The sequence below is a fragment of the Bufo bufo genome, chromosome 9 (genome assembly GCF_905171765.1).
Source record: "Bufo bufo chromosome 9, aBufBuf1.1, whole genome shotgun sequence".
NCBI classification, from domain to species: Eukaryota; Metazoa; Chordata; class Amphibia; order Anura; family Bufonidae; genus Bufo; species Bufo bufo.
The window spans coordinates 38549752-38621840 of NC_053397.1; the positions used below are offsets into that span (position 1 = coordinate 38549752).

Consider the following 72089-nt stretch of genomic DNA (forward strand, 5'->3'; position numbering starts at 1 on the left):
GACCAGGAAGGGCAGTAATTCCCAGGTCTGGCCGCTCGAGGCCATCCGAGCTTTTGAGACCCTAAAATCCGCCTTTGTGTCGGCTCCCATTCTGTCGCATCCCAACCCTGGGTTGCCCTTTGTCCTCGAGGTGGACGCGTCTGAGACGGGAGTAGGCGCCCTTCTGTCTCAGCGTAGAACACCAGAGGGTCCTCTGCTTCCTTGTGGGTTTTACTCCCGGAAACTGTCTCCCGCGGAGTGCAACTATCAGATTGGTGACAGGGAGTTATTGGCCATCGTGCAGGCCCTTAAAGAATGGAGGCACTTGCTCGAGGGTTCGGTGGTTCCGGTTCTCATCCTGACGGACCACAAGAATCTGACCTACCTTTCTGAGGCCAAGAGATTGACACCACGTCAGGCCAGATGGGCTCTGTTCTTGTCACGTTTTAATTACGTGGTCTCCTACCTACCCGGTTCCAGGAACATCAGGGCGGATGCCTTATCACGGCAGTACTCCGAGCTGTCCAGGGAGGAGTCGATTCTGACCTCGGTCATACCTCCGAATCAGATCTTGGCCGCCATTCGCACCAGCCTGACCTCTCCTCTGGGTGAGCAGATTTTGGCGGCTCAATCTGGTGCTCCCTCTGGGAGACCCAACGGCAGATGTTTTGTGCCTGAGGAGTTGCGCACTCGGTTGTTGCGAACCTACCATAACTCCAAGACCGCGGGGCATCCTGGAAAGAATCAGCTGTCCTGGGCTGTTTCACGTCTGTTCTGGTGGCCTTCCCTACGTTCCGACATCGCCGCATATGTAGCGGCATGCTCCGTTTGTGCCCAGAGTAAGTCCCCTCGGCACCTTCCGTTGGGGCTTCTGCAACCCATAGCTACCGGGGAGCGCCCATGGTCACACCTGGGGATGGATTTCATTGTGGACCTCCCTGCATCCCGAGGCCATACGGTCATTCTCATGATTGTGGATCGGTTTTCCAAAATGTGCCACTGTGTTCCTCTCAAGAAGTTACCCTCTGCACAAGAGTTGGCCACGATTTTTGCCAGGGAGGTCTTCCGGTTGCACGGTTTTCCCAAGGAGATTGTGTCGGATCGGGGGAGTCAGTTTGTGTCCAGATTCTGGCGCGCCTTTTGCTCCCAGTTGGGGATTCATCTCTCCTTCTCCTCGGCCTACCACCCTCAGTCCAATGGGGCCGCAGAACGATCCAATCAGGCCTTGGAGCAATTCCTTCGTTGCTATGTCTCCGATCACCAAGACAATTGGGTTGACCTCCTGCCTTGGGCTGAGTTTGCCAGGAACACGGCGGTGAACTCTTCCTCTGGGACGTCTCCCTTCTTGGCCAATTATGGGTTCCAACCTGCCGTCTTACCGGAGGTATTCTCTCCCCAGGATATTCCTGCTGTGGAGGATCACCTTTCCGTCCTACGTGCTTCTTGGGTACAGATCCAGAAGTCCCTTGAGGTCTCTGCGCAGCGCCAGAAACTCCAGGCTGATCACAGACGAGCGCCTGCTCCTTCCTACCAGGTCGGAGACCGTGTATGGTTGTCCACCCGCAACCTCAACCTTCGAGTGCCCACTCCCAAGCTGGCTCCTCGCTTTGTTGGTCCCTTCCGAGTGCTTCGCAGGGTAAACCCGGTAGCCTATGCCCTTGCGCTTCCTCCTGGCATGCGGATCTCCAACGTGTTTCATGTCTCCCTGTTGAAGCCACTGGTGTGTAATCGTTTCACTTCCTCGGTTCCTCGGCCTCGTCCGGTCCAAGTGGGCAATCGTGAGGAGTATGAGGTGAGCAATATCCTGGACTCACGCCTGGTCCGCGGTCGGGTGCAGTTTTTGGTCCATTGGCGTGGTTATGGTCCAGAGGAGCGTTCCTGGGTTCCCTCCGCAGATGTCCATGCTCCTGCCTTGCTCCGAGCCTTCCACGCACACTTCCCTCAGAAACCGTTTTTTGCTCCGCGGAGGAGGGGCCCTTGAGGGGGAGGTACTGTCATGGTCTTACCTTCTTGCTGTTCTCCCTCGTTTGACATGTGCTGGCGGCCATCTTGGTTTCTGGGTTTCTTGTAGCCTTCCACCCCGCGGCTCCTCCTTCCCACTGGGAGGAGCTGGATGCCTAGCTCATATATATAGGAGGTCTGTGGCGTCAGTTCCTTGCTTGGTCCTCCTGTGTTCACATGCTTCTAAGACTGCTGCTGCTTCTGGTTCCTAATCCTGGCTTCGTCTGACTTCCCTGCTGGTTCCTGATCCTGGCTTCGTCTGACTACCCTGCTGGTCCCTGATCCTGGCTTCGTCTGACCACCCTTGCGGTTTCCTGACCTCTGGCTACGCAAAGACTCTGCTTCGGTTTCACCATCCGTTTGGACTTTTGCTTTATAGCTTGATTTGCAATAAAGCCTTCTTATTTTCACTTATCTCTTGTTGTACGTCTGGTTCATGGTTCCGTGACAACGGCACATTGCTGTTTTGTAACGACTTTTGAAATCTTAACGAGGTTTCCAAATTCGATGCGTATCCCATGCCCCAGATGGATGAGCTTATCGAGAGGTTAGGACAAGCTTGGCATTTTTCTGTTTTGGACCTCACAAAAGGGTACTGGCAGGTGCCCTTAACGGAGGCTGCCAAAGAGAAAACTGCCTTCATCACGCTTGAGGGACTGTATCAATATAAGGTCTTACCCTTTGGTCTGCATGGCGCCCCCGCCACTTTTCAGTGACTAATGGACATTGTGCTTCGTCCACATCGTCGGGACGCTTCGGCTTACCTGGACGATATTGTCATTCACAGTACCGACTCGGAAAGTCACCTACCCAAAGTGCAGGCTGTAGTGGTCTACATTCGAAAAGCTGGCCTAACAGCTAACCCAAAAAAATGTGCGATAGGGTTAGAAGAGACTAAGTACCTGGGGTATGTCATTGGGCACGGAGTCATCAAACCCCAAGTGAACAAAATAGAGGTGATACGGAATTGGCCCCGACCTGTCACCACTAGGCAAATAAAGTAATTCCTGTGAATGGTGGGCTATTACATGAGGTTTGTTCCCCACTTTGCTACTCTAGCCACACCCTTGACAGGACTCTTGAAGGGACACAAGTCAATGATGGTTCGCTGGAATTATCGGGCAGAGGAGGCTTTCTCCGCTTTGAAGTCGGCCCTGTGCGGGTCCCCGGTTTTGGTGACACCCGACTTCAAAAGGGAGTTTATAGTACAGACAGATGCCTCCGAAGTAGGCATCGGTGCAATACTGTCTCAGAAAGTCAACGAGGGGGGGAAATCCCATTGTCTTCCTCAGCCGTACGCTCACCCCAGCCGAGACTCGGTATAGTATAGTGGAAAGAGAGTGCCTGGCTATTAGGTGGGCACTAGAATCTCTCCGCTATTATTTATTGGGGAGAAAACATTGCTTACCGGTAATCGTTTTTCTCGATACCTATGACGGCACCCTATGCGACTCAGGACCTCCCATCTGGACAGGAAACCTCAGAAGATAAAAAGGACACACCCCCACCAAGCACCAGTGGAAGAAATACATTTTTCTCCGGAGAGAGAAGTGGTACATATGTACAAGAACATTCAACTTATATATATCCATATTTCCTCATATAGACATATATATATATATATGTAAAATTAAGTAAGATGTCGCACTAAGAACACTCAAACGACACCAGGTGCTCCTGTAAATTGAGGCCACTCACTCAATTTAGAAAGGCATATACGTATATAGGTGAACAGGGCACTCAAGGATAGCTGCGACCGTGTATTGTAGCAAAGATGAGCTTTATTGATAATATAAATATATTTGATGCATAAAACAATCAAGAATGCAGTAGAATAAATAGGTTATTAACAAATAAATATAATGAATATTCGATAGAGCAAAGGCTATTATTCGATTAATCAACAAATATTCAATAGTCCAATATTGTAAATCTTGGATCCAATGATTGTGAACATCCAAAGACTTGTTTGCAATAAGTCTATTCGTTTTTTACTTTCATATTGAGACAACAGTCATATGCTTTGCAGTTATTCAAATAGTCGCGGCGGCGTCCCGCCAAAGCGACGTGAATGGCAGCAACTCACTGCTGAAAAGCTTGCAAGCGAATTAAGTCCATTACCTTTGTATCGACCAAGTGTTCGTCCGAAATAATCACAAGAGCCTTCAAGTGTACTTACTCCCAGGATCTGCCTTTAGATATTTGTAGCAGTATTCAATCAGGAGATTAAAGCCGGCTCTCTGTTCGGTTATGGTCGATTTAATGGTAAGGTAGGTTTTTCAGTACAAAGATGGGGTGTAGCACCAGACGCGTTTCGGGGTCCAACCCCTTCCTCAGTGGTATCACTGAGGAAGGGGTTGGACCCCGAAACGCGTCTGGTGCTACACCCCATCTTTGTACTGAAAAACCTACCTTACCATTAAATCGACCATAACCGAACAGAGAGCCGGCTTTAATCTCCTGATTGAATACTGCTACAAATATCTAAAGGCAGATCCTGGGAGTAAGTACACTTGAAGGCTCTTGTGATTATTTCGGACGAACACTTGGTCGATACAAAGGTAATGGACTTAATTCGCTTGCAAGCTTTTCAGCAGTGAGTTGCTGCCATTCACGTCGCTTTGGCGGGACGCCGCCGCGACTATTTGAATAACTGCAAAGCATATGACTGTTGTCTCAATATGAAAGTAAAAAACGAATAGACTTATTGCAAACAAGTCTTTGGATGTTCACAATCATTGGATCCAAGATTTACAATATTGGACTATTGAATATTTGTTGATTAATCGAATAATAGCCTTTGCTCTATCGAATATTCATTATATATATATATATATATTTTTTTTAGGGAGGGAATTTTGGAGGGTGCAGTCATGGGTATCGAGAAAAACGATTACCGGTAAGCAATGTTGTTTTCCCCTCACCCATGACGGCACTCTATGCGAGAGACTATAAATCGGAACCTAGGGAGGGACTACAGCCTGAAGAACCCTCTCTCCGAAGGATGCATCAGAATGAAGCTGCAGTCTATTATGCTTAAGGAAGGTATGTGGAGAACTCCAAATGGCTGCCCTACAAATTTGAGCTAGAGAAACATCTGCTCTCTCTGCCCAGGAGGTCGAGACCGCTCTAGTGGAGTGGGCCCCAAATCCTGATGGAGGAGGAAGCCCTAAGGGAACATAAGCCTTAGCTATGGCCTTTTTAACCCATCTAGCAATGACTCCGGATGACACCTTGCACCCTTTGTTTGTGCTAGAAACTGGACCAGGAGATTTTCTCCAAGGGGAAGTGGTGTTTAAATAGGCCAGCAGGCATCTTCTAACATCTAAGCAATGGAACTTCTGTTCTGAACTGTTGGAGGGGTTAGGAAAGAAAGACGGCAATACAATAACTTGGTTCCTGTGAAAGTCAGAGACTACTTTGGGTAAAAAGGTAGGAAGGGGTCTAATGACTACTTGGTTCTCCTGAATAGTAGTGTAAGGAGGACAAGCCGAAAAGGCTTGGATTTCTGAGATCCTCCTAGCGGAGGTGATGGCTAAGAGGAAAGCCATTTTTATGGAATTTCAGACAGAGGTTCAAAGGGCTTCTGGGCAAGTGCTGTCAATACCCTGTTTAGATCCCAGGGAGGGGAGAGGGGTCTTAGGGAAGGATGGAGTCTAGCTGCTGCAGATAAACGCTTAACCCAAGGGTGGACGGCTAGTTGGAAGTCGAAAAAGTAGCTCAAAGCCGCCACCTGCACCTTCAAGGTGGAGGCCCTGAGCCCCTTATCCAGACCCGCTTGCAGGAAATACAGGATCTTAGGGACTTCTGGAGGACTAAACGGATCTGGACTGGATCCCAAAAAGGAAGAGAAGGTTTTCCAGACTGTATTATACTTTCTAGCCGTAGTAACTTTCCTGCTGCCTAAAAGGATGGAAACCACTCTGTCGGAAAGGCCTCATTCTAACCAGATATCCCTGTCAACTTCCATACTGATAACTGCAGAATCTCTGGATTGGGATGTAGGACGGGGCCCTGGGAGAGAAGATCTTCCCTTGGAGGAATGATCCAAGGGTGCTCCCTGGATAGGTTTATCAGTGTTGAATACCACACTCTCTTTGGCCATCTTGGGGCTACTAATATTATGGAGGCTCTTTCCCTCTGGACTTTCTTCAAGACTTGGGGAATTAGGGAAAGGGGAGGGAAGGCGTATCCGAATTCCTGATTCCAGTCTTGAGTTAGACCGTCTATTGCTGTAGGATTTTCTGAATGATTTAGAGAGAAGAATCTTTCCACCTTCCTGTTGTTCCGGGAGGCAAAGAAGTATTGTCGGAGACCCACATTTTGACACAATCTGAGAGAATACTTCCTCGTTCAGACTCCATTCTGCTTGACTGAGCTTGACTCGACTTAGAAAGTCGGCTAGAATATTTTCTTTCCCCCTTAGATGAATGTCGGATAGAAAAAGGTTCCTCTTCTGCTACCTGAAAAATCTCCTGGCAGAGGGAGAGAAGGGATGGCACCCTTGTTCCGCCCTGGCGATTTATATAAGCCACTGTTGTTGAGTTGTCTGAGTAGAAGACCAGTCTTCTGTTTGAGACTTCTGGAATTGCAATCTTTAGGGCCATCACTACGGCTTTGAGCTCTTTGAAGTTTGAAGTGCATTTTCTTGTTTTAGAATCCCACCTTTCTTGCCAGTATCTTTTTTCGGAGTGTACCCCCCAGCCCCAGGGACTGGCATCCGTAGTTATCATAATGGAATCTGCAAAAGACCAAGGCATTCCCACAGAGGTTTCTTTGGGATGTCCACCACAGAAGGGATGATCTTGCTCTGGAGGAGAGATGGAACCTTTTCTCCATTGTTTGTGGAAGTCCATTCCAAGCCTGCAATATATCCACCTGCAGTGGTCTTGTGTGAATCTGCGTGAAGGGTACAGCCGGAATTGTAGCCCTCAAATGACCCAGTACCATCATTGCTTGTCTGAAAGAACACTGGAAGGAACGAAACAGGGCCCAAACATGCTCTATGGTGGACGAGACTTTCATTTGTGGGAGGATTGTCTTCTGGGACCTGGAGTCTAGCTGCATTCCTAAAAAGGTGCAATTCTGAGATGGGGTTAGACAAGATTTTCCCTGATTTATCTTCCACCCAAGATCCTTTAACAGGGAGCCTACCAGAACTAGACCTTCTTGTAATTGGTCCTTTGTGTGGGCAATGAACAAAAAGTCGTCCAGATAAGGTATCAACACTACCCTGGAAAGCCACCATCTCTGCCACTACCTTTGTGAAGATTCTCGGGGCCTTTGAGACACCAAAGGGGAGTGCCCTGTATTGTAGATGCAGAAGCTGACCATGCATGTAGACCACTGTTCTCCAAAATTTTTGGGAGTTAGCATGAATTGGGATATTATAATAAGCATCCTCTAGATCTATGCTCACCATCCAGCAGTCCCTGAATAACAGATCTAGGGTCGTTTTTATTGTCTCCATACGAAACCTTTTGTATTTTAAGAACTTGTTTAGCTTTTTTGAGTTCAGTATCATGCGAAAGGATCCGTTGGGCTTTTTGACCAAAAATAGAGCGGCGTAAAACCCCTTGCCTTCCTCCCTCTTGGGTACCTGGCAGACTACTCCTTTGTCTAATAATAGACGGACTTCCGATTCTAGCACCTTGGACTTTTGGAAGTCTCTCGGAAGGGGAGTGCAGGTGAAAGAGTTTTGAGGATAAGAGAGGAACTCCAACCGGAATCCCTTCCTTATCCCCCCCAGGACCCACTTGTTCTGGGTAATCCGTGTCCAAGCCGGGAAAAAGTAAGCCAACCTTCCCCCAACCTGGAGTCTGGCATCATTGTTGCTTTCCTTTCGGTGTATTATCCTGGGTCTTAAAGAGGAATCCACCTGATCTTTTCTGAAACCTGTCTCTCTCTTTTTTGTCATATGGTTTGCCCCTCTGTCTTCTAAAACCCTGCTGGGGTTTACGAAAAAAGGGATTTCTCTAAGGTGTAGGAAACCCTTTCTTCTTGTCCGAGGCCTTCTCCAGTATTTCATCCAGACAAGATCCAAAAAGTCTGTTCCCTTCACATGGAAGGGGCGCAGAGTCTGGCCTTAGAACCTTGATCTCCTTTCCATGATTTAAGCCAAATAGTTCTTCTAGCGGCATTAGTCATGGCCGAGGATTTGGCAGTAAAACGGATAACATCAGTAGATGCATCAGTTAAAAAATCCACCGCCTTAGAGAATGTAGGTAAGGATGCTAGGATTTCTTCCCTAGGTTTCTATTCTTTAAGATGAATCTCTAGCTGGTCCAACCAAAGACGGAGAGACCTAGATACCCAGGTAGCTGCGATAGCAGTTCTGAGACAAGTGGCTGATGTCTCCCAGGTACGTTTTAAATAAATATCGACTTTCTTATCTAGAGGAATCAGAAAGACAACCTAGATCAAAGGGAAGTGCTGCTTTTTTGGCTATTTTGGCGACCGGGGCGTCCACTGTAGGAGCCTTATCCCATATTGAGGATACTTCATCATACGGATATTTTCTCTTTACTGAGGTGGGAATAAAAAACTTCCTGTCAGGGTTTTTCCACACTTTTTTGATTAGGGCCTGTAAGTTTTTGTGCATAGTAATAACCCTATGTTTCTTAGGGCCTAGAGCAGTGATGGCGAGCCTTTTAGAGACCTAGTGCCCAAACTGCAACCCAAAACCCACTTATTTATCAAAAAGTGCCAACACGACAAGTTAACCTGAATACTACAGTCCAATATAGTATATATGCCATGTACTTTATCTTTTCGCTATAATACCTGACTACATTCAGTGCGCTGCCTGTGCTGTTCATAGTGCGCGCTGTGCTGGTGAATGGCAGGAAAAGTCTAAGGCATATTGGTACGCCTTACACTTTTTACAGGGCGTGGGTGCCCCCAGAGAGGGCTCTGAGTGCCGCCTCTGGCACCCGTGCCATAGGTTCGCCACCACTGGCCTAGAGCTTGGAAGGCTTGGTCCGCAGCAGATCTAGTCTGTTTAATATCTTCTAGTTGCATAGTGGATCTTACAGCTTTCAGTAATGGCTGTGTATCCTCAGGGGGAAAAAAGGATCTTCCTGAATATTCATCATCAGAGGAATCAGAGTCGCTGGAAAACAACTGTCCTGATTCTTTATCTTCATTATCAGAAGAGTCAATATCCACGCTTTCATATTCCGTAGATCTATCCGGGGACTTGTTATGGCCTTTACTGAATGCTTTATGCGAAGCCTTCACTTCTGACCTAATTAAACATCTCATGGACCTGGTCAAACTCTGGGACTCTTCCGCCACAAGCTTATCTATGCATACTGAACACAGTGGTTTAAGATATGAGGAAGATAGGGCCGTTTTACATCCTGCACATTCCTTATGTTTGGTCTTGCTAGAAGATTTTTTAGGCGGCTTTGAGGTCTACAAGAATCAAATAATATACCATTAGTAAGGAAAAGAACGTTCTCACCCATAGTGAAGAAACTTTTCCTTCCCCACTCCTTAGGGCCGGTACCGGGCTTGTGGGCATCAAGGGTTCCAGGGGTTCAGCGCGTCCATCCGAGGGTTCTGTCATACTGCCCAAGCTGGGAACCTCCTCAGCACAAACACTGTGTGCCTTCCACGCTGTCTGCCTGCTCCTGCAGCCGCTTTTATACTTTAAAAGACGTGCCTCAGCCTATACTTCCGGTTCCGCGGTCCGGGAGAAATCCCTGCCCCCCTGACGTCATCAGATGCGCCTGTGTGCGGCCGCGCGCATGCGCACAAGCGCTTAATGCACGCGGCCGCCTTCTTTTGTACTGGCGGCAGCCCCGACGCCGGCACAAGAGAGGGGAGCCGTCTGAACACGGCCACAGCGGCTCCACGCAGGACCGGAATGTAGCGCAGAAGGAGGCAGACTTGCGGGGAGAGGCTTCCGGCACGGCCACAGAACTAACGCTCTCCAGGGAAAAGGTCTCCTACGGCAACCGGCCTCAGACCCTGCACCCAGCGGCAGGTGCTGACTATGATGGTATGAGGTATGTCTTCTGCAGCGGATCCCCGCTGCCCTGCTTCTCAGGATCTCCCATCCGGAGGACAGGAAACCTGAACTGGTGTTTGGTGGGGGTGTGTCCATTTTATCTTCTCAGGTTTCCTGTCCAGATAGGAGGTCCTGAGTCGCATAGGGTGCCTGACCACTCCCCTCAAGTGGATGAGCCAGGCCAAGGACAGAAATGCCCTACAAATCTTTAAGTTATTTGGTGGAACACAGGGCAGGCTGGTTACAGGGAAACGCGGATGCCCTGTCCAGGGTACACTGTCTGGCGTGTGTTCACCCCCTCAGGGTTGAACAAAGGGGGGGGTATGTGACACAGTGAGAGGATTTGTTTGGCAAGGCAGGTATTTTCCTCCCAGCATGTGCTGCTGGGCTGATTTACAGGCAGGTGAGCTCAAATGCGGGACCGGATTTTAAGTGCAGGTCAGTTTTGGCAGCACCTGGCTATCCTTAAATAGGCAGCTGGGCTCAGAAGCAAGGTCTCTGTGTTGGGATCTAGGAGCCTGGTGTCTGGATGAAGGCTTGCTACCTGTTTGGCATGAAAACAGGTTGGTGCTGCTATCAGCAAGGACTCTTTGAGGCAAAATCGCAGCATGGTGTGAATTAACACCAACACCGCAAGGTGACTGTTTGATTATGACTGCTTGTTTTGTCACTTGCCTAAAGTGTGAATAAAACACTGAACTGTTGAATCTAAAGAACTTGTTGTTGCCTCTATACTGATTCCACTAATCCTGTCTAACAGAGCGAAACCCCACTATATATATATAGATATATATATATATAGATATATATATATATATATATATTATACACCTATAAATGCATATCACAATTCATATATTTAGACTCCACTGGGAGAAAGCAGATTTTCAGTGTGAATCATAAAAGATGTCCAGACTCCTTCATCAGGGCTTTTTCTAGCACCAGGCGAGAGTTGTGACAGTACGGTGTGCTATGTCAAGGGAGTGTGGTATTTTTTGTACTTGCACGCACAAGCGGGCACTATGGAAACCTTAGTTCTACTGTAGACACTAAAAGGGACATGTTTTGTACTGGCACATGTTATGAAGGGCCATTTTTGTACTGAAACACATGAGGCATCTTCGTACAGGAAAACACCAAAGGGCTAAAAAGCTGGTAATAATACCTCTATTGGGCCCTCATGCATAAACTTTAAACTTAACCTTTATTGTGAAAATAATAGTAAAAAATAATTGGCCCACATGTAATTATAAAACTTACAGGGCGTTGCAATAATTGTTTAAAGTGTGCAGAGCGAGTGACAGTGTGTCCGTGCAGGTGTAAGTAGATGCATCAGAATGGGCTATATGACCTATTGGCTGTTAACAGAATTCTATTATTGCCTCACAAATCCCCAGTTTCTCACTCACTGGTAACTGTTTTTGAGCTTTATAATTATTTGTCTGACACTTTTTTTATTTTATTATTATTATTTTCACAATAAAGTTAAGTTTAAAGTTTATGTATGAGAGCCCAATAGAGGGATTATTACGGGCCGCTGCTTTGGAGATATATATTCCCGATGGGTTTCCTCTTAGGGGATTCATAATCAGTTGTATCTATTTTTCTACTGGCACACATTTCCGGCATTTTCTATTCTTCACCAAAAAGAGCAATTCAGGCGGCACTACACCAAAACGTCGCTATAATGAGCATATAAATCGTCCTCTGTGTAAACCAGGGTAGTATGCAGCTTTTGGTGGTGCCCGCTATAATACACTGTAACCAGAGTCCAATCCACAAAGAGATGAAAATAGCAAAATCATTGGCACTCACCAGTTGCAGTTGTCTTTATTTCTTTATTGCTTTGCAAAAACATCCAGACATCACAGGGCTGAGGCGGACAAGCCTTCACAGAAACAAAAGCGGCTGCCCTTCGCCGCTAATGCAGCTTTTGTTTCTGTGAAGGCTTGTCTGCCTCAGCCCTGTGATGTCTGGATGTTTTTGCAAAGCAATAAAGAAATAAAGACAACTGCAATTGGTGAGTGCCGCTGATTTTGCCATTTTCATCCCTCTGTGCATTTTCTATACTGGCACACATTATAAGGGGCCTTTTTGTACTGGCACACATTATAAAGTGGTATTTTTGTGCTGGCATGCATTATAAGGGAGCATTTTTTGCACACTATAATGTGTGCCAGTACAAAAATATTCCCTTATAATGCATTGCAGTGTAAAAAAGGTAATTTTTTTTGTACTGGTACATATTATAAGTGGGCCTTGTTTGTACTGGAACACATTATATGGGGAATTTATTACATGGCATATTTTATAAGCGGGTATTTTCATACTGGAATGCATTATAGGGGTATTGTTTGTACTGGCACACATTATAAGGGGGTACTTTTTGTACTGACACACATTATAAGGGGCCATTTTTTGTACTGGTACATTATAAAGGGGCATTTTTTGCACTGGCACACATTATAAGGAGGTATTATTACTACTGGGGGCAATATGGGGGTCATTATTACTATTGGGGGTACTGTTACCACTAAGTGTACTCTGGCAGAGAATTATTACTATTGGTAGGAGTTTTGAAAGCACTATTATTGTAGGGGGGACCCTGGCACAGTATCAACTTAGCACAATTATTTTGGCAGACACTATGTATGAAGCATTGTTACTGTAAGATTTGCTGGGTGCAATTATCTTTCAGGGCACTGTGTGCCAATTATTGAAGGGGACACTATCTGTGTGCTACTAGTATTTTCAGGGAGACTGTTTCTGCGGTATAATATTGGGGAAGACAGTGGGCACTGCATTGAGGGTGGCGGGATAGGGTGTTAAGAAGGTGGAGAGGATAATGGAAAAGTAGAAAACTAAGATGTCTGCATGTCAAACTCTGCAGAGACAACATATGGCTGAAGGAAGTCAACATGGCAGTCTGATCTGAATGGAGGAGATGAGGAAAGAGAATGTCTACATGAGAGGAAACATCACTGGGTGTAATAAATATGTGGTGCTGTATTCTCCTGTATGTTTGGTAGTGTGGAATGTAATTTTAATCCATCATGCGGTCTCTGTCTTTGGGCAGGAAGATTAGGTTGTCACTCAGCTTTCCCAGTTCTTGAGGCGCATTATAGGTGTCAGAAAGCTTTCTCAACCCTTGGAGTGGAGACCTTACAGCTTGTCAATCAGCTTTCCCAGTTGTCATAGAGCTTTCCCAGTTCTTGAAGAGGGAGCTAATATTTAGTGCATGGAAAAAATTGGAAAGGAATAGAAGTCATCTATAGTGATGTCATCTGTATTGTAGCATAGTCTTAATTTTTTTTGTTTTCAAAACAATTTTTTATTATAAAATTCTGCTTGTATATAATAACAATTAGTTTCCTGCTCACCTATATCCAATATGGACTTAAATATCTTACCAATGTATCTTTAATGCCCAGTGAGTTATCCCTTACGCAGCCAACATTCTCCTATTAAACATAAAAAGGCAAAGTAAACCATAAGCATTTGTAACATCACATTTTGTCTCAGTTTCACTAGATCGAGGTCACCATGAAGCAAACACTTTCCATACTGCTAGGTCACTAGAAACAGGATACTGCAAACTTTCTTATATATTCATATCAGACTTTCCTTAAAGGGGTTTTCCAGTTTGCATCCACATCCTTTAAAATAATAATTGATAAAGGTAGCTGTCATTTTGTGATGTATCGTTCACCTCTATTGCTCCTATCTACAGTTCTGGGCTGTGGTCACATGATCATGCCCATGCAGCTCCTTATTATTTCCTGTGATGTCATGTCCATGGGCAGAGCAGTGATAGGGGTGTGTCTATGTGACCAGCTGGGTAGGAGGAGCTATAAACGAGCTGGGTGTTGTTAGGGGCAGTGCTGGAGCTGTGGCAGAGAGAGAAAAAGTGCATCATGGGTTTGGTTGGATACGGGAACAGGAAGTGCTACGTACAGGGTGAAAAATAAAAAAATAAAAGGATTGGTTTACATGGTGATCCCAGTAAATCCCTTTAAACATTATAGGTAAAGTAAAAAGTATATTTTAAATTAAATAATTCTCCTGGTTCCTGTAACCATAACGCTACATTTACAATTGCAGATCCACAAAACACGGATACCAGCCTGTGTGGATTCCGCAATTTACAGACCGCACATGGCCACTGCTATCATAGAAAATGCCTATTCCTGTCTGCAATTGCGGACAAGAATAGGACATGCTCTATATTTTTTGTGGGGCTGCGGAACGGGACTACGGATGTGGACAGCACACGGTGCTAAAAAAAAATTTTTTGCTCAAAATGAGTACAGTGCAATAATAAAAGAAAATTGCTAAAATAGGCAATTGCTCACTCTACCATACACAAGGGTTGGTGCTCTAGTCCGATTGAATCACCCTTCCAATGGTAAGTAGTATAAGTATTAGATGGACTGGTACTCACACATAGGGGACTCACATGGATACTCGTATATTTATTAGATATTAAAAATGGTTAAACACTATGTAAGAAAAAGCTATACGATACAAAAATATTAATAAAATAAAACCAAGCAAACAAGTCGATGGATATACCCAAGTGTGGTAGGGTATATAATGGGGTCTATGGTAAATAGACCACAGAGTCACTGCGCATATGTATCTCCACATAGGTGAACACCTATAATTGTAGGAGTAATATAGTAGATCCAGTTAAGGAGGTTCCTATATAAATGAGGATGGTATGCTAAATCCAGTGGCCACTGAAGAAGGGGAAAGTACTCCGCGAAACGCGTCTTTGAACTAAAGACTATATTCAATGTCCGAGTATATGCAAAAATAGAAAGAACATATGATAATCGAATAAGTCTGAAGCGCTTCAGCAAATTGCAAAAAAACAGACATTTAAAGGATAAAACTATAATAAAACAATATGAGTTTGGTATTGCTGTAATCATATTGATCTGCACAATAAGGATATCGTCATTTTAGCACATACTGTGAAAACAAACCCCCCAAAAATGTAGTGCAATAGTTTTTTCAGTTTAACCTCAAAGAATTTTTCACCGTGATATTGTAATGCATGATGCACTTTCTCTGCCACAGCTCCGGCACCACCCCTAACACCTCCCAGCTACTTTATAGCCCCTCCCACCCAGTCACTGCCCCTTTTGCTGCTCATGGATATAACATCTGTGAGGGGTAGCTTTCTTTCAGTTGATCATCCTCACAGATACGGCTTCAGGACACCAGGTTTAAGGTCCAAACAGTGCATTTATTGTGGCGCACCAGCAAAAGCAAAACAACAAAACAACACTCGCCCGTCCAGGCTCTAACTAAACACAGTATTTCCCTGCCTCACCTTGTGCAACACAGTTCACACCCCTGATGAGATGCGGCTTTCCCAGCCCAACCTCCAAAGCCTCCAGGCTGCTCCCACACCATCTCTTGGGGGAGGACCACTCCAGCCTTCTGTGTGCAAGTCCCCACCTCTCTCAGGCCTCATGCACACAACCGTTCTTCGGGTCCGCATCCGAGCCGCAGTTTTTGTAGCTCGGGTGCAGACCCATTCACTTCAATGGGACCGCAAAAAAATGCGGACAGCACTCCCTGTGCTGTCCCGCATCCTTTACTCTGTTCCGTGGCCCCGCGAAAAAAATATAGCATGTCCTATTCTTGTCCGTTTTGCGGACAAGAATAGGCATTTCTACAATGGGCCGCCCGTTCCGTAAATTGTGGAAGGCACACGGGCGGCTTCTGATTTTTGGGGACCGCAAAAAACGGCATGGTCTTGTGCATGAGGCCTCACTCTGAAGATTCCTTTATCCCCAGGTGATTACTGCACCTGGTCTTGCTTCAGACCTGGTGATTGCGGGGAAGACACAGCAAATCCTGCCATATATCTCCCCTAACAACCATGAGGTCTGTCACTGCCTCACACATCATAGGAAATAAGAAAGAGCTGCATGGACACAATCAGCCCAGAACAGGAGGTAGGAGCAATAAAGATAAAAGAAATACATTACAAAATTACAGCTACCTTTATTTATTTTTTATTATTTTAAAGAATGTCGATGCAAACTCAAAAACCCCTTTAAGGGGTTAAAGGAATTTGAGAACTTAATATTTGAATTGTTACACAGTCCAATTAGAAATGGTTATTGTACTTTCTCAGATAAGGGAGTGGTACTGTATGAACTTCTCATCACACAAGAGATCACTTATAACTTGAAACAAACCCCAACTCCACCGAGACATCATTATAGCAAGTGAGATCAGGAATTACGTTACTATTATGCTCATCGTTTCTTTCCTCCATTATTGTGGCCTCTCAGAATCCTGCATTTAACCCCTTCCTGACCTCCACCGTACTATTAAAGATGGTTCCAGCTCTGGAACGGAGCGAGCACCAAAGCCATAGGGTGCCTACTGTTTCACACAACAGACACGAGGGGCCGATGTCTCCGATCGGCGATAAAGTCGATCTCAGACATTTAACCCCTCAGATGCCACGGTCAAATGTGGCCACAGTATCTGCATAGTTAAAATGCGGGATCCTAGTGCTCCAGCAACGGTAACAGCTTCCCCTGGCTAAGATTGGGGAAGCTGTTACCCTGTAGTGATAGGTCAGAGCCTGCAGGTGGCAGCACTGCATTAGAATATACTGACTTGTGTATTTGGTAACTGATAAAAACCCATTAATAAATACAAATTACAAGGTAATGATTGCTTGTTGTGGTTACCTATGGTGACTTAAAAAAATTAAAAATCACAGGTCAGTTTTATCGCCTAGTGAACGATGTAAAAAGAAAACCCAAAAAACTAGGGCTGAATAAAAAAAAAATTCCAATTCCACTCCTTGTTTGGAATTTTTTTCCAGCTTCCCACTACACCGTCTGCAATATTAAATGATCCCATTAGAAAGTACAACTTTCTCCCACAAAAATCAAGCCCTTATACGGCTATGTGAATGAAAAAGTATAAAAGGTATGGCTCTGGGAAGAGGCAGGGAACAAAAAAGGAAAATCCCAGGGTCTTGAAAGGGCTAATATGCACAGCAGGTCCAATGCTCTTCTTATACCCTCACTACCTGCACTTTATATAGGAGGGTTGTATTACGGTGCAGTACCCTCCTCCTGCCTCTCTAGTAGGTACTGCGGAATATATTGGTAATATGGTTTTTAATAGCAAAAAAGTCTGAAAAACATTTTCTTACCAAAATCTTGATAAGTTCCTCCAAATCCAAAACCTAGAATTAAAACATTGAAAAACAGGAATCAGCTGTAGTTAAATAAAGTCACTTCACTCCGATCGACATTCTCTGTTCATTCGTTTTCAGGCATTGGCATCAGTCCCTCTCTGACCTATAATAGCATTTATTGTGATTTGTTTGCAGTGCCTTAGCTTTACAGATGGAGTTTAGGCACGCAGGGGTTATGGCAAGGCCACGGGAAGTTTTTAACATTTTTGTTTTCATTTGTTATATTGTTTTTTCGCACTTATCATATTTCTTTATAAGTAGGGTACCTGCACATGTTGCGGAATACGCACACTTTTTAACGCAGATTGATGTGCGGAAAAACCACAGGGTAAGGCCTCTTTCGCACTACCGTTTTTTTTTCCGTTTTGCGGGCCGTTTTTTGCGTTCCGTATACTGTCCGTATACGGAACCATTCATTTCAATGGTTCCGCAAAAAAAACGGAATGTACTCCGTATGCATTTCGTTTCCGTATTTCCGTTTTAACATTTTTCCGTTCCGTTGAAAGATAGAACATGTCCTATATTTGACCGCAAATCACGTTCCGTGGCTCCAGTAAAGTCAATAGGTACGCAAAAAAAACCGAACACATACGGAAATGCATCCGTATGTCTTCCGTATCCATTCCGTTTTTTGCGGAACCATCTATTGAAAATGTTATGCCCAGCCCAATTTTCTCTATGTAATTACTGTATACTGTATATGCCATACGGAAAAACGGAAAAGGAAAAACGGAACCGAAACGGAAACACAACGGAAACAAAAAAACGGAAAAACGGATCCGTGAAAAACAGAATGCAAAACACTGAAATCGACATACTGTAGTGTGAAAGAGGCCTAATACAGTGCCAGCAAAGTGTGAGAAATTAGACAATTCTCACGTACACTTTGCTTTTTCCTGTGTGGAAATTGACCTGTTGTGCAGATTTAGAAATCTACAGCGTGGCAATTGTTCGAGCGATTTATGATACAGACTTTCCCCTTTTCAATGGAAGGGTGAGATCTGCAGAAAATCTGCATCAAATGTGCACCAAAAACCACAAGTAACATGGATCTGGTGCCACGGCATTTGCAGAGAGAGCAGAGCCTCTAGGTGTAATGATAACACCCCCATTGCCCCTAGAGGCTCATTTGCATATATTAAAACCATTCTTCTCAGGTGTAACGGCAACGCCCTCGTTGCTCCTAGAGACACATTTGCATATAATAAAACGTCTCTTTTCTCAGCAATGCGGACACATATGAACATGGGACCAACACAGATGCCTTCAGCTGCCAAGCGCACATGTAACAGGTCAGCCAGTGTCATAGGTGCAGAGCTGCTAATGAACACCCTATAAGTCTATCATTTCTGTCTTGCGATGTTCTTTACCTTGTACACCACACCTTCACTGAAGCAAGATTCAGACAATTTTGGGAACTTTTTAAATTCTCTCAGCTGATAAATCTGGCTTAAATCAGCTCAATGGGCTAAACAAACCCATTTTACCATCCACTTTTCAAAACTGTAGTGAGTGGAGTAAACATGCAAAATGTCTCAATATTTGTGAGCAACTAAGTCCGAAAAGTGTCAAAGGAGTGCAGAGCTCGATAACTTCCCTCTGTGCTTTGCATTCATCAGCTTGTTAGAAATACTGAAGGGGTTTACATTATTCAATAAAAGGTCATTTCAGTCTCTGTTTAAAGGGGTTATCCCATCTTAGACAATGGGTAAATATCGCTAGGATATGCCCCCATTGTCTGATAGGTGCTGGGACCCGCACCTACAAGGAGAACGGAGCGGAGAAAGTTGAGGAGGGCGCACTGCGCATGCGCAGACGCCCTCTATTCATTTCTATGGAGCCGCTGAAAATTTCCGTCGGCCCCATAGAAATGAATAGGAGCGTTGGCCGCGGATGCGCGGTGTGCTCCTATTCACTTTAATGGGAGAGGCGGGGAGCTGCGCCTGGTGGTGGACGGACCCCGGGAAGCTCGGATTCTTCCAGCCACAACTCTCCCTGGCTCCGTTCTCCTTGTAGGTGCGGGTCCCAGAGGTGGGACCCGCACCTATCAGACAATGGGGGCATATCCTAGTAGTGATAGACGAACATCTGCCGGGACGGTTCGCGAACGCTATCAAATGTCCGCGAACAGCAAGTTCGCAGCGGGTCCCATTCATTTTAATTGCAGGCTAACCTGAAAAACCTTCAGCTCATATTTGCAGCCAAGAAATAATTACTAGAAGTGCACAAATAGTCCCACAACATGGACAGTGACACACCAGATATATTGTTCGAATTTGGGATCTCCATTCATTATTTTTTTCAATGCGAAATATCGGCAATATAATTTTCGCGTACGCTCATGAGCAAATGCACTATACAGTACCCAAATGCACTACAAAGAAAGTATATTGTATATAACACCCAGTTTCAATCAGTTTTTTGGGGGGCGACTGGTATATCACACCAGTAGAAATGATTTGTTCCAATAACGCTTGTCCCTCTATATACCTGCGGTATCGCAGCAGAACTGCACACAACTGCCGCACAATACAAATGCACTATAAAGAAAGTATATTGGTATATAGCACTCCGCTTCAATCTGTTTTTTTGGGGGGGCGACTGGTATATCACACCAGTAGAAATTATGCGAACAGATGCGGACCCATTTTGCGAACGTGTGAATGGAAAATATATCCCTCAAAATGAAAATAAATTAAATTATTAAAGTTAAGCAAAAAGCATAGATGTGGTAGGCAATAACAAGTGCTCGGCGGCACCAAATCAGGTGCTCGGCGGCACCAAATCAGAAACCATATGTCCTACCACAATCCGTGGGGTTCCAGTGCACATCGATGAATCCCATGGATGAACGCAAAAAACATCCATCCCTGGGCTAGATGATGATGTGGTATTGAAGAACAGGGTGAGCAAAGAACTGTCCCTGATATTGCCCTACAGGGGGGTGCTATTCTGGCCCTGATAGCCTAACCACAGACCACCCGCCCTGATAAGAGCGACCCCGTCCGGAACCTTACCCTATATAAAAATGGCCCTAGTAAGCCCCTAGCCCCTAGGCCCCTGACTTATAGGTGATCACTATATAGATCTATGTGTTTTTGACTCATTATAAAAGTATATTATAAGTATACCGCGCACCTCTGTGTATCACACCTATCGATAGCACACCTATACCAGTCCATTAAAGGACTTTTGTGGCCCTATTAGCTAGCGTTTGGTGTCCCTAACAGCCTGTCCCTGTTCCACAGAGCAACCTCTCCCTACACTAGCAAAACACTGAATGTAAAATGGCGGTCAGATCAGGTTTATTTATAAGGTAGGGGGTATGTCCATGTGCTGAAACGTCTCAATTGGCTGTCCTGTACTACCTGATGGATGTGTCATGGATCAAAGTTCTTCACAACGTAAAAGAATATGGCGGGCGCGAATATCTCCATATGTTCAGCGAATCGCGAACACGCAAAGTTTGCCGCAAAAAGACCGCCGCGCCAACCGCAAGGCCATCTCTATATCCTAGCAATAAGTCTCCATTGTCTAAGATGGGATAACCCCTTTAATGACTAAGCCTCAGTGATTGCTTTTATAATAAATCAATACAATAACTATTTAACCTGTTTGGGACATTGGGCGGGCGGTGATCGGAACAAGGTGCCTGCTCAAATCATTGATCAGGCACCTTTGGTCAATGCGCGGGGGGGGTCCCGTGACTTCAATTCAGACCTGCGGTTTGCGGGTTTTACTGGAGGTTGCGGCGGTGCCATCGGTTCCCCGTGCGACTGTAGGGGAGACCCGATGGTATGGAAGGCAGGTGACGAGCCTGTGAGATCCAGCCCCCTGGATCTCACAGGCCGGAAGCTGTATGAGTAATACACACTGTATTACTCATACAGCCAATGCATTCCAATACAGAAGTATTGGAATGCATTGTAAAGGGGATCAGACCCCAAAAGTTGAAGTCCCAAAGTGGGACAAAAAATAAAGTGAAAAAAGTTGAAAAAATAAGGTTTTCACCCCAAAATATTTAAAGTTTCAAGTAAAAAGACGTCATTTCCCCCAAGTAAAGTAAAAAAGAATTGGTAAAAAATAGGGGGTGAAAACAGCAAGTAGACATATTAGGTATCGCCCCATCCGTATCGACCGGCTCTATAAACATATCATATGACCTAACCCCTCAGATAAACACCGTAAAAAATAAAAACTGTGCTAAATAAATCATTTTATGTCACCTTACATCACAAAAAGTACAACAGTAAGCGATCAAAAAGGGGTATGCCCACCAAAATAGTACCAATCTAACCGTCATCTCATCCTGCAAAAAATGAGCCCCTAACTAAGACAATCGCCCAAAAAAAAAAAACTATGGCGCAGAATATGGAGACACTAAAACATCATTTTTTTTGTTTTAAAAAAGCTGTTATTGTGTAAAACTTAAGTAAATTTAAAAAAGTGTACATATTAGGTATTGCCGCGTCCGTAATAACCTGCTCTATAAACATATCACATGACCTAACCCCTCAGGTGAACACCGTAATTTTTTTTTTATAAAAACTGTGTGAAAAAGCAATTTTTTGTCACCTTAAATCACAAAAAGTGTAATAGCAAGCGATCAAAAAGTCATATGCAACCCAAAATAGTGCCAATCAAACCGTCATCTCATCCCGCAAAAATCATACCCTACCCAAGATAATCGCCCAAAAACTGAAAAAACTATGGCTCTCAGACTATTGAAAAACTAAAACATGATTTTTTTTGTTTCAAAAATGAAATCATTGTGTAAAACTTACATAAATAAAAAAATAGTATACATATTAGGTATTGCCGCATCCGTGACAACCTGCTCTATAAAAATAGACACTGGCTGTGACGCTCTCCGCTGTGATTGGACAGCGCTACAGCCAGGGAGAAGGAGACGCCCATTGAGAAACAGGGCAGTCTCCTCCTCCCTGTACCGTTGCTACTCATTAGCATACCAGGCGGGAAAGCTGCAGGAGGGCACAGTGGGCGAACGGAGCGGTGCCCAGACTAACTACTAAGCGATCTTACATTCCTGCACTATGCCCTTAATAACCTGCGACTATTTCATAATGTCTGGACCCATGAAAGGTCCTCTTTAAGTGCAAAAAAGCACAAAATATAAAAATAAATATCTGTACATTAGTCACCATTCATTTCTGTGTTTTGTAACCATTTGTTACAATTTGCAATAAACTGCCTTCTATGACTGTGCTATAGAGCGTCCATTAAAATACATTTTGAGTTGTATGTTATTGCTACCGTCTATGGTGTCAATATTAGCTATGCATTTATGAGGAGCTGTCACCCCTCCTGACATGTCTGTTTTAGTAACTTCTTGCATTCTCCATGTAGTAACAATTCTGAAGCATATTTTCATATGACTGTTTTGCCATGCCCCTATTGTTCCTGCAAGAACTTAGGATTTAATTACTAGCAGTTTGCCATTAAGGTCCAGATTGGTGTTACCAGTTTGGGGGGGTGGGTGTCCCTGCACAGTCTGACAATGGCAGCACTGATTGGATAGTATCAGACTGTGCTGGGACATATCTCTAACTGGTAACACCCATCTGGACCTTTGTTGCAAACTGCTGGCAATTCATTCATAACTTCTAGGAGGGATAATAACTGTATAAATATGGCAAGTAAGGAATAGTACCCTAGCGGGTTCCCTAGACACAGCAAAGATCCCATGAGTATATTTTTATATTAATACAAACTTTTTTTGTTTATTGCATATTTTTGAATTTTGATTTGAACATGTTTTAAAAAGATTGAAATAAAAGGCCTTCAGGATATTAATACAAGTTCTGAGTAAAATAGAAGAGGACTGGTACCGTCCACCCTGGAGAATCATCTGTTGGATGATGAATATCATATAGAGGATATATCAGTGCAATGGTCTACGGGTGGTAGAAGACGCTGTTTAGCTCTGCTAGATCTTTTCATGTTGATTTGAATGCAGCAAATGAGAACCAGGATCCTCCCGTGGGCCCAGTCTCTGATACTATAGTGGCCTCCAAAGGTTTAATAGAAAAATAATATTTGGCTGCCTTTGGAGCCAATCACATGCCTCTAGGGTGTGTTGCTTTGATTAAAAATCTATTAGACTTTATTGATGATACAGGGGTTGAGCCCTGAGAATAATTTCCACTGGTGGGCCCAAGGAAACCCAGTCCGACACTGTTACAGTGACACAATGCTACAGATCTATTAAACAATTCAGTGGTTTCATTACTGATTTTTTACCACGGAGGAGATGCTTGTCAATCTCAAGGAGCCAGTGTTTGACGTAAGATCGCTCTAAAGAAAAACACACAGACACAGTGTCAGCTTAAGATCTACTTTTAGAATTACAAGTCATATAAATACACAGACATTTTTCCTTACGGCGCTCATAGGGGGGTGATTATTAAACTTTGCACAATCTTAGATGGAAAATCTGCGCCGTTCTAAACGTTTATCTGATATCTGTACTCAGAGGCGGCTCTACCATTAGGCCACTTAGGCCGCCGCCTAAGGCCTCACGCTGGTGGGGGCCTCGCTCTGGCTCCCACCTGACACCGCTGCAAGTACTTACAGCGGTGTCGGGTGGGAGCGTCCTTAGGTCAAAACATTCCAGGCGCTGAATGCTATTCCCCACCCCCCTTTTACTTGTCTTTCCACTAATCTGCTAGGCTGCTGCGCCGCGCGGTCATGACTTCAGTCACTTGAGAATGCAACCCAGTCGTGCGGTGCGTAATCCCGCGAGACCCGTGGGAGGTCAAGTGTCTCGCGGGATTACACGCCGCAGGATGGGGTTGAGCTCTTAAGTGACTGAAGTTGAACTCATGACCGCGCAGCAGCTTAGCAGATCAGCGGACAAGTACAAGGTGGGGGGGGGGAATGTCATAATATGAAGCAGTGTGTGGGCAAATTTGTGAGGCAGTGTGGGGGAACAAATTACTTAATGAGGGCAGTGTGGGGGGACAAGTTGTTAAATGGGGGCAGTGTGGGGGGCAGTATTACTAATGAGAGCATTCTAGAAGGGAATTACTATTGGTGGGACTATGAGTAGTGCTATTTCTATGGGGGGCACTAATATTTCTTCAGGATAGTATTGGGGGCACAGCGAGCAGCAGGATAACACTGTGGAGACTCTAGGTTGGGGGATGATGATAGAAATGTGAGGAAGCAATAAATAGAATATATGATATATTTAGAGGACCACCTGCATTATTGAGAAATACCGGAAATAAGTGATCAAATTTAGTAGATATTAAAACGTAACTTTTAATTATTATTCTTAGAAAATAGCCCCTTAGATGAGTATATATATATATATAAATATATATATATATATATATATATAGATTGAACCTCAAACAAAATTTATGTATAGCTTTAATAATATCACATTTCAAATAGCATTAGAATAATTGGTGACTCCAAATGGAGTTGAAGCATACATGTTGATGGGGTAAAAGTAACTCCATTTTGTCCTTTCAGCAACGTGTATAACGATTACATTTGGCCAGTGCACTTTTCCATAATTCCCCTTCCCCCTTCCCCCCTTTGGAATGTGAGAAACTTCCTGTGCGGTTTCAAGATACCCATACATTCCTTAGTTTGTAGTTTGAACAGTCTTACCTTATAGGGTCATCTTGGCTCAAATGCATACTGGCCTATGTGTCTATACCTGATTGGTCAAATGCTGTTACTATGAGTCATCTATTAGGTTAATGCAGAGCACATGTGTGTTCATACTATAGGTTGAACTAATGCTAACATATGATTGGATGTCAAGGAAGCTCAACCCCCTCTATTATAACTGTTTGCCAACTGTGAATAAACCAGAATGGATTGGAACTAGATACGTGTTTAAGTGTTTCACTTTAATTCATTCTCCTGGTACCGGATAAGACTTAATTCAAGCTGATCACCGAGGTCTGGTGTCAGGGACACATTAGGCAAAGAGTCCATATTGCATTACACATGTCATAAAAATAGGTAGAAGAAAAAGGGGGTGCACGGCGGCACTCGTTAGATGGTAGCCCGTTTGTCCTACCGCTTAGTTGAGCGACTCCAATTGTGCCGCAGTTACCTCACGGATCAATGATGAATTAGGTCCTTGGTAATGATCGTGCTGCACACGGGTAGTGGTCCAACCTAGGGTTCCCTATACTTACCCTAGCGGGTTCCTACATTAGCCCTAAGGCCTAACCACGGTACACCCACTAAGGCAAGGGTGCCCAGTCCGGAACCTAACCCTGGAATTAGAGACCCTAATTAGCCCTCTCCTAGAACATCCCTACATGCATGTTTCACTTACAGATGAGAGTAAGACTCATCAGGGGAAACAACGGGGAGCTGGGCAATTAAGCATAACAGGATGCACACATGATATGACATGTGCGTCCTGCAACAACAGGTTACAAGCTCTGAGACCTGGTACTACTCAAATGAGCTTGGCAACCCATGAAAGAGGGTGGGGGAAATAGATAATATCCACTCCTGGATTTCCTGATATAATTTCAGTAGTCTCACTGGGCCCGATGTAGTCAGCAATGGCATCGGTACCTGCTCAGGTTTAAATATGGGACCTGCCCCCAAACCGAGGCTTGGTTTCCAGACACACCTTCCTTGTGCGGCGCTCGATACAGCAGCGCATGCGCCCAATTGATCTCCGGAGTTAACCTCGAAAGCGAGGCTTGGTTTTAGAGATACGCCTCTAAAGCGCAGCGCTAGGTATAATAGCGCATGCGCAGTTAGAGGCCGGTTCTTTGATTTAAGGCGCACAGACGTACGATGACGTCACTGCGCTGCGTCTCGCAGATATATGCGAGATCTTCTTCAGACCTGGTTGCCGGGCAACGGGGACACATTCCCGGCTCCGTTCGAATGCGCACCTTCAGATAAGAGGTCGCATACATAGGACATGACATTTATGGCATAAATTTCACACAGGAAAAATGATTACTTGAACATAGTGCCCCCAATACATACAGAGCTCGTATCTGGAGGAGAGCACATGCCGGGCACCAAAGAGCTAAAACTGCTCATAAATAGTTGGCTAAATTAAAGTCAGGACACCTTAGACAAAAACAGAAAATGGAAGGGTTGCAAAAGGATATTTTTATATATGTATTATAGGAGGGAGTTTAATAAACATTGGTCCAAAGTTCTCCGTTTTTATTTGGGGCCCAGATGTTATAGCTTAATAAAGATATTAAATTAAACAGCTAAAATTGAGCTGTTCCTTAAGGCCCAGAGGTGAGGCCGTTCGTAATACAAATGTCCAGCGGGCTTCACGCTGCAACAGAATTCTGTCCCAGTCCCCGCCTCTTATTGGGGCTCTCACATGTTCAATGCCTATAGCCTTGATACACCTTGGATCACCCAGGCGACATTCCTGAACATGTCTAGACACAGTCGTGTCCCTTTTATTAGCAATGTCACCGAGGTGTTCACCCAGACGTCTACGCAATTCCCGTCTAGTCTTCCCGATGTATTCTTTGCCGCACTCGCAGGTGATCTTATAGATCACCCCTCTGGTACGGCAATTAATGAAATCTTTAATCGGAAATGCACGTTGCAAATTATTGCTAAAGAAAGACTTTCCGGGTTGTATGATGTTACAGGCTACACAGCCACTACATTTGAAACTGCCAATTGGTCTACGGTCCAGCCATGCTCCTGGCTGGACGGTTGGCACGTAGTGACTGTGCACAAGGAGATCCTTGAGACTACTGCCCTTTCTAAACGTAATCTGTGGATAGTCGTGTAGGACCTTACTGATATCTGGGTCCATGAGTAAAATGGGCCAGTGTTTCTCAAGGATCTCCCTTGTGTGATCAACGGTACCATCAAAAGTTGCACTCAGACGAATCTTTCGATCTTCCACTTTTTTCTCTTTAGGCACCAATAATTCCGTACGTGCAGTTATAGTAGCCCTACGGTTAGCTTTCCTCAGAACATCGTCAGGATATCCTCTCTCCAGGAATCTTGTCCTGAGGATGTCTGCTTGTTTTTTAAACTCTGCTGCATCTGAGCAGTTGCGTTGAAGGGGCAGATATTGGCCACATGGAATGCCTTTTTTTAGGGGTACAGGGTGGCTACTGCTCCAAAAGCAAAACAGAGTTTGTCGAAGTTGGTTTCCTAAAGATAGTAGTGGATAGTTCCTCCGATTCCTTCCTAGAAATTGATATATCCAGGAAAGGAAGGATATCCGTTCTGGATTCGTGAGTAAATCTGAGCCCAATATTGTTGTTATTCAGACGGTTTGCAAAATCTGAAAAGGTAGATTTTGTACCATTCCAGATTACAAAGATGTCGTCGATATACATCGCCCACATAATTATGGGGGCGGGGTCCGGCGACATATTATCTGCAAAGACCATAGTTGAATACCACCAGCCCAGGAGCAAATTTGCATAGGTTGGCACACAGGAACAACCCATCGCTGTGCCCCTGAGCTGGTGGTAGATCTTATTACAGAACAAGTCGAAGTTATGGGTATGCAAATATTCCAAGAGTTTTAAGATGAAGTTATTATGCGTGATATACTGGCGTCCCCTCATACTTAAATAGTGCTGCACAGCCCCAAGTCCCACATGATGAGGAATAGATTAATACAGGGCCTCAACATCTATACTGCCCAAAATAGACCCCCTATCCATACTGACACCTTCCAATCTCTTAAGGAGGTCCATGGTGTCCCTAATATAAGACGGGAGGGACACCACAAACGGCATAAGGATCTTATCAATGTAGATTCCGATATTCTGGTAGAAAATGCCAATTCCAGATACAATTGGCCTCCCTTTGAGTGGATTGGTGCCCTTATGGATTTTGGGTAGACTATAAAATGTTGCAAGTACCGGGGACTTTGGATATAGAAAATCTTGTTCCTCCTGAGAAATCAATTTCTGATATCTAGCATCCTGGAGTATATTTCTTAATTCTAGGAGATACGGCTCAGTGTGGGATTAGTTGAGAGTATCTCATAGCCTTTTCTGTCTTTTAATAGTTGTTCGCACATAAGTTTGTAGTCATCAGAGTCCATGACTACCGTGTTGCCCCCTTTATCGGATGGCTTCACGGTAATCGAGGAGTCCTTCCTCAAGGCAATAATAGCCTCCCATTCTTCCCTTGTGCAGTTAGATGTAGGAATAGATGAGCTGATCGATGAAAAATCTGCTGTTACAAGTATGAGGGGACGCCAGTATATCGCGCATAATAACTTCATCTTAAAACTCTTGGAGTATTTGCTTACCCATAACTTCTTCTTCTGTAATAAGATCTACCACCAGCTCAGGGGCATAGCGATGGGTTGTTCCTGTGCGCCAACCTACGCAAGTTTGCTCCTGGGCTGGTGGTATTTAACTATGGTCTTTGCAGATAATATGTCGCCGGACCCCGCCCCCATAATTATGTGGGCGAGGTATATTGACGACATCTTTGTATTCTGGAATGGTACAAAATCTACCTTTTAAGATTTTGCGAACGGTCTGAATAACAACAATATTGGGCTCAGATTTACTCACGAATCCAGTACGGATATCCTTCCTTTCCTGGATATATCAATTTCTAGGAAGGAATCGGAGGAACTATCCACTACTATCTTTAGGAAACCAACTTCGACAAACTCTGTTTTGCATTGGAGCAGTAGCCACCCTGTACCCCTAAAAAAAGGGATTCCATGTGGCCAATATCTGCGCCTTCGACGCAACTGCTCAGATGCAGCAGAGTTTAAAAAACAAGCAGACATCCTCAGGACAAGATTCCTGGAGAGAGGATATCCTGGCGATGTTCTGAGGAAAGCTAACCGCATTGCTACTATAACTGCACGTTTTAAATTATTGGTGCCTAAAGAGAAAAAAGTGGAAGATCGAAAGTTTCGTCTGAGTGCAACTTTTGATGGTACCGTTGATCGCACAAGGGAGATCCTTGAGAAACACTAGCCCATTTTACTTATGGACACAGATATCAGTGAGGTCATACACGACTATCCACAGATTACGTTTAGAAAGGGCAGTAGTCTCAAGGATCTCCTGGTACACAGTCACTACGTGCCAAACGTCCAGCCAGGAAGATGGCTGGACCGTAGACCAATTGGCAGTTTCAAATGTAGTGGCTGTGTAGCCTGTAACATCATACAACCCGGAAAGTCTTTCTTTAGCAATAATTTGCAACGTGCATTTCCGATTAAAGACTTCATTAATTGCCGTACCAGGGGGGTGATTTATAAGATCATCTGCGAGTGCGGCAAAGAATACATCGGGAAGACTAGACGGGAATTGCGTAGATGTCTGGGTGAACACCTCGGTGACATTGCTAATAAAAGGGACACGGCTGTGTCTAGACATGTTCAGGAATGTCGCCTGGGTGATCCAAGGTGTATCAAGGCTATGGCCATTGAACATGTGAGAGCCCCAATAAGAGGCGGGGACTGGGACAGAATTCTGTTGCAGCGTGAAGCCCGCTGGACATTTGTATTACGAACGGCCTCACCTCTGGGCCTTAATGAACAGCTCAATTTTAGCTGTTTCATTTAATATCTTTATTAAGCTATAACATCTGGGCCCCAAATAAAAACGGGGACCTTCGGACCAATGTTTATTAAACTCCCTCCTATAATACATATATAAAAATATCCTTTTGCAACCCTTCTATTTTCTGTTTTTGTCTAAGGTGTCCACTCCTGACTTTAATTTAGCCAACTATTTATGAGCAGTCTTAGCTCTTTGGTGCCCGGCATGTGCTCTCCTCCAGATACGAGCTCTGTATGTATTGGGGGCACTATGTTCAAGTAATCATTTTTCCTGTGTGAAATTTATGCCATAAATGTCATGTCCTATGTATGCGACCTCTTATCTGAAGGTGCGCATTCGATCGGAGCCGGGAATGTGTCCCCGTTGCCCGGCAACCAGGTCTGAAGAAGATCTCGCATATATCTGCGAGACGCAGCGCAGTGACGTCATTGTACATCTGTGCGCCTTAAATCAAAGAACCGGCCTCTAAGAACCGGCATGCGCTATTATACCTAGCGCTGCGCTTTAGAGGCGTATCTCTAAAACCAAGCCTCGCTTTCGAGGCTAACTCCGGAGATCAATTGTGCGCATGCGCTGCTGTATCGAGAGCCACACAAGGAAGGTGTGTCTGGAAACCAAGCCTCGGTTTGGGGGCAGGTCCCATATTTAAACCTGAGCAGGTACCGATGCCATTGCTGACTACATCGGGCCCAGTGAGACTACTGAAATTATATCAGGAAATCCAGGAGTGGATATTATCTATTTCCCCCACCCTCTTTCATGGGTTGCCAAGCTCATTTGAGTAGTACCAGGTCTCAGAGCTTGTAACCTGTTGTTGCAGGACGCACATGTCATATCATGTGTGCATCCTGTTATGCCTAATTTCCCAGCTCCCCATTGTTTCCCCTGATGAGTCTTACTCTCATCTGTAAGTGAAACATGCATGTAGGGATTTTCTAGGAGACGGCTAATTAGGGTCTCTAATTCCAGGGTTAGGTTCCGGACGGGGCACCCTTGCCTTAGTGGGTGTACCATGGTTAGGCCTTAGGGCTATTGTAGGAACCCGCTAGGGTAAGTATAGTGAACCCTAGGTTGGACCCCTACCCGTGTGCAGCACGATCATTACCAAGGACCTAATTCATCACTGATCCGTGAGGTAACTGCGGCACAATTGGAGTCACTCAACTAAGCGGTTAGGACAAACGGGTTACCATCTAACGAGTGCTGCCGTGCACCCCCTTTTTCTTCTACCTATTTTTATGACATGTATGCTTCAACTCCATTTGGAGTCACCAATTATTCTAATGCTATTTTAAATGTGATAATATTGAAGCTATACATAAATTTTGTTTGAGGTTCAATTTATACACTCACCTAAAGAATTATTAGGAACACCATACTAATACCGTGTTGGACCCCCTTTTGCCTTCAAAACTGCCTTAATTCTACGTGGCATTGATTCAACAAGGGGCTGATAGCATTCTTTAGAAATGTTGGCCCATATTGATAGGATAGCATCTTGCAGTTGATGGAGATTTGAGGGATGCACATCCAGGGCACGAAGCTCCCGTTCCACCACATCCCAAAGATGCTCTATTGGGTTGAGATCTGGTGACTGTGGGGGCCATTTTAGTACAGTGAACTCATTGTCATGTTCAAGAAACCAATTTGAAATGATTCGAGCTTTGTGACATGGTGCATTATCCTGCTGGAAGTAGCCATCAGCGGATGGGTACATGGTGGTCATGAAGGGATGGACATGGTCAGAAACAATGAACAATTTGAACGATGCCCAATTGGCACTAAGGGGCCTAAAGTGTGCCCAGAAAACATCCCCCACACCATTACACCACCACCACCACCAGCCTGCACAGTGGTAACAAGGCATGATGGATACATGTTCTCATTCTGTTTACTCCAAATTCGGACTCTACCATTTGAATGTCTCAACAGAAATCGAGACTCATCAGACCAGGCAACATTTTTCCAGTCTTCAACAGTCCAATTTTGGTGAGCTCGTGCAAATTGTAGCTTCTTTTTCCTATTTGTAGTGGAGATGAGTGGTACCCGGTGGGGTCTTCTGCTGTTGTAGCCCATCCGCCTCAAGGTTGTGCGTGTTGTGGCTTCACAAATGCTTTGCTGCATACCTCGGTTGTAACGAGTGGTTATTTCAGTCAACATTGCTCTTCTATCAGCTTGAATCAGTCGGCCCATTCTCCTCTGACCTCTAGCATCCACAAGGCATTTTTGCCCACAGGACTGCCGCATACTGGATGTTTTTCCCTTTTCACACCATTCTTTGTAAACCCTAGAAATAGTTGTGCGTGAAAATCCCGGTAACTGAGCAGATTGTGAAATACTCAGACCGGCCCGTCTGGCACCAACAACCATGCCACGCTCAAAATTGCTTAAATCACCTTTCTTTCCCATTCTGACATTCAGTTTGGAGTTCAGGAGATTGTCTTGACCAGGACCACAACCCTAAATGCATTGAAGCAACTGCCATGTGATTGGTTGACTAGATAATTGCATTAATGAGAAATAGAACAGGTGTTCCTAATAATTCTTTAGGTGAGTGTGTATATATATATATATAGATATATATATATATATATACTCACTCATCTAAGGGGCTATTTTCTAAGAGTAATAATTAAAAGTTACGTTTTAATATCTACTAAATTTGATCACTTATTTCCGGTATTTTTTAGAAATGTGAGGAAGCTAAGATGTCACACTCTTCAGAGACGAGGCGGCTGAGAGAAGTGTCCGGACTGAATGGAGATGATGATGACAGAGAAGATCTACATCAGAGGAGACGTCACCTGGAGGCCCTGGATGTGACAGGTATGTGCTGCTGTATGGCAAGTACAGCAAAATGCTGTGTGCGGTGTGCGGGGGGGGGGGGGGGGGGGGGGGGGGGGTTGATTTGGAGAACTGGGCCAGGGTTAATGCAAAGTGTTAATATGCACTGTGAATATAAGCCCTGTACTGTGTTGTCACTGTGCATATTAACCCTTTACTGTGATGTCACTGCATATTAAAGGGGTACTCCGGGATACGAAAATAAATCCCCTATCCAAAGGAGATAAGTGTCTGATCGAGGGGGTCTGGCCGTTGGGATCCCCCACGATCTCCTGTATGGTACTCCGGATCTCCTTGTGCCCGGAGCGGTGGTCAACACTCCCCCTCCATGTATCTATGGGAGAGCCGCAGATACAGCACTTGTGTATCTCTGAGTCTTCCATAGAGATACATGGAGGGGGAGTGTTGTCCGCATCTTTTGTGGCCCCATTGAAATGAATGAGTCCACACCCGCTCCGTATAAATGAGCCCTAACAATGAGTATGTCTATGGAGGACACTTACATTGGATTGCATTTCCGCACACTTGGAGGTGAGGTCCCCAGTTAACTGTCAGATAAAAAAAAATTACACTATTATTATAATGTTATATAACAAGCAGACAATGACGCAAAAAAGACTCTCTATTCTTCCAGATCTTCCACTTTCTAGCACTGCCTATATGGATTTATCAATTATGCTAATTTATCAGACACAAATGGACAACAAGGGAAGATGATACATTTTAATATTTACAAATATTACTCTGCAGGGATACATTTCATCACTGGAATATAGTGGAATATATAATGTTTCTTTCTGCTCTACCGAAATGACTCCCTTAGGCCTCATGCACACAACCGTATTTTGTATCCGTTCTCCATTCTGCATTTTTTGCGGATTGCACACGGACCCATTCATTTTTATGGGTCTGCATCTGTGTGTCCGTTTCACAAATCATAGAACATGTCGTATTTCTAGTGATGAGAGTGAGAAAAATGAGGACTGCAGACGGAAGGTGTGGTTTGCGGACCGCGATACGGACACTGTCATGTACATGAGGCCTTAGTGAGAGGATCAGTTTTAGGCCTCTTTCAGAAGGGCGTTGCGAGAAAATGTGCGGGTGCGTTGCGGGAACACGCACGATTTTTCCGCACGAGTGCAAAACATTGTAATGCGTTGTGCACTCACGTGAGAAAAATCGCGCATGTTTGGTACCCAAACCAGAACTTCTTCAAAGAAGTTCGGGCTTGGGATTGGGGTTGTGTAGATTGTATTATTTTCCCTTATAACATGGTTAAATAGCGCTGGAGGGGTTAAAAAAATAATAATAATAATTTAACTCACCTTAGTCCACTTGATCGCGCTGCCGGCATCTCTTCTGTCTCCTTCTTTGCTGAACAGGACCTGTGGTGAGCATTCATTGCAGGAACAGGACCTGTGGTGACGTCACTCCGGTCATCACATGATCCATCACCATGGTAAAAGATCATGTGATGACCGGAGTGACGTCACCACAGGTCCTGTTCCTGCAATGAATGCTCACCACAGGTCCTGTTCAGCAAAGAAGGAGACAGACGAGATGCCGGCAGCGCGATCAAGTGGATTAAGGTGAGTTAAATTATTTTTATTTATTTTTTACCCCCTCCAGCGCTATTGTACTATGCATTCTGTATTCAGAATGCTATTATTTTCCCTTATAACCATGTTATAAGGGAAAATAATAATGATCGGGTCCCCATCCCGATCGTCTCCTAGCAACCGTGTGTGAAAATCGCACCGCATCCGCACTTGCTTGCGGATGCTTGCGATTTTCACGCAACCCCATTCACTTCTATGGGGCCTGCGTTGCGTGAAAAACGCAGAATATAGAGCATGCTGCGATTTTCACGCAACGCACAAGTGATGCGTGAAAATCACCGCTCATGTGAACAGCCCCATAGAAATGAATGGGTCAACTCACGTTTAACTCACAATATCGCATCCGCGCGGAATATTTGCCCGTGTGAAAGGGGCATTAGGGCTTTTGTTCAAATGAGTTGAAAATAAATATACTGTATTTGAGGAAGGGGCAGTTAACTGTTCTTACCACATCACACAGCAAGTCTAAAGCTGGATTAATAAGGCCTGTGCTGTGCTAAAAAATAAACAGAGGAAAACGTAATAATAAAAAAATGCAGGTATGTGTTAGCATTAAAATATAAATGGGGTAAAAGATTCCGTTTCTTTGTGCCACAGTATGACTGCAAAGAAGAGAGGAGGTTGTGCAGAAAAACAAGTTACAAGTCCTCTTTGATTATTTGTGACATGACAAATGTGTTTCTTGCTATTTGATTTTCAACTGTAGGCCCTACCCCATTTGCTTCTGTTTCCTGTGTACGCCCCCGTTTCCTGTGTACGCTCCTGTTTCCTGTGTACGCCCCCGTTTCCTGTGTACGCCCCCGTTTCCTGTGTACGCTCCCGTTTCCTGTGTACGCCCACGTTTCCTGTGTACGCTCCCGTTTCCTGTGTACGCCCCCGTTTCCTGTGTACGCCCCCGTTTCCTGTGTACGCCCCCGTTTCCTCTTTATCTTCTAAATTGTCTCTGACTTCAAACTAAACAGTCAAATATAAAGCAATTATAACAAAAACTTACAATAATTTCCCCAATTATTTTAACTGACATTCCAACAACACTGCCAACTGCAGCTCCAAGATGTCCCTAAAATAAATATAAGACTGAAATTCACAACATTATTTTTAACACCTTGAGGACTGGGCCAATTGTAGCCCTGAGCACATGAATATTTTTTTATTTTGCCTATTAACATTCGAGCTTCATAACATTTTTTTAGAACTTTTTCAACATAGCTGTTCAAAGCGACACGTTTCTCAGAAAAGTCATGCACCAAAAAGAATTAAGGTAACTTGTCTGCAACTTGCTGTCTCGTGGCTACTTTAGAGCTGCAATCTGGCTGTACACAACATGGCCAGGTCACAGGGGCGTCCTATGTCACACACAACTTACACTGGGGTCCCTGATGGCAAAGTCACATGCAGTTTGTGACAAAAATTCCAGCAGTGTTGGATTTTCTGCAATTGTCACATCTGTCACAGAATGTCGTACTGCGACTCCATTGCCAATCATTGCAATGTCGTACGACTTCCCTGTGGCCCTAGCCATAGGCTTTGTTACGTATAAGACCAGTGGCTCTTTATGTAGCTACATATACATTGTACCATTACCATTCACTTTATATTAGTTTTTAATTTTAGCAAAAATGCAGTCAACCTTATTAAATTTTTTTCAGCATACACCAACATACAACTCCATGCAGGTGTTGTCCTTGGTCAGATTTGAGCTCAGGACCCCAGCGCTGCAAGGCACCAGTGCTAACCACTGAGCCACTGTGCTGCCCTAGTAAGCAAGTTGTAAGCTTATTGTATAATTTGCTATGGGTATGATGTTACCAAGTGTATGTTATTTCATGTCTTGGGACTTGTTTTAAAAAGTGTTTGTGAGAGGTGTTTTTTTTACTGTTGTTTTTAATTCATGTTTTTATATTAGACATATTTTAAAGAATATCTGGTGATTATTTTGAATTGTCATAACATGTTAATATCTATTTTTTTAAATGCTAAAATAATTCAGTTTTCACAATGGCCACTAAGCCTAAAATAGGCACCACTTCTTGGTCTGTGCAGATCACTTTACTTCAGTTATCTGTTTATCATTACTGTCAAGAGTACAATGACAGATATCACCTATGTGTATAAATAATACAAGATCTGCCATTCCCAAGGGAAAATAGCCAAGCCAGAGATACATCCATAGACAGCTGTTTCAGGGTCCTGGCCAATGCATCCAAAGTACCACACCCAGCCACCCAGAATCCTACTCTGTACCGATGAGGGGCAAGCACCCCAAAACATCTGTCTATAAATTTTGGTGACAAATTCCCTTTAACAAAATGGGCAGCATAGTGGCTCAGTGGTTAGCACTGGTGCATTGCAGCTCTGGGGTCCTGGATTTGAATCTAAGGACAACATCTGCATGGAGTTTGTATGTTCTCCCCGTGATTGCGTGGGTTTCCTCCCATACCCTAGGCCAGTGATGGCGAACCTTTTAGAGACCGAGTGCCCAAACTGCAACCCAAAACCCACTTATTTATGGCAAAGTGCCAACACAGCAATTTACCCTGAATACTACAGTCCAACATAGTATATCTTCCATGTACTTTATCTTGTAGCTATAATAGCCTGTCTACATTCTGTGCTCTGCCTGTGCCGTTCATAGTGCGCCCTGCGCTGATGAATGGCAGGAATCGTCTAAGGCATATTGGTACACCATAGACTTTTTCCAGGATGCGGGTGCCATAGGTTCCCCCACCACTGCCCTAGGCATACTGACATGGAATGTAGATTGTAAGCTCCACTGGAGACAGTGAGTGATGATGTCTGTAAAACTCCCCGGAATATGTCAGCGCTATATAAGTGAAAAAAATAAAGTAAAATCTATAGCAGAATTCCCTATTTTCATGTCGAAAACCAGGGATGTTCAACCTGTGGCCCTCCAGTTGTAGCAAAACTACAACTCCCAGCATGCCCTAATAGCTACAGGCCAGGTATGGCCAACCTGCGGCTCTTCAGCTGTTGTAAAACTACAACTCCCACCATGCCCTGCTGTAGGCAGTCTGGGCATGCTGGGAGTGGTAGTTTTGCAGCAGTTGGAGAGCCACATGTTGGCCATCCCTGTCCTAAACCAATTAGGCCTACTTCAAGGACAAACAGATAATAGATATTTTACAAGTATCCCTCGACAGGACTTTTTTTTCCGTCTTACATTACAGAACAAGACGGAACTGTTATTTGTGCCCATATTAGGATGGATCAAAATGGAATGCCTCTAAAGGCTTCTGCTTTGCATTCTGTCCTTAAAATTCCGTTATATTCCATTATAACCCTGTTATAACGGAACAGTATACCGGAATATACAACGCATATGTGAACCACCCTTAGTCACTTACTAGTATCTCTTCTGCACCAAGTTTCTCGTCAACAAAACAGCCAGCACATCCCTGCCAAGGGAAAGAAATACGTCAGTCATCGTTACAAAGTAACATATATCAAATCTAGAAATCTCACTACATTGAAAAGTGCGCTAGTCATAATGTTAAAGAGGACCTCTCACCTCTCACGACACGTCTGTTTTAGTAAGTGCTGCAATTGTAGTTCCTATTAAATAACAATTCTGGAGAATCTAATGTTTGTAACTACAGTACAGTCCACCGTTCCTCTGTTATTCCACATTGAACTGTATAAATAAGTAGATAACTGGGTGTTACCAGTTGTGGGTGTGTCCCTGCACATTGACACTGTCCAATCCTTGCTGACAGCGCCAGACTGTGTAGAGATACACCTAATGGATGAAGAGAAATGATAACACCCAGTCATAAATGTGTTCCCCAGTTGTTGGGTAACCAGACCCGTCAGGAGGGATAAAAGGTCATCTTTAAATACAAATTCACTGTCACGGGGTTCCGAAGGTGCACTCGGTCCCCCATTGCCCGCAGAACTGTTGCTTAGCTTTTGGAATGAGGTTCTGTGTTTGACCTCATTCCCAGGGCGGCTTTACTAGCTGGGTGGCTCCCTGCTCCTAGTCTGCCTTGAGCGCCGAGCTGATCACTCGGTGCTCGACTGGTTGGTCTGTCGGTCATGTGACGCTGGCCACGTCACATGACCATCACTCCCCACTATAAATACAGGCAGCCTGCTGGCTACAGGTTGCCTGTTATTTTCTAGGTTCCTGGCTATTTGTTGGACTACTGAATATTTACCTGATCCTGTTCCCTGACGATCCTCTGCCTGCTCCTCCTGTACTGCGCATACATCCTGGTTTTGTGACTTCGGCTCCCACCTGACTACTCTCTTAGGACTCCTCTTGTACTTCGCTACTCTCCTGGTATTTGACCCCGGCTTCTCCTGACCATTCTTTGCTTAATCCGTTGTACTGCGTAGCTCTCTTGGTTCTGACCCGGTCCGTTCATGTTCCGTATTTTGTCTTGTCTGTCTTCCCTGCACATATCCTAAGTTAGGGACTGCCGTCCAGTTGTCCCCTGTCATCAGGACTCGTGAGGCAAGTAGGCAGGGCCAGGGGTGAGGGTGGAGCGCAGTGGTCACTACCCTTCCCCCTGTGTGTGTGTGTACGTGACCGTTACAGATTAACAGGCCCAATAACCACTGTATCATGAATCCTCTTACTACCCTGACTGACCATGTCTCTAACTTGACACAGAGGGTGCAGGAGCTAGGAGAGAAACTCAGTTCTTGTGAGTTAGGGCAAGGTTCTTCCACTCCTCTGTCCTCCAGTCCATATTTTGAACCCCAGATCAAGCTCCCAGAACCCTTTTCTGGAGACCGGAAGAGGTTTTTCTCCTTTAAGGAGAATTGCAAACTCTACTTCCGTTTGCGCCCCGTGTCCTCCGGTCCCAAGAGCCAACGCGTGGGGATTATCATTTCTCTACTACAGGGTGATCCCCAGGACTGGGCATTTTTGTTACCTCCTGGGGCCAGCTGTCTAACTTCTGTGGAGGGGTTTTTTCAGGCCCTGGGTACCCTCTATGACGAACCAGACAGGGCCCTGGTAGCCGAGACAGCTCTTAGGGCACTGGTTCAGGGCCATCTCCCTGCGGAGGAGTATTGCACCCAATTCAGACGGTGGTGTGTCCCCTCAGGATGGAATGAACCAGCCCTGAAGAGTCAGTTTAGGTCTGGTCTATCTGATAATTTAAAAGATCTATTGGTCAATTACCAAATTCCTGAGACCTTAGAGGAGATGATGACCCTAGTTGTCCGACTTGACAGACGAGTTAGAGAGAGACGACAAGAACGACAGTTCTGTTCTCAGATGGTGGTCCAGCCAGAGGCCTTTTCCAGGGACAACAATGAGGTCTCCACCGAGGAACCCATGCAGGTTGGCATGACCCGGGGTAATCTTCGTCGCAGACGCGGAGAGTGCTTCTACTGTGGAGATCCTGGCCATTGGATCAACAAGTGTCCTAAGAGGGACCTCTCTGACAAGTCTTCTAAGGCAAGACAACCTAAAGACCAGGTACACCCTGATTTTTCTAAAGGTAAGCTTTTGGTACCCATAACAATTTCTCTGGGGGTTAATAAGTGGCCGGGTAAGGCCTTTATTGACTCCGGTTCAGCGGCCAGCTTTATTGACTTTGAGTTTGCTTGTAAATTGGGTATTCCAATGTTTGCTTTACCTACACCTATCCATGTCATGGCTATTGATGCTACTCCCCTGATTGGTGGTACGGTGAGGTCATGTACCTCTGAAATTTCTCTGTCCGTGGGTGTGTGCCACTCTGAGAGATGTTCTCTTCTAGTCCTGGAGAACCTACCGGTTGAGGTGGTACTAGGGTTGCCTTGGCTCCGTTTACATAACCCCACAATTGATTGGTCCAAAGGAGAGTTGGTGAAATGGGGACCTAAGTGTGACTCATGCTTGTCCGTGGTCCAGGCTGGGGTTTCAGTAAGGTCTAATACATTACCCTCTGTTATTAAGGAATATTCTGATGTGTTCTCGTCCCTTACTCCAGAGGTTCTACCCCCCCATAGACCTTATGATTGCACCATAGAGCTAATTGAGGGTGCCGAATTTCCTAAAGGTCGAATTTATAATCTTTCAGGGCCCGAACGCAAGGCTATGGAAGATTATATTAAGGAGAGCCTTGCTAAAGGGCATATTAGACCTTCAGTCTCTCCTATGGGAGCAGGGTTTTTCTTTGTTAAAAAGAAGGATGGTGGTCTTAGGCCTTGTATTGATTACCGGAGATTAAATAAAATCACTGTCCAAAATAGATACTCTCTCCCATTGATTCCGGATTTATTTAACCAGGTTTTGGGGGCAACCTGGTTTTCCAAGATTGACCTGAAAGGGGCATACAATCTAATCCGAATCAAGGAGGGAGACGAATGGAAGACAGCGTTCAATACTCCGATAGGACACTTTGAATATCAGGTGATGCCTTTTGGACTCAGCAATGCCCAAGCTGTGTTCCAAAACTTAATGAACGATATTCTTAGGGAGTTCTTAGGTAAATTTATTATTGTCTATCTTGACGACATTTTGATATTCTCTCCTGATTTCGAATCTCATGTGTCCCATGTCAAACAAGTATTAGAGGTGTTGAGGGAGAACCAGCTATCCGCTAAGCAAGAGAAATGTGTCTTTGGTGTACAGGAGATACTGTTTCTAGGGCATGTTTTGACTCCTCACGCCTTTAAGATGGATCCTGGTAAGGTTTTAGCAATTAAGGAATGGGTAAGGCCTTCATCCTTAAAGGCTTTACAACGGTTTTTGGGTTTCGCTAATTACTACCGTAAATTTATCATGAATTTTTCTGTAATTGCTAAGCCATTGACCGACCTTACTAAGAAAGGGGCGGATTTGGAGAATTGGTCTACAAGGCCATTTCTTCATTTGAAACATTAAAAAAGGCATTTAGTAGCGCTCCCATTCTGATCCAGCCTGATCAGGAGAGACCCCTTATTGTGGAGGTGGATGCGTCCGAGGACGGCGCAGGAGCAGTCCTTTCACAAGGTCCTGCTAGCCTCACTAACCTGAGACCGTGTGCCTTCTTCTCTAGGAAATTCTCTCCCACGGAGAGAAACTACGACATAGGGAATAGGGAGCTGTTGGCCATTAAATGGGCATTTGAGGAGTGGAGACATTTTTTGGAGGGGGCAAGGCATCGAGTAACTGTTGTCACTGACCATAAAAACCTAATGTTTCTCGAGTCCGCTAAGAGGTTGAATCCCCGACAAGCCCGATGGGCTCTGTTTTTTACCCGTTTTGATTTCTCCATTACGTTCAGGCCGGGAAGTAAAAATGTGAAGGCAGACGCATTATCTCGGAGCTTCCATGCTTTTCAACCCACTGAGACGCCGCCTGAATCCATCCTACCAGCAAACATCTTCTTAGCGGCTCTAACCCAGGATATCTCGGCTCGCATTAAGGCTGAACAACATCTGGCATCGGTATCCACCCCAACAGATAAGTTGTTTGTTCCCGTACAATTTCGTCTCCAGCTGTTGGGTGAGTGTCACGATTCTGCCTTTTGTGGACATCCGGGTATTGAGGGCACTAAGGATCTGGTTTCTAGATCTTATTGGTGGCCCACTCTGACCAGGGATGTCAAGTCCTACGTGTCAGCCTGTGAGGTTTGTGCCAGGTCTAAGACACCTAGGACTCGCCCTGCTGGTAACCTACGACCCCTACCCATTCCCAGTAGACCCTGGTCCCATATCTCGATGGACTTTATAACTGACCTACCGCTGGCGGAGGGTAAGACTGTGGTTTGGGTAGTGGTTGATAGGTTTAGCAAGATGGTTCATTTCATTCCCCTGTCTAAACTTCCGAATGCTAAAACCCTGGCATCTATTTTTGTGAGAGAGATTGTTCGTTTACATGGCATCCCGGAAAATATTGTTTCGGACAGGGGTGTGCAGTTTGTGTCCAAATTCTGGAGGGCCTTCTGTCAAAGATGTAAAATTTCGTTGTCTTTTTCTTCCGCCTACCATCCTGAGAGTAATGGGCAGACTGAACGCCTTAATCAGTCTGTGGAACAATTCCTGAGGTTGTATGTTGCTGATGACCAGCAATTATGGGTCGAATTCCTTCCGTTGGCTGAATTTGCTCTGAATAACCGTGTCAATTCTTCTGCTGGGGTCTCCCCTTTCTTTTGTAACCATGGTTTTCATCCCCGTTTTCATTCTGGGTCGTCCGTCTCCTCCTCTAACCCTGAAGCTGATAAACTCTCCTCCGAACTGTGCACTGTTTGGGCCCGGGTTCAATCGAACCTAGAAAAGGCTCAAAGTTCTCAAAAACTCAAGGCCGATAGGAGACGTTCAAGGGGGGTGAACTTTCAGGTTGGGGATAAAGTATGGTTGTCCTCCAAGAATCTATCTCTCAAGGTAGCTTCTAGAAAATTTGCTCCTCGTTTTATTGGTCCATATAAGATCACGGAGGTGATTAACCCGGTATCAATTAGGTTGGAGCTGCCCGAGTCATTCCACATTCATAATGTGTTCCATAAATCTCTACTTAAAAAATATTTTGAACCGGTAGTACCATCGAAAGCCTCGCCTCCGCCGGTTCTTGTTAATGATGCTGTCGAGTATGTGGTGTCTAAAATAGTGGATGTCAGGAAGGTGCGTAATTCCTTGCAGTACCTGATTCACTGGAAGGGGTATGGACCTGAAGAGAGATCTTGGGTACCTGCCAGGGAGGTTCATGCTCCTAGACTTGTTCGTAAATTTCATTTAGAACACCCTGAAAAGCCATCGCCTGAAGTCTTGGGTCCGGTGGCCCCTCGTAAAAGGGGGGGTACTGTCACGGGGTTCCGAAGGTGCACTCGGTCCCCCATTGCCCGCAGAACTGTTGCTTAGCTTTTGGAATGAGGTTCTGTGTTTGACCTCATTCCCAGGGCGGCTTTACTAGCTGGGTGGCTCCCTGCTCCTAGTCTGCCTTGAGCGCCGAGCTGATCACTCGGTGCTCGACTGGTTGGTCTGTCGGTCATGTGACGCTGGCCACGTCACATGACCCTCACTCCCCACTATAAATACAGGCAGCCTGCTGGCTACAGGTTGCCTGTTATTTTCTAGGTTCCTGGCTATTTGTTGGACTACTGAATATTTACCTGATCCTGTTCCCTGACGATCCTCTGCCTGCTCCTCCTGTACTGCGCATACATCCTGGTTTTGTGACCTCGGCTCCCACCTGACTACTCTCTTAGGACTCCTCTTGTACTTCGCTACTCTCCTGGTATTTGACCCCGGCTTCTCCTGACCATTCTTTGCTTAATCCGTTGTACTGCGTAGCTCTCTTGGTTCTGACCCGGTCCGTTCATGTTCCGTATTTTGTCTTGTCTGTCTTCCCTGCACATATCCTAAGTTAGGGACTGCCGTCCAGTTGTCCCCTGTCATCAGGACTCGTGAGGCAAGTAGGCAGGGCCAGGGGTGAGGGTGGAGCGCAGTGGTCACTACCCTTCCCCCTGTGTGTGTGTGGACGTGACCGTTACATTCACTTTACAATTTATGCTGGGCATACATAGATGTACATCAGTCAAACCCAGTAATTTTGGTGGGACCAGACGACCATCTAAGGCAGCGATCAGCAATCTTCGACATTTCAGGTGTGGTCAAACTACGACTCCCAGCAGGGGCGTAGCTATAAATGCATGGGCCCCATAGCAAAAAAATGGATGGGCCCCCCCCCGTCCCATCCACAGATCCCCCTCCCCTAAACAGTGCCATCCACAGATCTCCCCTAAACAGTGCCATCCACAGATCTCCCCCCTAAACAGTGCCATCCACAGATCCCCCCTAAACAGTGCCATCCACAGATCTCCCCCCTAAACAGTGCCATCCACAGATCCCCCCTAAACAGTGCCATCCACAGATCCCCCTCCCCGACGCTCACAGCAGTATATTTATAAACTAATCAGTAACTATTTTAACTTTAATCATTGCTCATTGCTGATCTCTTTACTTGGATTATTTGGATACCTTACTCTGTCTTAGCTCCGGTAACAGCAGGCAGTGCGGGCGGCGCTCACTCACTGACGTCACGCGCCTGTGCCGCCTAGTGGGAGGAGCAGGCCCGTGACGTCAGTGAATGAGCGCCGCCCGCCCGCACTGCATGCTGTTACCGGAGCTAAGACAGAGTAAGATATCCATATAATCCAAGTAAAGAGATCAGCAATGAGCAATGATTAAAGTTAAAGTAGTTACGGATTAGTTTATAAATATAAAATGTATTTAGAGAAGGCTCACCTCCTAGACAAAAAATGGAGTGGGTGCACCTACAAAGAAGGTTACACCCAATCTTCAAGAAAATTGTATAGATAAATTGAAGGAGTAGGGCACACCTACATTCAGATACACATGGAAGAGATTTTCTAGACAATAAATTTATTTATACCAGAAAAAAATATATATACATAAAATATTATTAAACATATATTTGCATGCTATATAGACTTATAGTCACTTTAAAATTATTAAAATTGCAAACATCCATAAAAAGCAACACTAAAATATAAAATTATGTAAAAAATCCTAGGGAAGAAATGTCCTGAATAGAGTCTCAGATTTTTCTGTTATTTTCTATTACTCTGAATGTCCGTGTTACATTAATTGTCCAGTAGACCTGATATCCACGCTATTTGGACGCAGTCCGTGGTAATCAGGATTTTAGGAGGTTCACAGGTTAGTTTCAATGTAGCCGAAGTGAGGATGTGTGGTTGAGTCACTCACATTTCTTTTGCTACAAGTTTAGCAATACATCCAATCACTTTGCCTGTGTATACATCCATACGGCATTGGGGAAGGAGTCCAGTTAACTACGAAACGCGTCTGGTGAAGGATAACCCCATGAGACTAAATATACATTGAAGCGCTTCAAATCGACCAGAAATAGTGGGATCGGTATCCTGAGGGTTAGAATATACCATCGGATTTGAGTTTTTACGATCTCACTGAGCTCGTGAAAACTCAGATCCGATGGTATATTCTAACCCCCAGGCAAGCGTCCCCGTCACCATGGGAACGCCTGGGGGTTAGAATATACCATCGGATCTTCTGAGTTACTCAGTGGCCTGACTGGAGCCTCCCCAGCCACTGTGTCGGCCCGGCCCTGCGTGCGCCCTGCTCTAGTCCTGACTCCTTCCCAGCCATGCCCGAGCTGCAGACCGCCCGCGCCCCACCCACTACACTAGTCTAGTGTAGTGGGCGGGCGGGCGGTCCGCGGCTCGGGCCTGGCTGCCTGTGTGTAGTGTGTATGTAAATAAAAAATAAAATAAAAAAAACAAATAAACAGAAGGCGGCCCGGACGGGCCCCAGTAGCGTAGGGCCCCATAGCCACTGCTATGGTTGCTATGGCGATCCCTACGCCTCTGACTCCCAGCATGCACACTATCTCGGCTGTTCGCAGAACTCCCACAGAAGTGAATGGAGCATGCTGGGAGTTGTAGTTTCACAACAGCTGGAGTGCCAGAGGTTGCTGACCCCTGATCTAAGGTGTATAGCGGTCTCCCGACTATACCCCAAAGGCAATAAGGATTGGGCAGTTGGATTTCAACTTGCCTGATCCTTTCTTTCTCAAGGAGATCCACCAGAGGAGTCTGGCAGCTGCTTTCTCTCCTCTTTGTTTAGAACACCTGCATTCTTGGCCAAGCCGAGCATACCTGGGGCACTAGGTGAAATAGCTTGTTTGGGCAACAAGTGGCTAATGTGTATGGTCATCCCTCAATAATGTATTAATACATACCGGTATGGCTTCCCAATTTAAAGTGATTATATTGCCGTTTTAAACAACAGATACTGGGGGTAAAGTCTGTGATCAGCGATAACTCATTGGGCAGAACCTGTTGCTTTCTCCATTGAGTTATAATGGGTCAGACAAGACTTAGTCAGGTATCAGAATTTCTTTTGTGCTGAATGCAGTACTGAACCTTTCTATCTATTCTGACAGTCAAAAACAACTAAAGCCTGAAGAAACAGAAACAACAACAGAGCCCAAAAAGTAATTTTGGATTTATAGATAATAGAGGATTCGATACAGTTTCATAAACCATAAAGAGATTGAAATGTAAATGTGCTGCTTAGGCTGAGTTCACACTTCAGTTATTTGGTCAGTTATTATGAGCCAAAACCAGGTGCGGGTCAAAAACACAGAACATTTGCCAATCTTTCCATTACACCTGATCTCTCAGTAGGCTTCACTACTGGTTTTGACTCACAATAACTGATGGAAATAACTGACCAAATAACTGAAGTGTGAACTCAGCCCTAATTCTAATAATTAATAATAGCTTTTTGCTCTTCTTACCATAAAATCCCTCATTTCTTTTTCAAATTCTGCGTAGTATACACATTTCTTATCCAACTGCAAGGTCAAAAAATACATTAACAGTCAGTTCACTTGGCAGATAACAAGAAAACAGCACATTTATGCTGCAAGTCAAGTTACAGGGTATTTTATTTACAATGTAACAGGATTTTCTTGAGACAATTCCATTTCGCTAAAGGAGTCCATGAATGCTAAACTGTCCCACAGCCAGGATTCAGGAACCAGCACTTGGATCTGAATACTTTTATAACTGCATGTAATTAACCACCTCAGCCCCCCTAGCTTAAACACCCTTAATGATCAGACCACTTTTTACAATTCTGCACTACACTACTTTCACGGTTTATTGCTCGGTCATGCAACTTACCACCCAAACTAATTTTACCTCCTTTTCTTCTCACTAATAGAGCTTTCATTTGGTGGTATTTCATTGCTGCTGACATTTTTACTTTTTTTGTTATTAATCGAAATTTAATGAAATTTTTGCAAAAAAATGAAATTTTTCACTTTCAGTTGTAAATTTTTTTTTAAAAAACGACATCTATATATAAATTTCTCTCTAAATTTATTGTTCTACATGTCTTTGATAAAAAAAAAATGTTTGGGTAAAAAAAAAAAATGGTTTGGGTAAAAGTTTGTAGCGTTTACAAACTATGGTCCAAAAATGTGAATTTCCGCTTTTTGAAGCAGCTCTGACTTTCTGAGCACCTGTCATGTTTCCTGAGGTTCTACAATGCCCAGACAGTAGAAAAACCCCACAAATAACCCCATTTCGGAAAGTAGACACCCTAAGGTATTCGCTGATGGGCATAGTGAGTTCATAGAACTTTTTATTTTTTGTCACAAGTTAGCGGAAAATGATGATTTTTTTTTCTTACAAAGTCTCATATTCCACTAACTTGTGACAAAAAATAAAAACTTCCATGAACTCACTATGCCCATCACGAAATACCTTGGGGTGTCTTCTTTCCAAAATGGGGTCACTTGCGGGGTAGTTATACTGCCCTGGCATTTTAGGGGCCCTAATGTGTGGGAAGTAGTTTGAAATCAAAATGTGTAAAAACTGCCCTGTGAAATCCGAAAGGTGCTCTTTGGAATTTGGGCCCCTTTGCCCACCTAGGCTGCAAAAAAGTGTCACACATCTGGTATCGCCGTACTCAGGAGAAGTTGGGCAATGTGTTTTGGGGTGTAATTTTACATATACCCATGCTGGGTGAGAGAAATATCTCGGTCAAATGCCAACTTTGTATAAAAAAATGGGAAAAGTTGTCTTTTGCCGAGATATTTCTCTCACCCAGCATGGGTATATGTAAAAAGACACCTATAAAACACATTGCCCTACTTCTTCTGAGTACGGCGATACCAGATGTGTGAAACTTTTTTGCAGCCTAGGTGGGCAAATGGGTCCACATTCCAAAGAGCACCTTTCGGATTTCACAGGGCATTTTTTACACATTTTGATTTCAAACTACTTCTCACACATTAGGGCCCCTAAAATGCCAGGGCAGTATAACTACCCCACAAGTGACCCCATTTTGGAAAGAAGACACCCCAAGGTATTCCAGGAGGGACATGGCGAGTTCCTAGAATTTTTTATTTTTTGGCACAAGTTAGCGGAAAATGATGATTTATTTTTTGATTTTTTTTTCTTACAAAGTCTCATATTCCACTAACTTGTGACAAAAAATAAAAACTTCCATGAACTCACTATGCCCATCACAAAATACCTTGGGGTGTCTTCTTTCCAAAATGGGGTCACTTGCGGGGTAGTTATACTGCCCTGGCATTTTAGGGGCCCTAATGTGTGGGAAGTAGTTTGAAATCAAAATGTGTAAAAACTGCCCTGTGAAATCCGTCTCCCTTTCCGCTAACTTGGGACAAAAATTTCAATCTTTCATGGACTCAATATGTCCCTCAACGAATACCTTGGGGTGTCTTCTTTCCGAAATGGGGTCACATGTGGGGTATTAATACTGCCCTGGCATTTTAGGGGCCCTAAAGCGTGAGAAGAAGTCTGGAATATAAATGTCTAAAAAAGTTTACGCATTTGGATTCCGTGAGGGGTATGGTGAGTTCATGTGAGATTTAATTTTTTGTCACAAGTTAGTGGAATATGAGACTTTGTAAGAAAAAAAAAGAAAAAATCAATTTCCACTAACTTGTGCCAAAAAAATGTCTGAATGGAGCCTTACAGGGGGGTGATCAATGACAGGGGGGTGATCAGGGAGTCTATATGGGGTGATCACCCCCCTGTCATTGATCACCCCCCTGTAAGGCTCCATTCAGACGTCCGTATGTGTTTTGCGGATCCGATCCATGGATCTGTAAAACACATACGGACGTCTGAATGGAGCCTTACAGGGGGGTGATCAATGACAGGGGGTGATCAGGAAGTCTATATGGGGTGATCACCCCCCTGTCTTTAATCACCCCCTGTAAGGCTCCATTCAGAGATCCGTATGTGTTTTGCGGATCCACGGATCCGCAAAACACAAACGGACGTCTGAATGGAGCCTTACAGGGGGGTGATCAATGACAGGGGTGTGATCAAGGAGTCTATATGGGGTGATCACCCCTCTGTCATTGATCACCCCCCTGTAAGGCTCCATTCCGACGTCTGTATGTGTTTTGCGGATCCGATCCGTGGATCCGCAGATCCGTAAAACACATACGGACCTCTGAATGGAGCCAGCCTTACAAGGGGGTGATCAATGACAGGGGGGTGATCAGGGAGTCTATATGGGGTGATCACCCCCCTGTAAGGCTCCATTCAGACGTCCGTATGTGTTTTGCGGATCCGATCCATGGATCCGTGGATCCGTAAAACACATACGGACGTCTGAATGGAGCCTTACAGGGGGGTGATCAATGACAGGGGGGTGATCAGGGAGTCTATATGGGGTGATCACCCCCCTGTAAGGCTCCATTCAGACGTCCGTATGTGTTTTGCGGATAAAACACATATGGACGTCTGAATGGAGCCTTACAGGGGGGTGATCAATGACAGGGGGGGTGATCAGGGAGCCTATATGGGGTGATCACCCCCCTGTAAGGCTCCATTCAGACGTCCGTATGTGGTTTGCGGATCCGATCCATGGATCCATGGATCCGTAAAACACATACGGACATCTGAATGGAGCCTTACAGGGGGGTGATCAATGACAGGGGGGTGATCAGGGAGTCTATATGGTGTGATCAGGGGATAATAAGGGGTTAATAAGTGACGTGGGGGTGTAGTGTAGTTTGGTGCTTGGTGCTACTTATTACAGAGCTGCCTGTGTCCTCTGGTGGTCGATCCAAGCAAAAGGGACCACCAGAGGACCAGGTAGCAGGTATATTAGACGCTGTTATCAAAACAGCGTCTAATATACCTGTTAGGGTTTAAAAAAATCGCATCTACAGCCTGCCAGCGAACGATCGCCGCTGGCAGGCTGCAGATCCACTCGCTTACCTGCAGTTCCTGTGAACGCGCGCTCTTGTGTGCGCGCGTTCACAGGAAATCTCGCGTCTCGCGAGATGACGCGTATATGCGTCTAGGAGGAATGAATCGACCGCCGCCAGGACGCATCCCTGCATTAGGCGGTCGGTAAGCAGTTAAACATTTTGCATAACCACCGAGTAAAAAGTATCTGCATAGCGCCACCTGCTGTTTGCTCTTTTTCTAATTTCTCTCTCCTGCTCACTGAGATGGAAGCACATGCTCAGTTCCAGCCCTCAACTGCTACCAGCTGCAGTAGAAGGGACACGCCCCTCTAGAAAGTGCACGCCCCTAAGCTGCCAGCTTGGAATAAATCTAGCAGATCAATTGGAGTAATGAATGGGGAGATCTCTGGATCCATGTGAGGTATCGGGCTGGTTCTAAGTTAGTTAGAAAGAGACTGACATGTACTAGGTGATGTCTGATTTTATTTATTTATTTATCATGGGATAACCCCTTTAACGTGTTTTACATTACATTTACTGTACCTTATTCTTTCTTCCCTTACAGATCAATTTCTTTCCAATTTCCAGCAGTTGCGGGACACTCTGTGAACAAAACACAATCACATGGCAGTCACTGATGAGCAGCACTGAGCGTCTAATTGACTTATGCAAAATGAATAAATCATAAAATAGTAATAAACAGTTGATGTATGATAACAATGAAGTGGAATATGCAAATACCATATACTGTAAAAGACGTGCACATATTCAGACAATTACACCCGCTATATATGTACAGTGTATACACTCACAGTAAGTTCTTATACTAAGTGCACCCTTGCTGAGTTCTGAAGAGTGCAGGAGCAGGACTCCAAACCAATGCATACAAGTAGAAGGAACTCCAAAGAAGTTCAAAGTGATAATTTTATATGTACAAGTCCAAATTTACCACACACCATACACACACTCCTCTGGCAGCGTTTTATCTCCCTGCTACCAAAAGGATCGGGCAATTGAATCCAATGTGTCCAGTCGATATCTCCCCGGATATCAGCTCTCGGGGGACAGTCAGGAAGCTACCACAGATATTAGACGGTTGGCCAAACCTGCCAAAATCTAATGTGTATGACCCGCTTAACTTTGGATTGCTTCACTTGCAAATAAACTATCACTCTGAACTTCCTTGATTAGTATTGTCACAAATATTCTAATTGTGAATTTTAATCACGAATATCGCCACTTCGAGAAATCGCGAAGATGTAGAATACAGTGCTACCGTATATATTCGTATTTGCGAATTTTATAGATTTTTTTTTCCCATCTGAACCCATGATCCCTCCCTGCTTCTTGCTTGTGGGCCAATGAGAAGGCTGCAGTGTCTTTGTCTGAGCTTAGCAACATCCCTAGCAACCAATAGGAAAGTTGCCTGCCCCTTACTATATAAGAACCAACCCAGCAGTCGTTTTTTGCAGTTCTGAGAGAGACAGCAGTGACATGGCTGTGCTCTGTGCTCTGCTGTGTAATTACATTAGATAGTTAGCTCATATATATAATGCAGATAGAGGGAGATGGTCAGTGTAGGTTAGATGGTGATATAGTGTAGCTGATAGGTTCTGCTGTCCATACCTACATGCTACAGACATAGTGCTGTGATGTCACATGTTCACAACAATACTTAGTGCACCAATCAGTAATATGTAGTCAGACCGGCTAAAATGTGAAGTTGCACATATTGCGCCAAAATATGCGTATCATTAATTGCCGATTCACGCAATCGCGAATATATTAGAGCACTCTATCTGCATATAAAGCTATTGTAATGTTCTGCCATGCCAACCATTTTCTCCAGTCTCAGGAAACTTCTAGCAGCTTTAAAAATGTAGCAAAAGTGACCCACGCCTGTAATGCGCACGCATTACGTGAATATTACATTGCTGATTTTCGCAATCAAGAAAATAATGGTGAATTCTCGAATTTGTGAATATATGACGAGTATTCTCCAAAATATTCGCGAAATATCGCTAATTCGAATATTGCCCCTGCCGCTCATCACTATCCATGATTTCCTTCTACTCATATATATACTGTACATACTTCTACAATATGGATCAAGTATACAAATGTACAAATATAGTAAAACACTATCTTTTTTTGTATAAGCAGTTGTATTTTTCAGCAAATACTAATATATGCAAATGAGCCTCTAGGAGCAACGGGGGCATTGCCGCTACACTTAGAGGCTCTGCTCTCTCTGCAACTGCTGCTCCCTCTGCACTTTGATTGACTTTAGGAGAAGACAGGGCTAGGTGTGATCACATTTATACTTCCTGCCCTGCCAATCAACGTACAGAGGGTGCAGCAGTTGCAGACAGAGCAGAGCCTCTAGGTGTAACAGTAACGCCCCCATTGCACCAGATTTATTGATACATTTTATAGAAACCTCTAGTTGTATGTTTTGTTTTTTCTTATATTGGAAAGTATTTTTTTACCTCCAATGCATGTCGCAAACAGTTTTCATCATTCGCGTATTCATTTACAAAGTCATCACAGCGATCAAATGTGGGAACATATGGTTCACATGTTGAGCATTCCTCTGGTGGAGGGGGATCATAGCTCCCAGACTCTAAAACACATCAAAAGACACCGTTAAGTAACCCCATACAAATCTTATAGTACATATATAAAACGTGCTGCTGACTATACTTACCTGTGCAGACACCGACACTAGCCAGTGCAAAAAGTATGATGATCTTCATTGTGTAGATGGCTGAGATTGGCACAAATGTGGATCCTACTCCCTTTTATAGCGAGAAAATCAGTGACATAGTTTACCACCCAGTATACAGATGCCAACTTGTTTTCGCCTCTGGCAACTTCCTTGCGGATATATATCAAAACTTGGCAGCAAAACAATCAGCACCTGCCATAAGTTTGCACAGCAAGTGTCATTTTGGGACAATTTTAGTTAACCCCTTCCCACAATTTGGTGTAACTGTACATCAAGATTGCGATCCACCAAATTTCTAAATGCGGTTATAACGCGCTAGCTCCGGAGCCATCTATATCAGGAGCTCTTTGGAATATAGAGTCAATCTCTCACTGCAATGGCAGGGCCCAATAAGCTGCTTCAGAGTTTTGCACTGACAGGCATAATACACTGCAATATAGAAGTATTGCAGTGTATTATATCAGCGATCAAGCTATGCAGCATTGTCAGGAAGGCCAAAACTGGTTGTGGCGGCGTGAGGTTAAAGGGGTTGTCCACTTTTTAGTATTGATGACCTATCCTCAGGATAGGTCATCAATATCAGATTGGCGGGGTCTGACACCCAGCACACCCGCCAATCAGCTGTATTAAGAGAAGACTTATCTCTACTCTGTTTACCTGTTCGCTGTATCAACTGCAGTGGTGAGCAGTGTAATTACAAGTATGGCGTTCCCATTCGCTTATATGGGATAGCTCCATCTTGTATGAGCACTGCCTTCTCTTCAAACAGCAGAGAGATGGGGGTTGGACCCCCGCCGATCTGATATTGATGACCTATTCTGAGGTGACAACAAAACCAGCCTACAAATGCCAATCCTAATAAATGAACCCAATGGATCGGTGTACAAAGCTGTTTTCTATATCTCTGTAAGTTATGGCTCATGCACACGGCCGTAGCTGTTTTGTGGTCTGCGAATTGCGGATTCCCAAAACACAGATACCAGCAGTGTGTGTTCCATATTTTCCGGAACTAAATGTTCGGCCCATAATAGAAGTGCCCTATCCTTGTCCATAATGCGGAAAAAAATAGGACATGTTCTATATTTTTGCAGGTAACACAGATAGAGATTAGTGAAGTTTTAAAAAAATTTATTTGGTCGATTCGCCGAACTTCGACAAGAAATTTGATTTGTTGTGAATTAATTTTTCACGAATCGCAATAGATCAGGTATACCCAGGCCATTCTGCCTAATCATATTCATACCGCTTGTTGGCCAATCTCATTTTGAAGGCTTGGAACTTAAACTGAAGCATACCTCCCAACCGTCCTGGATCCTGCGGGACAGTCCCGGATTTCAGTGGCTGTCCCGTGGTACCGGTACGAGGGAGGTATGTCCTGCTCTCAGGCATAGGAAGCAGAGACAGTGGCCTGTAATGATGAAGCAGAAAGCAGAGGGTGGGGCCGGCCGGGAGCTCAGTGTATCCTGCTGCTGGGGAACGAGGTGACTATGTGGAGTTTTTTTTTTTTTTTTTTAATGCCTGTGAAGGGTTCACAATCCTGGGCATATTACTGTGAGGGGGGCACAACTAGGCATATTACTGTGAGGGGGCACATAATTGGGTACATTACTGTGAGGGGGTACATAACTGGGTATATTATTGTGAGGGGCAAATATCTGGGCATATTACTGTGAGGGGGCAATTATCTAGGCATATTACTGTGAGGGGGCACAATCCTGGGCAAAATACTGTGAGGGGGCACATATCTGGGCATATTACTGTGATGGGGCACTTCTTAGCATAACTACGGTGAGGGGGCACATAACTGGGCATATTACTGTGAAGCGGCACATTTCTGGCATTTCTACTGTGAGAGGGCACATATCTGGGCATTGCTACTGTGAAGGGGCACATATATCGGCATATGTCTACTTCATGTTAGGATCATTTTGATTAACTTCATGTTAGGATCATGCATCATATGGTCCTACCGATGCGCTGCTCTCCCTTTCTTTTCTTATAGCAACAGAAGGACGTGGCATGAAGTAATGGCCCAGCACACTACAGTATGATCATTAGTGGCAGAATGATCTATTCTGTTGCATCAGGCATCAGTGTCTGGAAATCCTGGTTGATCCACTCTTGATTCATCTTTATGAAGGTGGTAATGCTTCTGCCCCCTCCCACCACCATCATCACCACCACCACCAGTCATGGCAGTGGAGTATGTGTGCAGAGAATTCCCCCGGTCAGACCTTCCTTAGGACGAGCTATGGCTCATGTACTCAGCGACCAACTGACTACACAGCCTGTCTATACAGTAGTCCATTTTTGCATCCCTCTCAGAAGGTCTAAAAAATGCTCCCATTTTTGACTAGTAGCGAGGGTCTAACTATGTGGATAGCCAGTAGTCATCCCTTTGCCGAATCCTGACAATGCCGCTGTCGCTACACAAACATGACAACATTCCTCTGGCCATTTGCGCATGGGACTTAGAGAGTCTGTCTACCTCCATCTCCACTTCATAGTGCCGTGGTCTGTCGGAGTCATCTGCATCTTTGTTTTCGCCCTCCAGTTCCTCATGCTCCTCCTGCTCCTCTCCTGTCGTCTATACATCTAGTTATGTATAAAATTCCTGGGCATTTATGTCCTCCTCCCCCTCCTCTGCCAGTTCATCCTCCTAAGTGCTCAGGTGGCCATGAAATGGAGGTGCCACATCTTCTGTCCCCTTGCCAATCAAATTTGTCAGCATCCCCTCCAGGACGTGAAGTAGTGGAATTGTAGTACCCCAGAGTGGGCACTACCATTCTTACACCTAGCTACTCTCTCTAATGGGTAGCAAAGAATGTAATATGTGTATTTAATTCCAGGTCCTCTGATACTGTGCCTTAATAATATTGTTATGTAATTGTTATTACATGCACTGTGCCTGGCTGTCCAGCAGGTGGCAGTGTATGTGGCAGAATACCTTTAGATAGAATGGAATTTACCATTCCATTCTCCCCTTTTTAGGCATAAGTGGGCGAATCATGCTTCCTACCAAGGGAGGGCTGCAGAAAGCTGAAGTTTAGTTGGGGAGTTGAGTGTGGAGTTAAGAGCTGGAGCGAGAGAGTGAAGCATCATGGTCTGGTGAGGGAGGGTTTTCCCTCACCACTGCAGGAGCTTTGGAAAAGTAGCTCAGAGAGCAGCCCACTCCTGATATATAAAAGGACTTTGTACCCCTGAGAGGAAAAACAGAGCCAAAGACCCCTACTCAGTAAAACGAGTCACAGAATACCTCACTCTCATGAGAAACAGTAACTGAAGCTGATAGGAACCCGACTGATGCCAGAGATTAGCACAGCAGCAGAGACGGAAAGCAAAGCATTCAAGTTTACCTGCAAGTTTACCCTTAGCCTGCTGGAGCCAAGAGAAAGATCAAGAATTGTTTGGCTGACACAAGTTTATTGCAAGTTTATTTAAGTAAAAAACGTTGAACTTTACCAAGTTTGGACTCTACGTACTCCACCAACTAAAACTCCTTTGTTGCAACAGAGACTAACGCTGGGTAGCGGTTTTCTCATGCCACTTTATGGTGACGCTCCATGTGTTGACGCAGGGCTGAAGTGCCAACATAAGCATCACTGGCTGCGCCTCACCTTCTGCCCACACATCCTGCATACCACCACGCTAACAGCCCCCAGCAACTTAGTGAAAAATTCCCACAGTGGCGAGTATGGTATTTTCCATCCAACACTGTATGATGCCTGCCTGCCGCTGCTTTTATGAACCCGAGCACTGCTAGTTTGTTCCTCACAGATAGTCTCTCGAGTAGAAGACAGTGAACACCTCCTGTGTTTGGCTGCCAATCTCCCCCTGCTTCCACCCGGCTGTCTCATAAGCATGCTACCACCCTGCTGTTTCAAGGGTACGCTTCCACCCTGCTGTCTCATAGGTGCCCTTCCACCCTGCTGTCTCGCGGAAACAATGCCCCCCTTGCCCCCTGATTGTGACGATGCCCCCTCTTCACCCAACTCCCACATGCAATTGACTACATCATCATCTACATCTGTTTGGTCGTCACTTGTGTTACCATTATGGAAGCGCTCATTAGTACCGGAGGACCGGGAGCTGCTGAAGGCTCTGTACTCACCGCTTCCTGGTCCTCGGCTGTTGGCTGTGCTGTGGCTGCGCATAGCGTGAGGGCTCTCTGTGACCTCACACAGTGCGCGTCGGTTCACAGCACAGTCGGCAGCAGGAAGAGCAGGAGGAGAGCTGGAAGTGAGGAGCGGAGGCGTCCGAAGCAGAAGAGGTAAGTGGGTTTTTTATTTTATTCACTCTGTGGCAGGGTGGTTGATTCAAAGGCTAGGGGCTGATAATCTTAGGCATGGGAGCTGATATGGGGGCTGATGATAGGTATGGGGGCTGATATGAGGTAATGAGGGCTGATGAGAGGCATGAGGGCTGACATGAGACAATGGGGGCTGACTCAAAGGCTGGGGGCTGATAATCTGAGGCATAATGACTGATTCAAAGTGTAATACCCCAGAGAGGCATTACCAACTCTTTTGTGCCCCCACTAACTTTACTGGTGAATTCTGTGTCATCTCTTATATTTATTGCCATTTCCTGCAATGTGTATGTATTTATTTATTTCCCATCTACAAAGGGGACTCCATGTCCTCGTTGCTTAACTGCAACTGGCGTCATGACTACTTGCTCTAACAGAGGGACATATAATCGTAAAAACCTCTTACAGGGTAAGGGATACCCCAGACGCCCGGCTTAAGTCCGTGGCATTACAATTGGCGTCACACGAACAGGATAAGAACAACGTTAAAACTGTGTATCACTAAGAACAGGATATGGACAACACTAATCTGTGGGCTTTCAACTTAACCTATTGGATTTACAAAATTGACTTTCAAAATGACTTTAATGTGTTTGCGCCGGCACCCGAGTAGTTAATCCGCCATTTTTACATGCTATAGCGCAGCTTCTTCATGCTCAACAGAAGTAGGAAACTAAAGAAACGCCCCCTCTTGAAGCACGAAAACCTAGCCCTGCCTACAGGCAGCAAAACTATTGCGTGAAGAGGGAGAAGGGAAGCTCCGCCCCTGAAACCCTTACTTTATTTCCTGTCTGCACCTGTGAAGACAACATGGCGCACCAGAGGCTTCTGCAACCAATCTAGGGTGGAATGGTCTGGAGCGGGGACGACCCCGAAGCCGAGGAGCCGGAGGAGATATACAGTACAGACCAAAAGTTTGGACACACCTTCTCATTCAAAGAGTTTTCTTTATTTTCATGACTATGAAAATTGTAGATTCACACTGAAGGCATCAAAACTATTAATTAACACATGTGGAATTATATACATAACAAACAAGTGTGAAACAACTGAAAATATGTCATATTCTAGGTTCTTCAAAGTAGCCACCTTTTGCTTTGATTACTGCTTTGCACACTCTTGACATTCTCTTGATGAGCTTCAAGAGGTAGTCCCCTGAAATGGTTTTTACTTCACAGGGGTGCCCTGTCAGGTTTAATAAGTGTGATTTCTTGCCTTATAAATGGGGTTGGGACCATCAGTTGCGTTGAGGAGAAGTCAGGTGGATACACAGCTGATAGTCCTACTGAATAGACTGTTAGTATTTGTATTATAGCAAGAAAAAAGCAGCTAAGTAAAGAAAAACAAGTGGCCATCATTACTTTAAGAAATGAAGGTCAGTCATTCAGCCAAAAAATTGGGAAAACTTTGAAAGTAAGGGCTATTTGACCATGAAGGAGAGTGATGGGGTGCTGCGCCAGATGACCTGGCCTCCACAGTCACCGGACCTGAACCCAATTGAGATGGTTTGGGGTGAGCTGGACCGCAGAGTGAAGGCAAAAAGGCCAACAAGTGCTAAGCATCTCTGGGAACTCCTTCAAGACTGTTGGAAGACCATTTCAGGTGACTACCTCTTGAAGCTCATCAAGAGAATGCCAAGAGCAAAAGCAAAAGGTGGCTACTTTGAAGAACCTAGAATATGACATATTTTCTGTTGTTTCACACTTGTTTGTTATGTATATAATTCCACATGTGTTAATTCATAGTTTTGATGCCTTCATAGTCATGAAAATAAAGAAAACTCTTTGAATGAGAAGGTGTGTCCAAACTTTTGGTCTGTACTGTACCTTGAACAGTGGAAGCGGCTCTCCAAAGATTTACAGCGGTCATTCCCCGCACCGGCTGGCGTGGCAAAGGCGGCTGGAGTTACCACTCTGTCGCTCAGCAAGGGTGAGGCCTGTGACAGCCTTAACCCCATGGTGCTCCGAGGCGTCACGACTTATGTAACCTTCGCATGGGACTATCGCAAAGAGGTCGAGGACTGGTTTGTTAGCCTGTTATAGCGGCCTCAGCACGATGACCCCAAGCTGGAGAAGAGAGTGGGAACCGTGGTCTGGTTCTCTGTGGAACGCGGCTCTGGATTTGTACGTGACAACAAGACCGGAACTGTGAACTTCATCAACAGACATCATCTGCTGTGGGGAAGGTTGGATCCTTGCAAGAGACCGCAGGAGGAGTTTTCCGCTACCTGGAGTGACCTCAACTGGAGCCGGAGCCTCTTATTCCTGGATTACCGCCACCACCAGTTTGCCAAATGGGATGTGTGTCGAACCTCCACCTTCACCATCAGCCCCAAAGTAGTCTACCAGCTGCCCTGGAAGATGTCTGCAGCCGGAGGTCTTGGACCCTTTTCAGATGGCCGGAGCTTCCAAAAAATGGCGACCTGGGTTCAAAACGTCACCACCCGGTCATTACCCGATCCTACCACAGGAGGGCAGTGGCGCTCCACCACACAGGCGCACCTAGACTATAAGAGGCAGGACCGTTCTCTTATGTCCTTCCCTAGCTCAAGCAGTGAGGAGGACTTCCAGTCCCTCCTCTAAGGAGCGGGATCATATCATCTCGCCCACTTAAAGAACATTGACTCTGGGAGCCACAAAGTGGACTGTTCCTGAAGGGTTAGGGTCTGTTGGCATATTTTATGTGTTTTTGTGTTTACAGGTTGCCCCGTTTGGCCCTCACCCGGATGGTCATGTGAGTTAGGACTCCCCCATTGTCCTCATTTATCTTAAAGTTGCACTGGACCGTGCCAATTTCCTTTCTTTTTTTCCCCTTTTCAGGTTCTTTGGGAGCCCATTGCTAACGGTTCTCATGACCTAAGCTGCTACTCTATTACCCATGTGGATTACAAATACTGTTTACTAGTGTTGAACGGCATGTCCCATATTCGAATTCGCGAATATTCTGAAGAATATTCGTAAAATATTTGCGAATATTCGAATTCGATATTATTTCGCATATGCGATAAATCGTAATTTTTTAATCGCATAATGCAACTTTCTTCTCTTATAATATATTCTTGTTTTAGAATATTACGAATATTCTAAAAAACCAAAATATCACCCTAAAGCGAATATATTCTTTATTTAGAATATTCAAATTATTTTTTATCTATCTTTACAGTTTTTAACATACTCCTCCCCGACAAGCGTCACGTCACTGTGTGGTTAGAATATACTATCGGATCTGAGTTTTCCATGCGTTCGTGAAAACTCAGATCCGACTGTATATTCTAACTACTGCGGCAGGGTTAATAATATTTTTCAATCATTCACCTCATCGCTGTTCGATAATTCGCCTATTCGATATATAATCGATAATTCGCTTATTCGCTACACCACCTAAGTTAATAATAGTGTGATGCGCATGTGCGCGCGCATTGTAGGCGTGGGTTAGCGTGCGCACGCACGTTAGTTCCTTTTTCAGAGCCAGCGAATTTGGACCGAGAAAATGGTGGGCAGCAAATTTCGAGATGAAGAGGATGAACTCCTGCTAACCTTAAGTACAACACTTTATGTGATTACATTTTGAATGCATGTTCGAACCATATCTGTATAGTAACTAATTAATTAGCAATAGTGTATTTAAATATTCGCGAATGCGCAAATATGCAAATATATGTGCGCACTAAATATAACTTCATCTTTTATCATGTCTGATTAGATATTCATCATTGTTGTAATAAGTATTGTTTTGACATCACAGCACTTTTTCTGTAGCAAGTATGTATGTATGTAAAGAAATATCAAGCACATGCACATTGCATATACGTTTCCTGCCACACACTATATACCACACACTGTATACCACACACTGTACACCACACGCAAACACAAACACATAGTCTATATATTAGAGTTTATGTCTTGTTGGTCTGGAGAAAAATAAATAAATTCTTCACGCCAGTATTTGCTGGTTCATTTAGCGTTACCCAGGGTGCACCACGTGGAGGCGAACCAGCTGTACACCCCATACCGTACCGTCACTTCACTAGACAGGTACATCTCTGCTCAGCTGGCCAATATCCGATTGCTCAGACCCCATACACATACAACAGGAAAACAATTTGATCTTATAACGTGAACATTAAATATAATATTTCCACCTTCTAACAATTAAATACTTTTTGCTGTGTTTTGGATGATATTTATTTATAATCCTTGTATTTCATAAATTTGGGATTACATGTTTGCATCTTTATCCTGCAGCGCATGTTAAAGAAGGGGTACGACTGTACTCGGAAGCAGGCCGAGAAGAAGGCGATAGTCTTGAGGGTCCAGAAGCTCATAGAGCGAAAATTTGGACGCAGCCACGAAAAAATCGCCATTGTGAAAAAGTGGTCGGATCTCAAGAGGAGGCACCCAGACTGGGTCACTGAGCTCAGTCACAGAGTCTGCCCAGGTACTTTATTTTTTATCACCCGTTACAAATTATTACTTATTACCTGGTGTGACACATAGCAAATCATCCGTTTACCTCATACATCTCTCCCTCGCTGTGAGTGTATATATATATTTATACACACAGCGCGGTAGTGATGTATGATGTAACCGGCTTATTTCGTACTTTGCACACACACATACTAATAAATATATGTGTGTGTGTATCTAGATAAACAGCAATCATCAATCTGTTTTACAGTAAAAGTCCATGATTACTTTACATACATCACCCACTTAGTCTAGTATCACAATAGCGGCATGGACGTCCGCCAGGCTGTTCCGTCAGGTGAACAGCTTGTCGGATCCGTCCTGCCGTTAGTGTATGTGTGGCCCCAGACTACAGCTCCAGCACCATTGACCATCAAGGGATCGTGGCGTTGTTCCTGGGCAGGAACTCCGCAAACCATGACGACATGTTGTAGTTTTATTCTGTGCACCTCTCTGCATGGTTTATCTTTGCAGCCCCGGTATGACGCCCCGTTCCCACTACAGTCAATGGGTCCGGAGCGGTATTCCGGAGCCACACGTACACTAGCGGCAGGACGGATCCGACCGGCTGTTTTCGAGGTTCCAGAGCTCTCTGCCGCTATTGTGAAAATAGCCTTACTTAGCATTTCTTATTAGTTCTGAGTTGTTTCTCTAAGGGCCCATTCACACGTGCTCAATTTCATTATTTATTTTTCTGAACTGAATTGAGGACCTATTCATCTCTAAGGGGGCCGCACGATGTGCGTCCCTTCTCTGGAAAAGCGGACCCGCACTTCTGGGTCCACATTTCAGTTCATAAAAAAAATAGAACGAATATATTTTCGCACTAAATATAACTTCATCTTTTATCAAGTCTGATTAGATATTCATCATTGTTGTAATAAGTATTGTTTTTACATCACAGCACTTTTTCTGTAGCAAGTATGTATGTATGTATGTATGGACAGTAAAGAAATATCAAGCACATGCACATTGCATATACATTTTCCTGCCACACACTATATACCACACACTGTTTATCACACACTGTATACCACACGCAAACAAACATAGTCTATATATTAGAGTTTTTGTCTTGTTGGTCTGGAGAAAAATAAAAAATTTCTTCACGCCAGTATTTGCTGGTTCATTTAGCGTTACCCAGGGTGCACCACGTGGAGGCGAACCAGCTGTACACCCCATACTGTACCGTCACTTCACTAGACAGGTACATCTCTGCTCAGCTGGCCAATATCCGATTGCTCAGACCCCATACACATACAACAGGAAAACAATTTGATCTTATAATGTGAACATTAAATATAATATTTCCACCTTCTATCAATTAAATACTTTTTGCTGTGTATTGGATGATATTTATTAATAATCCTTGTATTCTTGTCCTCAATTGCGGCCAAGAATAGTCATATTCTATTATTGCTGGTGATGTGCGGTCTTCAAAATGTGGCACGCACATTGCTGGTGTCCTTTTTTTTTTTGTGTGCGTGGATCTGAAAAACACATTACGGATGTTTAAATAGAGCCTAAATCGGAACGTTGTGTGATTACAAGGCTTCCAGTGCCAACCGTCCGCCGCCGTATCACCACGGCCGATTTAGATGTGGTGGAGGTCTCCGCAGAGGAGGAGGAGGATGAGCAGGCGGGCTCCTCCCACAGTCTTATTGGTGCCACCAACCAACCTGATGTGGGCAATGATGTGGAGGTGGCAGCTGAAGAGCCCGGACCCTCTGAAGGGCAGAAAACCTCTGCCCCAGCTCCTGCTGAGGAAGATAACCCCACCCCAGCTCCTGCCGAAGTGGAGGACTTAATGACGACCCCGCACCAGGAGGGTAAATATGTGCACACATTATTCTAATTATGTATACATAACATATTTAGAAACATTAACCCTCTGTACCCCATGCCCGTTTTTACTTTAATGCTCATTTAATTTTTTCTTAAATATGAAAGGTATCTATTTTTGTGCTACTAACTTTAAAACGAGTTTACTTTTCACGGGCATAGTTTTATCTTATCGTCACACATTGTATTTCATGACAGTGGTAAAATTCCGGCCAATTTTTAATGGCTTATTCGTACAAAAATTAACTAATTAAAAAAATATATGAAAAATATATATATAATCAAAATGTAAATTTCACTTTGTGCTACAATAGAAATTAATAGAGATTAAATAAATTTATCAGTTTACAATCGCCATATGCATATATCATGTTTAGATCATTTATTAACTGAAATATAAATTTTTGGTGACGTTAGAAGGCTTAGAAATTGAGAAGAAAACAATTTTATCATTAAACCCTGTTTTAAAAATAATAATTTCAATAACAGTTTTGTTATGCAGTCACTTTTTGTACCTTACATAGTGTAAACGACAAATAAATAACCCCATTTCAGAAACCACACACCCTCTATTTAATCCAAATTGATTCTATAAACTCTGTTAACGATTTAATTGTCCAACGCTAATCTAATAAAAAGTTAAAAAATCAAAATAATTTGAGCAAATTATAAATTTCAATATATTTTATTTGAAAACATTCTAGTGTTAAGATCATAAAAAATCTTAAACGTATTACCCAGAATATGTATTTTACAAACAGAACAAACTTGTGCACAAAAATTGATCTTTGGTCGCACAGCAGGCTTCAGACTGCAAGGAGCACAATATGGCTTTAGGCTAGAGGATTCAGATTAATGGTAATTGGGAGCTATGTCGCATGTTAAGAGAAGACACCCTTATGTGACCCTAGAGTTGAAAACAAAATAAAGTGACTCATTTAGGCAAACTACACCCCTCAATGAATATACTAAGCAATTAGATCAATCTGCAATTTAACATAATGAGGCAACGATTGTCTTTTTTAAAAAAAAACGATTGTAATTGAATTAAAAATAAAATAAAGGAATTTACACACTTTTTTTTATTAAACAAGTGGTTACAAGACTAAATGCACCCCACATTTAGTTCGACTTTTCGCCTATAATTCACCTGAACACCACCCCATATGAATTTATGCCTCTCCCTGTGCAGCTATAGCGCTGTCATTGGCTGTAGAGTTGTAACTAGAGTTGAGCGAACACCTGGATGTTCAGGTTCGAGAAGTTCGGCCGAACTTCCCGGAAATGTTCGGGTTCGGGATCCGAACCCGACCCGAACTTAGTCCCGAACCCCATTGAAGTTAATGGGGACCCGAACTTTTCGGCACTAAAAAGGCTGTAAAACAGCCCAGGAAAGAGCTAGAGGGCTGAAAAAGGCAGCAACATGTAGGTAAATCCCCTGCAAACAAATGTGGATAGGGAAATAAATTAAAATAAAAATTAAAAAAAATAAAATTAACCAATATCAATTGGACAGAGGTCCCATAGCAGAGAATCTGGCTTCACGTCAGCAGAGAATCAGTCTCTTCATGCCATAGCAAAGAATCTGGCTTCATGTCAGCAGAGAATCAGTCTCTTCATGCCATGGCAGAGAATCTGGCTTCATGTCAGCGCAGAATCTGTCTTCATGTCATAGCAGAGAATCAGGCTTCACGTCACCCACCACTAGAACAGGCCACTGTCACATATTTAGGCCCCGGCACCCAGACAGAGGAGAGAGGTCCCGTAACAGAGAATCTGGCCTTATGTCAGCACAGAATCTGTCTTCATGTCATAGCAGAGAATCAGGCTTCACGTCACCCACCACTGGAACAGGCCACTGTCACATATTTAGGCCCCGGCACCCAGACAGAGGAGAGAGGTCCCGTAACAGAGAATCTGGCCTTATGTCAGCGCAGAATCAGTCTTCATGTCATAGCAGAGAATCAGGCTTCACGTCACCCACCACTGGAACAGGCCACTGTCACATATTTAGGCCCAGGCACCCAGGCAGAGGAGAGAGGTCCCGTAACAGAGAATCTGGCCTTATGTCAGCACAGAATCAGTCTTCATGTCATAGCAGAGAATCAGGCTTCACGTCACCCACCACTGGAACAGGCCACTGTCACATATTTAGGCCCCGGCACCCAGACAGAGGAGAGAGGTCCCGTAACAGAGAATCTGGCCTTATGTCAGCACAGAATCTGTCTTCATGTCATAGCAGAGAATCAGGCTTCACGTCACCCACCACTGGAACAGGCCACTGTCACATATTTAGGCCCCGGCACCCTGACAGAGGAGAGAGGTCCCGTAACAGAGAATCTGGCCTTATGTCAGCGCAGAATCAGTCTTCATGTCATAGCAGAGAATCAGGCTTCACGTCACCCACCACTGGAACAGGCCACTGTCACACATTTAGGCCACGGCACCCAGGCAGAGGAGAGGTTCATTCAACTTTGGGTTGCCCCGCAATATAATGGTAAAATGAAAATAAAAATAGTATTGAATGAGGAAGTGCCCTGGAGTAGAATAATATATTGTTAAGGGGAGGTAGTTAATATCTAATTTGCACAAGGGATGGACAGGTCCTGTGGGATCCATGCCTGGTTCATTTTTATGAACGTCAGCTTGTCCACATTGGCTGTAGACAGGCGGCTGCGTTTGTCTGTAATGACGCCCCCTGCCGTGCTGAATACACGTTCAGACAAAACGCTGGCCGCCGGGCAGGCCAGCACCTCCAAGGCATAAAAGGCTAGCTCTGGCCACGTGGACAATTTGGAGACCCAGAAGTTGAATGGGGCCGAACCATCAGTCAGTACGTGGAGGGGTGTGCACAGGTACTGTTCCACCATGTTAGTGAAATGTTGCCTCCTGCTAACACGTTCCGTATCAGGTGGTGGTGCAGTTAGCTGTGGCGTGGTGACAAAACTTTTCCACATCTCTGCCATGCTAACCCTGCCCTCAGAGGAGCTGGCGTGACACAGCTGCGTTGGCGACCTCTTGCTCCTCCTCTGCCTTCGCCTTGGGCTTCCACTGGTTCCCCTGTGACATTTGGGAATGCTCTCAGTAGCGCGTCTACCAACGTGCGCTTGTACTCGCGCATCTTCCTATCACGCTCCAGTGTAGGAAGTAAGGTGGGCACATTGTCTTTGTATCGGGGATCCAGCAGGGTGGCAACCCAGTAGTCCACACACGTTAAAATGTGGGCAACTCTGCTGTCGTTGCGCAGGCACTGCAGCATGTAGTCGCTCATGTGTGCCAGGCTGCCCAGAGGTAAGGACAAGCTGTCCTCTGTGGGAGGCGTATCGTCATCGTCCTGTGTTTCCCCCCAGCCACGCACCAGTGATGGGCCCGAGCTGCTTTGGGTGCCAGCCCGTTGTGAACCTGCTTCATCCTCATCCTCCTCCACCTCCTCCTCATCCTCCAGTAGTGGGCCCTGTCTGGCCACATTTGTACCTGGCCTCTGGTGTTGCAAAAAAACTCCCTCTGAGTCACTTCGAAGAGATGGCCTGAAAGTGCTAAAAATGACCCCTCTTCCTCCTCGGCCACCTCCTCTTCCATCATCGCCCTAAGTGTTTTCTCAAGGAGACATAGAAGTGGTATTGTAACGCTGATAACGGCGTCATCGCCACTGGCCATGTTGGTGGAGTACTCGAAACAGCGCAACAGGGCACACAGGTCTCGCATGGAGGCCCAGTTATTGGTGGTGAAGTGGGTCTGATCCGCAGTGCGACTGACCCGTGCGTGCTGCAGCTGAAACTCCACTATGGCCTGCTGCTGCTCGCACAGTCTGTCCAGCATATGCAAGGTGGAGTTCCACCTGGTGGGCACGTCGCATATGAGGCGGTGAGCGGGAAGGCCGAAGTTACGCTGTAGCGCAGACAGGCGAGCAGCGGCAGGGTGTGAACGCCGGAAGCGCGAACAGACGGCCCGCACTTTATGCAGCAGCTCTGACATGTCGGGGTAGTTGCGAATGAACTTCTGCACCACCAAATTCAGCACATGCGCCAGGCAAGGAATGTGCGTCAAACCGGCTAGTCCCAGAGCTGCAACGAGATTTCGCCCATTATCGCACACCACCAGGCCGGGCTTGAGGCTCACCGGCAGCAACCATTCGTCGGTCTGTTGTTCTATACCCCGCCACAACTCCTGTGCGGTGTGGGGCCTGTCCCCCAAACATATGAGTTTCAGAACGGCCTGCTGACGCTTACCCCGGGCTGTGCTGAAGTTGGTGGTGAAGGTGTGTGGCTGACTGGATGAGCAGGTGGAAGAAGAGGAGGAGGAAGCTGAGTAGGAGGAGGAGGAGACAGGAGGCAAAGAATGTTGCCCTGCGATCCTTGGCGGCGGAAGGACGTGCGCCAAACAGCTCTCCGCCTGGGGCCCAGCCGCCACTACATTTACCCAGTGTGCAGTTAGGGAGATATAGCGTCCCTGGCCGTGCTTACTGGTCCACGTATCTGTGGTTAGGTGGACCTTGCCACAGATGGCGTTGCGCAGTGCACACTTGATTTTATCGGACACTTGGTTGTGCAGGGAAGGCACGGCTCTCTTGGAGAAGTAGTGCCGGCTGGGAACAACATACTGTGGGACAGCAAGCGACATGAGCTGTTTGAAGCTGTGTGTGTCCACCAGCCTAAATGACAGCATTTCATAGGCCAGTAGTTTAGGTGGTGGTGTTGGTGGTACATCCTATGTTCGCTGGGCGGCAGGTGCCAACGTTCCTCCAGAGGCGGAGGAAGAGGCCGAGGCGGCGGCAGCAGCAGAAGAGGCCGAGGCGGCGGCAGCAGAAGAGGTAGCGGGGGAGCCTGAGTGAGTTCCTTGTTTTTAAGGTGTTTACTCCACTGCAGTTCATGCTTTGCATGCAGGTGCCTGGTCATGCAGGTTGTGCTAAGGTTCAGAACGTTAATGCCTCGCTTCAGGCTCTGATGGCACAGCGTGCAAACCACTCGGGTCTTGTCGTCAGCACATTGTTTGAAGAAGTGCCATGCCAGGGAACTCCTTGAAGCTGCCTTTTGGGTGCTCGGTCCCAGATGGCGGCGGTCAGTAGCAGGCGGAGTCTCTTGGCGGCGGGTGTTCTGATTTTGCCCACTGCTCCCTCTTTTGCCACGCTGTTGGCTCGGTCTCACCACTGCCTCTTCCTCCGAACTGTGAAAGTCAGTGGCACGACCTTCATTCCATGTGGGGTCTAGGACCTCATCGTCCCCTGCATCGTCTTCCACCCAGTCTTGATCCCTGACCTCCTGTTCAGTCTGCACACTGCAGAAAGACGCAGCAGTTGGCACCTGTGTTTCGTCATCATCAGAGACGTGCTGAGGTGGTATTCCCATGTCCTCATCATCAGGAAAAATAAGTGGTTGTGCGTTAGTGCATTCTATCTCTTCCACCCCTGGGGAAGGGCTAGGTGGATGCCCTTGGGAAACCCTGGCAGCAGAGTCTTTAAACAGCATAAGAGACTGCTGCATAACTTGAGGCTCAGACAGTTTCCCTGATATGCATGGGGGTGATGTGACAGACCGATGGGCTTGGTTTTCATGCACCATCTGTGCGCTTTCTGCAGAAGACTGGGTGGGAGATAATGTGAACGTGCTGGATCCACTGTCGGCCACACAATTGACTAATGCCTGTACCTGCTCAGGCCTTACCATCCTTAGAACGGCATTGGGCCCCACCAAATATCGCTGTAAATTCTGCTGGCTACTGGGACCTGAGGTAGTTGGTTCACTAGGACGTGTGGCTGTGGCAGAACGGCCACGTCCTCTCCCAGCACCAGAGGGTCCACTAACACCACCACGACCATGTCCACGTCCGCGTCCGCGTCCCTTATTAGATGTTTTCCTCATTGTTCCCGTTCACCACAATTTTGAGAATGGCAAATTTGGGAATATTTTTTCAACCCAGAACAAAAAGTGTGCTTTTACGGTCACTACAAATAACTTGACCAGCTAAAACAGTACATATTTGGTTGAATAGAAATGTGAGGCCTGTTTTTTTTTGCGCTGTGTGACAGGTATAGGTTTAATCACAGAATTAGACTTGTATCTGCACGGTAGCGTGTGTGTTAAGTTTTTCTGAATGACACTATCAGCACCTTGAATGTAAGATATCCTTTTTGGGATAGATTTCAAGTAGGCCTCATATAGCAGAAACTAGTTATTTTGAGAATGGCAAATTTGGGAATAGTTTTTCAACCCAGAACAAAAAGTGTGCTTTTACGGTCACTACAAATAACTTGACCAGCTAAAACAGTACAGATTTGGTTGAATAGAAATGTGACGCCTGTTTTTTTTTTGCGCTGTGTGACAGGTATAGGTTTAATCACAGAATTAGACTTGTATCTGCACGGTAGCGTGTGTGTTAAGTTTTTCTGAATGACACTATCAGTACCTTCAATGTAAGATATCCTTTTTGGGATAGATTTCAAGTAGGCCTCATATAGCAGAAACTAGTTATTTTGAGTGGCAAATTTGGGAATAGTTTTTCAACCCAGAACAAAAAGTGTGCTTTTACGGTCACTACAAATAACTTGACCAGCTAAAACAGTACAAATTTGGTTGAATAGAAATGTCAGGTCTATTTTTTAGGCGCTGGGTGACGGGCTCAACTTGCCCCTGATGTAGTATATGGCCAAAAAATAACCACACTATTGATGGTTAAATGCACTTGGGTGACACAGGCTCAGCCTGCACCAGATGTAGTATATGGCCAAAAAATAACCAGACTGTTGATGGTTAAATGCACTTCGGTGACACAGGCTCAGCCTGCAGCTGATGTAGTATATGGCCAAGAAATAACCAGACTGTTGATGGTTAAATGCACTTCGGTGACACAGGCTCAGCCTGCAGCTGATGTAGGATATAGCAAAAAATAACCACACTATTGATGGTTAAATACACTTGGTGATAGCTTGTGCTGGCGCACCACAAGCCACAAAATTGCCGCCGATCACCCCAGAAAAAAGTGATCTAAAAACGCTCTGGGCAGCCTCAAAAAAGTGAGCAAGTCGATATTAGCACTTCAATGATCCACAGCTGCAGAGCGATCACAGAATGAAGTCTTTTGGAGGAGTTAATCTGCCTAATCTCGCCCTAACGTCGCAGCAGCAACCTCTCCCTATGCTTGAATCAGCAGAGTGACGTGCAGCGCTACGTGACCCAAGCTTATATAGAGGCTGGGTCACATGCTGCATTGGCCAATCACAGCCATGCCAATAGTAGGCAAGGCTGTGATGGCCTCTTGGGGCAAGTAGTATGACGCTTGTTGATTGGCTGCTTTGCAGCCTTTCAAAAAGCGCCAAGAAAGCGCCGAACACCGAACCCGAACCCGGACTTTTACGAAAATGTTCGGGTTCGGGTCCGTGTCACGGACACCCCAAAATTCAGTTTGGGTTCGCTCATCCTTAGTTGTAACAGCCAATATCAGCACTTGCAGGGGAACAAAACACTTGTGTCCCCCTGCCTCACCTCTGAGGAGACAGGTGCTGTCGTACAGTCTTGTTTAGCATCGGTTACCTCCACATGACACCTCCTTCACCCCCTTCAGCTCCGTAGCAGCAATGCTTATGTCTTAGTAATACGTCCAATAGGAGAGATCGAGACAGCAGGTGTTTGCCAAAAACTGGAAAAGGCCTTATTTTATATAATTGGCTACCTGCTCTGGACTAGTAGATCAGCTATTGGACCACGGTTCATGAGCCATTTTGTCCAGGGCACTTTTTTTTTTTTGGGCACAAAAATAGTACGGTGCAGTTCCGAAAGTCAGGAAACGCTGCACCCTACAATTTTATAGCAGGTGATGAAGAATATAAAAGTAACAATAATAATGGGACAACAAAAACCACAGTAATATAAAACAACAGCCATGCACAAGAACTCTTTAATCTACATAAACTAATATTATATAACACAACAAATTTAATTTAAAACTACTAAACTGTCACTAAATAATCTAATATATAACTACATTAAATATGGTATATTTTAAAAATTACACTTAAATTCTCTGCACTTAACCACATACTACACAAAATTCAATAATTGCCTCTTATTGTTAATTGATATATTTATTTTTTGTGTTTTCATAACAGTAATCAAGAAAATTGCTAATAAAATAATTAGCATGCAAGAGAGGCATCACAAAACAATGAAAGAATTCCGAGCCCACATTCGGAAATCACAAGTGATGCTGCAGGAGTTCCATGAGAAATATGCAGAGGACCTCCAAGAATTATCAGGCTTGCAGGAACAACTGCAAATTTTGCCTTAAATTTATTTAAATTTTTTTTATTAAAAAAGTTGTTTTCAGTTATATTGATTCCTTACAAATTTTTCTATAAGGTTATATTTTTGTCTAATTTTAAGTGAGGGCTTATCAGTAAGGAGCCTTTAGTCCACGTTTAAAGTCAGCAGGGTTCGGACAGACAACAGCAGTAGGTACATGTTAACAGTGTAGTATAAGTCCTACACATAAATAAGGTTTTTGAGGACAGCAGCAGCAGGTAGTGTTGTATTATGAGGCATATACATAACAAATCAACTTGATCAGAACAGCAGCATCAGGCAGTGGCGTCGCTACAGGGGGGCAAGGGGGGGCAATTGCCCCCCCCAGGTCATTCCTTGCCCCCCCGGGTGCCCGCCCTGCTGATTCGCTGAATCGCTAACTCTAATAGTAATCCCTGCTGCTGCGCCGGCCGCCCGCACTACTGAGTCAGTGTGTCAGTAATTAAAGTTAAAGTACACACTACAGAGAACACACAGATACATACAGTCAGTCTATGAGAGTTACAGATGGGGGTGGGGGCGGCGT

General features: G+C 44.8%; 1 long non-coding RNA gene across 1 annotated transcript; it reads right to left on the reverse strand.

Moving 5' to 3' along the window:
• Nucleotides 1–23516: 23516 nt before the first annotated feature.
• On the reverse strand, nt 23517–35409 carry LOC120979647. Its single transcript, XR_005774348.1, has 4 exons — nt 35234–35409; nt 34688–34735; nt 33124–33168; nt 23517–23546 (listed from the first exon to the last, which is right to left on the reverse strand). It is a non-coding gene; the product is annotated as an uncharacterized LOC120979647 (long non-coding RNA).
• Between the last annotated feature and the right edge of the window lie 36680 nt (nt 35410–72089).